The sequence below is a fragment of the Triticum aestivum genome, chromosome 4D (assembly GCF_018294505.1).
Source record: "Triticum aestivum cultivar Chinese Spring chromosome 4D, IWGSC CS RefSeq v2.1, whole genome shotgun sequence".
NCBI lineage: Eukaryota > Viridiplantae > Streptophyta > Magnoliopsida > Poales > Poaceae > Triticum > Triticum aestivum.
Genome location: NC_057805.1, coordinates 55,146,930 through 55,219,018, shown reverse-complemented (window position 1 = coordinate 55,219,018; position 72,089 = coordinate 55,146,930). Strand labels below are relative to the sequence as shown.

At 44.1% G+C, this 72,089-nt stretch overlaps 1 protein-coding gene across 2 annotated transcripts; it reads right to left on the bottom strand.

The window, feature by feature from the left end:
- Positions 1-42,075: 42,075 nt before the first annotated feature.
- LOC123096159 (ATP-dependent (S)-NAD(P)H-hydrate dehydratase) lies at positions 42,076-48,168 on the bottom strand. Of its 2 annotated transcripts, XR_006446483.1 has the most exons (12): positions 47,864-48,168; positions 45,307-45,383; positions 45,130-45,239; positions 44,935-45,049; positions 44,305-44,367; positions 44,062-44,225; positions 43,936-43,997; positions 43,641-43,707; positions 43,448-43,499; positions 42,626-42,691; positions 42,420-42,545; positions 42,076-42,344 (listed from the first exon to the last, which is right to left on the bottom strand). XR_006446483.1 is itself a non-coding variant. In XM_044517787.1 (11 exons), the coding sequence occupies exons 1-11, from the start codon at positions 48,138-48,140 to the stop codon at positions 42,314-42,316; spliced, it is 1,158 nt and encodes a 385-aa protein (XP_044373722.1). In that variant the 5' UTR covers positions 48,141-48,167; the 3' UTR covers positions 42,076-42,313. The 2 variants fall into 2 exon arrangements, 1 of the variants encoding a protein (XP_044373722.1); XM_044517787.1 differs by lacking the exon at positions 43,448-43,499 and having other exon boundaries at positions 47,864-48,167.
- Between the last annotated feature and the right edge of the window lie 23,921 nt (positions 48,169-72,089).

Here is a 72,089-nt window from a genome sequence, read left to right as displayed (position 1 = left end):
AACTAATAGCACTAAGGCCGTCCACTATGTATGCCAAAACTGGTGTAAAGACAATTGTTTCTACATCTCGCACCGGTGCCCTGCACTGGCGAGCCGATGCAGCGAAAAAAAATCAGGGACCCGGACTCCGGAGCACCTAGTTGCTCCGATGCCCAGTTCCTTCGTGCCATAAAGATTTAGTATTTTACTGCTTGGCTGCTCGGATGTGTGGACCATAGTTGGCTGCACAAACTGCTGAAGCGGTGCCAAATAATTTTCTAATGGCACCGCTGATGAGATGGCAACAATTTTAGATACTAGGTACAAACTGTGACACTGTCTTAGGATGCGTTTGGTTGAAGGTGTGGTATGAATGGGTTGGGACCGTGACAGTGTCTGAATCACATCTAACAAATGATTTGTAACAACGAAAGAGGGTCTAACCTTCTCTGCACATGCCAGAAACTTCCTCCCACCGTCCACAGATTCAAACGCAACTAGCTTCATGCATGGAGATTGATGGTGAGAACGAGCAGATAGATCTTCAGCCACCCCGCTCCATTCATTGCCACTGATGGTCCTAGGGAGCTACAAGAGGAAGAAATGACTCAAATCGACCACCGGGTAAAAATCCTTCATTCCAAGTCATAGCCCGAGAGAGAGAAGAGAGGCATACCCGGGTGGTGAAGGAGTCGCCGCCGGAGGAGGAACCGCTGGAGAGATCTTTGAAGAAGACCATGGCGACCACGGCGGTAGGATGCGAGACGGCGAGAGCGAGGAAGCGGCTGTAGCTTAGGAAGGAAGGAAGGAGGAAACAGGGGAAATGTGACTTGTGGTCGGGGAGAAAAGGGGGTGGGGAAGGGGGGAGGGGGCGAGGGTAGATGTTTCGGCGGTAGGACAAAATTTTGGAAATGTGGAGGGAAACTTTGCGCGCGGTGCCGCCGGACCATTCACTTTGAACGATTGTCTGCATCGCAAACGATTCTTCTGCTTTACGCGCATGGGATGAGTTTGATAATTCAAATTTTGGTGGAAATTTCCCCAGGTACGTCATTGCATAATTTAACATCGCTTGCTAATTTGGGCACAGAAAAGAGCATACAGCAGACATACCACACTTACTGAATCGAGCAATTTTAGTAATTAAAAAGAGCCAGTTGACCTAAACATTGCTCTAACAAAAGACCTGCATTAAAAACAAAACCTAAGTACGCATAATTTTAACAAATCCGCCGCCGCGCCGGCCTATGCATCGCCGGTGTGAGATGAGACGTCGATGACTTGTCCTGGCGACATGCCGCCGTTGGTGGACTTCGCGTCCCCCCTACTGAAGTCGACCGCGTCCTCGTCCTCGATGCCACCCTCAAGGTTGCAGTACTCGTAGTAGTGGCTGCGCCAGAGCTCGCGTTGGTACTCCACCGCCGATTCCTCGACAAACAGACTCTTCTCTACCTCGACCTCAGCCACGCATAACTCCTCCTCCGGGCGCTCCTCGATCTCCGCCGCCTCCTGCATCTCCAGCTCCCGCTCGGCGACCTCATGAGGAAGCAGGTGCTCCATGTCCACCGCTGCCTTTTCGGACGTGGGTTGCATGCTGGAGTCCGAGGTGGCCTGGAATATCTTGGGGTGTGCATCCTCGATCTTGGCGTGGATGGCCTCAACCCTGGCCAGGGCGACATCGGCGACACGGACGACAGCTCGAGCGCTCTCGATGTTTGCAGCCACCGTCGCAGCAACAGCTGCCCTGTCGGCTGCCGCAGACGCCCTCTCGGCGGAAGCAGCCACGCTCAATGCGGATGCGGCGGCACTCTCGGCGTAGGCGGCCGCGCTCTTGGCGCAGGTGGCGGCGCTCAAGGGGGGGGACGCGGCCATCGTACGGGCCTTCACGAAGCATTTCCATGGCGTCATCTTTGCAAGAAGGGGGTGCGAGAATGGGGATCGGGATTCGTGGATTCGGGGGTTGCCGGTAATGGAGCAGACGAGCCGGCGAAGCTTAAGGAGGGAGACTTAAATATACCCAGATATTTTCATCGCAAACGGTTCCTAGAAAACAACTGTGTGATGTTGTAGATATTTTTTATTAGCTGTGAAAGACGAATTTGGAGTAAAGTGGCAACAGATGGTGTTTTAAATATACGAGAAATTTTGTAGTACTAATACAACTGTCATGTCAAATTTTGGAAAATTTCAGGGGTCATTTGACCTTTTAAGACATTTAATTGATTTTCTAGCCATTTAATGACCATAATTGAAATTTGAACTACATGTACATGCAACAGCTAACCATAACAGTTTGAAAAGTCATATTTTGTGTACTTTTGTGCGATTTAATTCCATGTGCAGTAAATTCAAAGGAATTTTCAAACATATTGGTCTAACGGCTATGACAAAATTAAGCATGAAGTGCCATGGCATTAAATTCCAAAAAATTAAAAAATATCAGAAACACATGAAACCTTGGTTGATGTAATGTCATGCCACCAAGATGATGTGGTAAAAAATTGGCATATTTGACGAAAGTTTGGACACACACCCCTCACAAACCGGAGCAACTCACTAGAAGGCTCGTGGTTCCGAGAGGGAACAATGCATGTTTGATGACGAACGGGAGATAGCTTCCTCTTATGGCCTTTAATTTTTTTTACGTTTAACATGCACTACTACAACTGTAATGTGAAATTTTGGAAAATTCTAGGGGTCATTTGACCTTTTAAAGACATTTAAGTGATTTTCTAGCCATTTAATGACCGTAATTCAAATTTGAACTACATCTACATGCAACTGCTAACCATAACGGTTTGAAAATCATATTTGTGTATTTGTGTGCGAGTTAATTCTAGGTGCAGTAAATTAGAAGGAATTTTCAAACATATTTGTCTCACGACATGGACACATGCATATGTATGCATGGAGTGCCATGGCATTTAAATTCCAAAAATTTAAAAAATATCAGAAACAAATGAAACCTTGGTTGATGTAATTTCATGCCACCAAGATGATGTGGTAAAAAATTAGCATGTTTGACGAAAGTTTGGACACACACCCCTCACAAACTGGAGCAACTCACTAGAAGGCTCATGGTTCCGAGAGGGAACAATGCATGTTTGATGACGAACGGGAGATAGCTTCCTCTTACGGCCTTCAATTTTTTTATGTTTAACATGCACTAATACAACTGTAATTTGAAATTTTGGAAAATTCTAGGGGTCATTTGACCTTTTAAAGACATTTAAGTGATTTTCTAGCCATTTAATGACCGTAATTCAAATTTGAACTACATCTACATGCAACGGCTAACCATAACGGTTTGAAAAATCATATTAGTGTACTTGTGTGCGAGTTAATTCCATGTGCAGTAAATTAGAAGGAATTTTCAAACATATTTGTCTCACAACATGGACACATGCATATGTATGCATGGAGTGTCGTGGCATTTAAATTCCAAAAAATTAAAAAAATATCAGAAACACATGAAACCTTGGTTGATGTAATGTCATGCCACCAAGATGATGTGGTAAAAAAATTGGCATGTTTGATGAAAGTTTGGACACACACCCCTCACAAACCGGAGCAACTCACTAGAAGGCTCGTGGTTCCGAGAGGGAACAATGCATGTTTGATGACGAACGGGAGATAGCTTCCTCTTACGGCCTTCAAATTTTTTCTACGTTTAACGTGCACTAATACAACTGTCATATGAAAATTTGGAAAATTCTAGGGGTCATTTTATCTTTTAAAGACATTTAAGTGATTTTTTAGCCATTTAATGACCGTAATTCAAATTTGAACTACATCTACATGCAACGGCTAACCATAACGGTTTGAAAAATCATATTTGTGTACTTGTGTGCAAGTTAATTCCATGTGCAGTAAATTAGAAGGAATTTTAAAACATATTGGTCTCACGACATGGACACATGCATATGTATGCATGGAGTGCCATGGCATTTTAATTCCAAAAAATTAAAAAATGATCAGAAAAACATGAAACCTTGCTTGATGCAATGTCATGCCACCAAGATGATGTGGTAAAAAAATTGGAATGTGTGACGAAAGTTTGGACACACACCCCTCACAAACCGGAGCAACCCACTAGAAGGCTCGTGGTTCCGAGAGGGAACAATGCATGTTTGATGACGAACAGGAGATAGCTTCCTCTTACGGCCTTCAATTTTTTTCTACGTTTAACGTGCACTACTACAACTGTACTGTGAAAATTTGGAAAATTCTAGCAGTCATTTGACCTTTTAAAGTCATTTAAGTGATTTTCTAGCCATTTAATGACCGTAATTCAAATTTGGACCACATCTACATGCAACGCCTAACCATAATGGTTTGAAAAATCATATTTGTGTACTTGTGTGCGAGTTAATTCCATGTGTAGTTAATTAGAAGGGATTTTCAAACATATTGGTCTCACGGCATGGGCACATGCATGGAGTGCCATGGTATTTTAATTCCAAAAAATTAAAAAATGATCAGAAAAACATGAAACCTTGCTTGGTGTAATGTCATGCCACCAAGATGATGTGGTAAAAAATTGGCCTGTTTGACGAAAGTTTGGACACACACCCCTCACAAACCGGAGCAACTCACTAGAAGGTTCGTGGTTCCGAGAGGGAACTATGCATGTTTGATGACGGACGGGAGATAGCTTCCTCTTATGGCTTTCAAATTTTTTCTACGTTTAATGTGCACTAATACAACTGTCATGTGAAATTTTGGAAAACTTCAGGGGTCATTTGACTTTTTAAAGACATTTAAGTGATTTTCTAGCCATTTAATGACCGTAATTCAAATTTGAACTACATCTACATGCAACGGCTAAGCATAACGGTTTGAAAAATCATATTTATGTGTACTTGTGTGCGAGTTAAAAAATCATCAGACGATGTAAATATCTGGTGTTCAAAAAAAATGTAAAGATCTGGCAAGACAACCGGCCCCCACACGATTGGCACTCTATCTCGCGGCTCGATGTTTGGTAGGTGGGTGGCGAGGATCATTAATCAGACACGGTTCTGTATTGGAAACCGTGAGCTATTATGTTCACACACGGATTTTGCTGCGGGAATCGTGTGTAATTCAAGCTACAGTATTCGTAAATTCCGGCGACCGACGTGTGTAATGTTCCCGTCGATCTAGATTCCGGCCGCCAATAAATACTACGTTGCTCACGTCGTCCCGCCTGCATTCTCATCTACATCCTCCCCTCGCTCGCCCTCTCTCTCTCTCTCTCTCAAATCTCTGCCATGGCGCCGCCGGTCTGCCCACGCGCCGATGAGGAGTCGCCGCCCCCCGAGGACGCTCACTCGAATAGCAGCGACGAGGACCCCTACGCGCCGCCGGACAAGGTTGCGCCGGACCCCCCAACTTTGGATTGGTTTTGGGGCCAGTACAATCTTTGTCTGTGGAAGTCGCTGCCACCGGCTAAGAAAGCCAGGCAAGTGGCGTTCAAGAAGGAGCAGGCGGAGGATGAAGCCAGGTACCAGGAGGCCTGTGAAGCCCGTGATGCCGCCTGGAAAAAGGAGGCGGTGGAGCTTTGGGGGCGGGCGCGTTGTCGTGCGGAGGAGGTGTACGAAGACGGGTACTTCGTGAGGAAGGTCATAGGCGCTAGGCGCCTCGCCGCTGCGTGGAGGTGGGCCGATAAGCTCCAGTGTGCCACCGACGAGGAGCTCTGGTGGGCGCCCAACGAAATGGCAAGATCGTTCGCGCGCGTCCGCCAGCATTAGGCGGATCCGTACGTCAAGCGCTGCGACGCGAAGGAGGCGAAGTACTGCCTCCGCACTGGGAAGACGCCGCGCACCAGGGAGCTGCTGGCGAGGGGCTGCCGGAATACTGGCCCCATGAGGGATTATTAGTTCTAGTATTGTTCGTTTTCAATTTTATGCATTGTACCTAGTAGTTAAGTATCATCACGTATATGTGATGGTATTATATATATATTCTGTGATGAACTAATGAACAATTAATTTGAATCTAGCTATATATATTATGCGCCGTATTTTCTATCTGTTTTTGTATACTAATTTGAATCTAACAGATAGAAAATACGCATTCCACTTTGTATATTATGTGATGAACTAATGAACAAATTAGTGTATATTATGAATTCCATTTTCTATCTGTTTTTGTATACTAATTTGAATCTAGCTGTTACCATCCACATATACAAAGTGGAAAGCATATATACACACATTGAAATAGAACATATAAGAACGGAAAACAGAGTACACACATTGAAACAGAGGAATAAACAGAGCAATAATATTATTGCTATGAATACATAGATATCCACGTCGAAATGACTCAACAAAATAAAACGCGTCCATGAGACCATGACCAGCAGCCCTTGCCTACGGTAGCTCTTGGCTCTGCCCGAACTCGTGAAGGCGTTCGTCCAAGCGGTCGACACGCTCGCGGTACATCTAGAGCTCGATCTCGAGCTCCAAGTAGGCTATTTCATTGGATATCACCAGCTCAAGGATGCGACGACCATGTTCCTCTACTGCGCCCAGGTGCACACCTGGGCCAAGGAGGCGGTCGAGCCTACGGACTAGCGCGGTGGCATCCAGCGGGCCGCGGACAAGGCGAACAGCGCGGCGAGCGTTCAGTGCAAGTATGGCGCGGCCGGCCTCTGGTGCAAGTACGGCGCTGAGGGCCTATGCCCACTCCTGGCAAGGAATGGGTGTACTGACGGACGTGTACCCAGCTGCGACGTCGTGTCGACAAAAGGCAAGCGCCGATGGATCCGCTCTTGCTGTGCGGCGCGCCGCGCCTCTCGCTCCGCGGCACTCCAATGGTCTCGTCGTGCGGCGAGCTGCAGCCTATCTGTGCGGACGCGCCTAGCTTGCTCTGCGGCGCGCAATCCATCATGTTTGTGCGGTGCTACCTCTTGAGCACTGCGTTGGTTTTCCCTTGAAGAGGAAAGGGTGATGCAGCAAAGTAGCGTAAGTATTTCCCTCAGTTTTTGAGAACCAAGGTATCGATCCAGTAGGAGACCACGCGCGAGTCCCTCGTACCTACACAAACAAATAAGAACCTTGCAACCAACGCGATGAAGGGGTTGTCAATCCCTTCACGGCCACTTGCAAAAGTGAGATCTGATAGAGATGATAAGATAATATTTTTGGTATTTTTATGATAAAGACTAAAAGTAAAGAAAGCAAAATAAACGGCGCCAGAAATAGCTTGTTGACGGGAGATTAATATGATAGAAAATAGACCCGGGGGCCATAGGTTTCACTAGTGGGTTCTCTCAAGATAGCATAAGTATTACGGTGGGTAAACGAATTACTGTCGAGCAATTGATAGAATTGAGCATAGTTATGAGAATATCTAGGTATGATCATGTATATAGGCATCACGTCCGTGACAAGTAGACCGACTCCTGCCTGCATCTACTACTATTACTCCACACATCGACCGCTATCTAGCATGCATCTAGAGTATTAAGTTCATAAGAACAGAGTAACGCTTTAAGCAAGATGACATGATGTAGAGGGATAAACTCATGCAATATGATATAAACCCCATCTTTTTATCCTCGATGGCAACAATACAATACGTGTCGTTTCCCCTACTGTCACTGGGATCGAGCACCGCAAGATTGAACCCAAAGCTAAGCACTTCTCCCATTGCAAGAAAGATCAATCTAGTAGGCCAAACCAAATTGATAATTCGAAGAGACTTGCAAAGATAACCAATCATACATAAAAGAATTTAGAGGAGATTCAAATATTGTTCATAGATAATCTAGATCATAAACCCACAATTCATCGGATCTCGACAAACACACCGCAAAAGAAGAGTTACATCAAATAGATCTCCAAGAGAATCAAGGAGAACTTTGTATTGAGATCCAAAGAGAGAGAAGAAGCCATCTAGCTAATAACTATGGACCCGAAGGTCTGAGGTAAACTACTCACACACCATCGGAGAGGCTATGGTGTTGATGTAGAAGCCCTCCGTGATCAGTGCCCCCTCCGGCAGGACGCCGGAAAAGGCCCCAAGATGGGATCTCACGGGCACAGAAGGTTGCGGCGTTGGAATTAGGTCTTCGTGGTACTCCTCGATGGTTTGGGGTACGTAGGTATATATAGGAGAAAGAAGTAGCTCGGTGGAGCCACGAGGGGCCCACGAGGGTGAAGGGCGCGCCCAGGGGTAGGCGCGCCCCCTACCTCGTGGCTTCCTCGTCTGTTGCTTGACGTCCACTCCAAGTCCTCTGGATCACGTTTGTTCCGAAAATCACGTTCCCAAAGGTTTCATTCCGTTTGGACTCCGTTTGATATTCTTTTTCTGTGAAACACTGAAATAGGCAAAAAACAACAATTTTGGGCTGGGCCTCCGGTTAATAGGTTAGTCCCAAAAATAATATAAAAGTTTATAATAAAGCCCATTAATCATCCAAAATAGAATATAATATAACATGGAACAATAAAAAATTATAGATACATTGGAGACGCATCAAGCATCCCCAAGCTTAATTCCTGCTCGTCCTCGAGTAGGTAAATGATAAAAACAGAATTTTGGATGTGGAATGCTACTTAGCATAATTTTCAATGTAATTCTCTTATTTGTGGTATGAATATTCAGATCCGAAAGATTCAAGATAAAAAGTTTAATATTGACATAGAAGTAATAATAATTCAAGCATACTAAGTAAGCAATTATGTCTTCTCAAAATAACATGGCCAAAGAAAGTTCATCCCTACAAAATCATATAGTTTGGTCATGCTCCATTTTCGTCACACAAGAATGCTCTCATCATGCACAACCCCGATGACAAGCCAAGCAATTGTTTCATACTTTAGTAATCTCAAACTTTTTTCAACTTTCACGCAATATATGAGCGTGAGCCATGGATATAACACTATGGGTGGAATAGAATATGATGATGGGGGTTATGTGGAGAAGACAAAAAGGGAGAAAGTCTCACATTGACGCGGCTAATCAACGAGCTAGGGAGATGCCCATCGATTGATGTCAATGTAAGGAGTAGGAATTGCCATGCAATGGATGCACTAGAGCTATAAATGCATGAAAGCTCAACAAAAGGAACTAAGTGGGTGTGCATCCAACTTGCTTGGTCACGAAGACCTAGGGCATTTGAGGAAGCCGATTGTTGGAATATACAAGCCAAGTTCTATAATGAAAATTCCCACTAGTATATGAAAGTGACAAAACAAGAGACTCTCTATCATAAAGATCATGGTGCTACTTTGAAGCACAAGTGTGGATAAAAAAGGATAGTAACATTGCCCCTTTTTATTTATTATTTTTTTCTCTTTTTTTGGGGACAATGCTCTATGAATGATGATCATCACACTTCTATTTATTTACAACTCAATGATTACAACTCGATACTAGAACAAAGTATGACTCTATATGAATGCCTCCGGCGGTGTACCGGGATGGGCAATGAATCAAGAGTGACATGTATGAATAATATGCATGGTGGCTTTGCCACAAATACGATGTCAACTACATGATCATGCAAGGCAATATGACAATTATGAATCGTGTCATGATAAACGGAACGGTGGAAAGTTGCATGGCAATATATCTCGGAATGGCTATGGAAATGCCATAATAGGTAGGTATGGTGGCTATTTTGAGGAAGATATAAGGAGGTTTATGTGTGATAGAGCGTATCGTATCACAGGGTTTGGATGCACCGGCGAAGTTTGCACCAACTCTCAAGGCGAGAAAGGGCAATGCACGGTACCGAAGAGGCTAGCAATGACGGAAGGGTGAGAGTGCGTATAATCCATGGACTCAACATTAGTCATAAAGAACTCACATACTTATTGCAAAAATCTACAAGTCATCAAAAACCAAGCACTACGCACATGCTCCTAGGGGGATAGATTGGTAGGAAAAGACCGTCGCTCGTCCCCGACCGCCACTCACAAGGTGGACAATCAAAGAACACCTCATGTTTCAAATTTGTTACACAACGTTTACCATACGTGCATGCTACGGGACTTGCAAACTTCAACACAAGTATTTCTCAAATTCACAACTACTCAACTAGCACAACTTTAATATCACTACCTCCATATCTCAAAACAATCATCAAGTATCAAACTTCTCTTAGTATTCAACGCACTTATAAGAAGGTTTTTACTTATCTTGGATGCCTATCATATTAGGACTAATTTCTCAATTTAAGCAAATTACCATGCTGTTTTGTAGGACTCTCAAAATGATATAAGTGAAGCATGAGAGAACAATAGTTTCTATAAAAAAAACCACCACCGTGCTCTAAAAGATATAAGTGAAGCACTAGAGCAAAAACTATATAGCTCAAAAGATATAAGTGAAGCACATAGAGTATTCTAATAAATTCCGAATCATGTGTGTCTCTCTCAAAAGGTGTGTACAAAAAGGATGATTGTGGTAAACTAAAAGCAAAGAGTCAAATCATACAAGACGCTCCAAGCAAAACACTTATCATGTGGTGAATAAAAATATAGCTCCATGTAAAGTTACCGATGGATGAAGACGAAAGAGGGGATGCCTTCCGGGGCATCCCCAAGCTTTGGCTTTTTGGTGTCCTTAGATTTACCTTGGGGTGCCTTGGGCATCCCCAAGCTTAGGCTCTTGCCACTCCTTGTTCCATAATCCATCCAATCCTTACCCAAAACTTGAAAACTTCACAACACAAAACTCAACAGAAAATCTCATGAGCTCCGTTAGCGAAAGAAAACAAAACACCACTTCAAGGTACTGTAATTAACTCATTCTTTATTTATATTGATGTCAAACCTACTGTATTCCAACTTCTCTATGGTTTATAAACTATTTCACTAGTCATAGATTCATCAAAATAAGCAAACAACACGCGAAAAACAGAATCTGTCAAAAACAGAACAGTCTGTAGTAATCTGTAACTAACGCAAACTTCTGGAACTCAAAAAGTTCTACCAAAATAGGACGACCTAGATAATTTTTTTATTGATCTACTGCAATTGGAATCAGTATTTTATCACGTTCTGGTGATTTTTATCAATTGTTTTCGTGAACAGAAAGTTTCTGGAATTTTCAGCAAGATCAAATAACTATCAACCAAGAAGATCCTATAGGTTTAACTTGGCACAAACACTAATTAAAACACAAAAACAAATCTAACCAGAGGCTAGATGGATTATTTATTCCTAAACAGAACCAAAAATCAAGAAATAAAAATAAAATTGGGTTGCCTCCCAACAAGCGCTATCATTTAACGCCCCTAGCTAGGCATAAAGATTTCGATGATGCTCACATGAAAGCGCAAAGAGAGCATCATGAAACATGTGACAAACACATCTAAGTCTAACATACTTCCTATGCATAGGCATTTTATAGGAAAACAAATTAGCAAGACAAGCAAGATCTAGAATATGCAAGGAAGAAGAAAGAAACAATAGCAATCTCAACATAACGAGAGGAAATTTAGTGACATGAAAATTTCTACAACCATATTTTCCTCTCTCATAATAATTATATGTAGGATCATAAGCAAATTCAACAATATAGCTATCACAAAACATATTATTAACACGATCCACATGTATGCAAATTTGACACTCTTCCAAAATAGTGGGATTATCATTAACTAAAGTCATGACCTCTCCAAACCCACTTTTATCAAAAATTTCATAAGATTGAACATTCTCGAAATATGTGGGATCTAAAGTTGACACTCTTCCAAACCCACTTTCAATAATATTGCAAACACTATTATCAATCTCATATTCATCATGGGGCCTAAATAAATTTTCAAGACCATAAGAAGAATCACCCCAATCATGATCATTGCAACAAGTAGTAGACATAGCAAAACTAGCATCCCCAAGCTTCAGGTTTTGCATATCATTAATACAATTGACATTAAGAGAATTTATAATAACATCATTGCAATCATGCTTTTCATTGAAGGAACTATCAAGTCTGGGTGCAATAGCAACGATCTCATGTTTAACATAAGGAACTATAGCAAATTCATCTTCATAAATACTGGCATCATGGCCACAAGAATAGCAAGCATCATGTTCATCAAGGGATATTTCAATCAAATCATCAGAATCATCATTATCTATAGATTCATGCATATCATTATTTTCTTCCAAAGCAACGATCATTCTCTCAATAAATTCCTTGACATAGACATTATGAGCATAGTTTTCATAGCAATATTTAAGTATGTCAAAATTTTCAGATTCGTAGAGAGTAATATCATACTTTTCAATCAAATAAGCAACTTCATAAGCACCCTTTAAAGCAACAAATTCTTCAATTTGTTCGATATCATAGTAACTATAAACACCCTTTGCATAAGAAGATAAGATTTCAATTTCATTAAACTCACATAGGTAGGGAAGGTGTTTTTTAGGGTTCTTAGAGCAACAAGTAAAATCACAAATTTCACAAAGATTCCAAGCATAGCATAGCAAACTATTTATTTTATACCATAAAAGCCTCCCCTTTTCAGACAAACGATGACGCACAAAATGAGCATGCTAATCTAAAGATTTTCCCTCAACTAAACTAGTTGGGGTTTCAGCACGAGCGCATAAGGACCGAAGATGATCCAAGTAGAACACTTTAAGTGGATCCATATCAATAGATTTTTAGCAAGCAAAGATGCAAGCAAATAGAAGGCACATGGTAACACAAGCAAACAATAGATCTGGCAAGAAAAAGGCAAATGAAAAAAAGGGCGAATAAAACGGCAAGGGTGAAGTGGGAGAGAGGAAAACGAGAGGCAAATGGCAAATAATGTAATGCGAGGGATAAGAGTTTGTGATGGGTACTTGGTATGTCTTGACTTGTGCGTAGACTCCCCGGCAATGGTGCCAGAAATGGCTCGTTATCGGGAGCTCAAATCTTGACTCGACTTGGCGTAAGCCTCCCCGGCAACGGCGCCAGAAATCCTTCTTGCTACCTCTTGAGCACTGCGTTGGTTTTCCCTTGAAGAGGAAAGGGTGATGCAGCAAAGTAGCGTAAGTATTTCCCTCAGTTTTTGAGAACCAAGGTATCAATCCAGTAGGAGACCACGCGCGAGTCCCTCGTACCTACACAAACAAATAAGAACCTTGCAACCAACACGATAAAGGGGTTGTCAATCCCTTCACGGCCACTTGCAAAAGTGAGATCTGATAGAGATGATAAGATAATATTTTTGGTATTTTTATGATAAAGACTAAAAGTAAAGAAAGCAAAATAAACGACGCCAGAAATAGCTTGTTGACGGGAGATTAATATGATAGAAAATAGACCCGGGGGCCATATGTTTCACTAGTGGCTTCTCTCAAGATAGCATAAGTATTACGGTGGGTAAACGAATTACTGTCGAGCAATTGATAGAATTGAGCATAGTTATGAGAATATCTAGGTATGATCATGTATATAGGCATCACGTCCGTGACAAGTAGACCGACTCCTGCCTGCATCTACTACTATTACTCCACACATCGACCGCTATCCAGCATGCATCTAGAGTATTAAGTTCATAAGAACAGAGTAACGCTTTAAGCAAGATGACATGATGTAGAGGGATAAACTCATGCAATATGATATAAACCCCATCTTTTTATCCTCGATGGCAACAATACAATACGTGTCGTTTCCCCTACTATCACTGGGATCGAGCACCGCAAGATTGAACCCAAAGCTAAGCACTTCTCCCATTGCAAGAAACATCAATCTAGTAGGCCAAACCAAACTGATAATTCGAAGAAACTTGCAAAGATAACCAATCATACATAAAAGAATTCAGAGGAGATTCAAATATTGTTCATAGATAATCTGGATCATAAACCCACAATTCATCGGATCTCGACAAACACACCGCAAAAGAAGAGTTACATCAAATAGATCTCCAAGAGAATCAAGGAGAACTTTGTATTGAGATCCAAAGAGAGAGAAGAAGCCATCTAGCTAATAACTATGGACCCGAAGGTCTGAGGTAGACTACTCACACATCAGCGGAGAGGTTATTGTGTTGATGTAGAAGCCCTCCGTGATCAATGCCCCCTCCGGCAGGACGCCGGAAAAGGCCCCAAGATGGGATCTCACGGGTACGGAAGGTTGCGGCGGTGGAATTAGGTTTTCGTGGTGCTCCTCGATGGTTTGGGGGTACGTAGGTATATATAGGAGGAAGAAATAGGTCGGTGGAGCCACGAGGGGCCCACGAGGGTGAAGGGCGCGCCCAGGGGGGTAGGCGTGCCCCCTACCTCGTGGCTTCCTCGTCTGTTGCTTGACGTCCACTCCAAGTCCTCTGGATCACGTTTGTTCCGAAAATCACGTTCCCAAAGGTTTCATTCCGTTTGGACTCCGTTTGATATTCTTTTTCTGCGAAACACTGAAATAGGCAAAAAAACAGCAATTTGGGCTGGGCCTCTGGTTAATATGTTAGTCCCAAAAATAATATAAAAGTGTATAATAAAGCCCATTAATCATCCAAACCAGAATATAATATAGCATGGAACAATAAAAAATTATAGATACGTTGGAGACGTATCATGCCTATCTTGATCCGCGGCGCTCAAGCGCCATGCGCCAAAGGTCTGCTCAACCCTGGGGATGACGCGCGTCACGGCGTCGTCCATCGCGTTGCCGGGGAGCGCCTCGGCCTCGACGGGCCGTGGCGCCTGCTCATTTTCCTCGTCGACGAGGTTGATGGCAGAGGCGGCGCTTTGGTGGGTTGGCTTGCTTGGAAAAGGTGGATGTGCTACAGGCTGCGCTTGTCACCTCCGTGCGTCGCGTGCCGCCTAGGTTTATGCGCAATATCACTAGATGGCGGGAAATAGGTGAGGAAATGGCGGGAAACGGTGGCGTGTTCATAAAACACCATCAATTAATGGAAACTTACCATAGAAGGAACATCGAGCTAGCACAAGAAGTAGATGATGATCAGATGAACACGGACCACACTAGGGAACCCGTCGGTGATGAATTCATCAATCGCAAACGGTTGAATACTAGCAAGCGTTTGCCCACAACACACATGGCTTATTCCATCACAAACAGGTCAGATGGATCAACTGTATGCCACGTATCGCACATTGTCAAAAAGTAATGCGGTAGACCTTCTTTAACATGTGTTGAAAAATGAAAAACAAGGACCTCGAGGTTAAATTAACTCATGGGATGGGTCATATCAGTCATTTAATTTGGCAGATATGACCCATCCTACCAGTTAATTTAACATCAACACAACTTCCCATCCAGTCACCCATCTGATGGCTGCTCCAGCCTGAGCACACTTAACTTGAGAGTTCTCTTACATGAGCTACTGGTGGAACAGCTAGTCCTGGCTGATATAGGATGCCTCTTCGCATCCTTATGGCGTATCCGGATGACCGCCCATCCCTTAATGGCCAATAGATGTTGTCTAGACAAAGCATATCACATACGTCTTATTAGAAGCAATCGTCTGTGTTATTATCGGTCTTCGCACACATTTTTTATTACAGACCTGTTTGCCGCGTATCACACACATCTTGATATATTGAACCGTTTCTGTTCTCTTGTCTCAACGCAAACAGTTCATCCGAGTGAACCGCAAGCCGTATATTGCACACACCTTGATATGGCTGACCGTTTCTTTTGTGTTGCCTAATCACAAATAGTTCATCCGAGTGAACCGTATGCCGTATATCGCACACACCTTCATCTGGCTGCCCGTTTCTGTTGTTCCTCCTCATCGCAAACAGTTAATTGAACCGAACTGTATGCCCTGCATCGCACACGCAACTACAATCTGAACCGTGTTTGATGCATCCTCCATCGCAAACGTTTTGCACCTATTTTGACAGTTTTTTACACCATCGTTTGTGATTATTGCATCGCACACAGTTTCGTCGAAGGGTCTCTGATCGTAGTGTCGTGTTAGCAGCATCCTATAGTAGTGACATGGCATGAATACTTCATAAATTATAGATACGTTGGAGACGTATCACAACCTAGTGCAACACTCAAGGACGAAGCACATTCTGATTCATCACCATTTCCTTCATGATCATGTGATGAAGGGAGATATCGTCATCAATCATGTGAAGACTGAAGACTAGCTTTCATATATCTTCACTAAGCCCTTGGATGAGAGAAGGTTTCGCATGTTGCGTGTGAGCTAAACATCCTAGAATCTTCGAATGTCCTTTGAAAAGGACACACATCCTAACGCTTATGCATTCTTAATGACTTTGATGCACAACGCACGAAGAGAGGTATTTCTTCAATCAGTGAAGACTTTCCCTCTAAGTGTGAAGAAATTAATGAAGAATTTGATTCGCAGAACCCTACGACATTGCATGCGGTATCTGTAATCAACATAATTCTTATACAGTGGGTAAAGCCACCATCTCCTTTTGACATTCTTCAATTTGAGTTTCTCGTCTTTTGAAATTTTGTCAAACTTTTCAAATTCGTCATTTGAGGTTATTCTTCATTGCTTAAGCTATTTTGTATGAGTTTTTTGTCCTCAACGGCATCCACATATTGCTAATTCTTCAGGTCAATTTCTTCATCTATGTGAATGTGATCAGACCCACTCCCCTCTATGCTAAACTCAACCCACTCTATTCACAACTTCTTCATGCGTGTTCTACTTACACTGTTCAAAGCCTTCACTGTGTCCTTGACGGCCGAAGAAATTGCAAACACATTTTAAAATTTTCAAATCAAAATTTTGGCGGTTGCCACAGTAACTCAATCCCACGCATCCGACGCGTGGATAAGGACATCCAAAACGCATGTGTGATGTGTGACACTGAGATGCGTAACACCAGGGCGTATCCGTCCAAGTTTTTCGGACCACTTGAGTTTTACCGTGTCTATATAAGGGCTTGACCTCGTCAACCTCATTTCACTTTGCTCCCTCTACCCTGTCGCTCTCACTCCCAGACCCTAGTACCGCCACTGGATTTCATCGCCGCCGGAGAAGAAAAGCTTCACTGCCTTGACTTCTTCATCGACGTACTCACGCCGACCGTGGATTTCTTCATCTCCGCCGCCACTATAGTTGTCTTTCATCCCCGAGTTAGGGCAAGAAAGATCTGAGCTGATGATTTCCTTCGTTTCGTTGTTCGGTTCATCGAGTTCATCCTTGGGGTAATTAAAATTTCATTTTTACCACCCAGTTTGATCTCTTAACTACCTAAAATTCTTCAAGTGTTGTTTTTACTTCAACTTCCATATTCTTCAGCACTTCCTTTTGGTTAGTCTTGGTTATTTTATCTAAGTTATGCTTAACAGTTAGATTCCTCAGTTGTGCAATTGCTACAATATGTACAACTCTGGAGCCTAAGACAAGAACACTTAGTAAATTTCTTCAAGACGATAATGGTCAATTTCCTCAACTAGTTTATTTTGAAAAACATCTGAGAACGCATGTGAGTACGCATGTGACTCTTCCCCATTTTCTCGCAACTATACTCTGTTCACAGGTACACATGCCTGCAGAAAAATCTCTAGGTTCTCATCAAATTAATTTATTTGCAGCATTGCTTGAGGCAAATCTTCAAACCTCTTCAGGGTCCTCAAGAGTTCAAATTCCACAGTTGAAGAAAATGGCTGATGGTAAAAAAGCCTTACAAGGGAGGCAAGAGGAGAGAATAGCACACTGCCTTTGACATCCCTGAGGATATTTACTCGGGCTATTGCACACCATATGAAGAAATTCATGGCAAAGAGACTGATAAACAACGCAAGAATCGCATGCAAAAGATCAAGAGGTACCGGTCATATGGGTGGAGAGACTACAAATATGTCACCTCCAAGTACATGAAGGACTTCGAAGTTAATCCTCTGTGCAAGAGGCCACCACTAGCTCCTGGTCAGACTATTGATCCAACAAGCATCAGAAGGGGTGAATAATTCCCCAAAGATGGGCAAAGCGTCAAGAAAAGTTATAGAAATAGGCTCAGAAGGCTGTTGAAGAATTTAACAAAGCCACAAAGGCTTCGGATGAAGCTGGTGCCAGTGTCAGCGCCAGTGCATCCAAGAAGGCTGCTCATAAGCCAAAACCTGAAGCGCCAAAGCCCTCAGTGGCCAAGCCTTCATCTTCCAAGGCCTCAACTCCCAAGAATGCACAGTCGCCAGCACCTCCGCCAGCCACAAGTTCCGCAGTGGTTGCTACAAAAGCTTCAACGCCAGTGATGCTCGCATCATGCCAGCACACTGAAGGCTTTCCAACAGCCACAAATGCAGCATCAAGTGCCTCAGCTAGTGGGCATATTTCTTCAAACATGCCCAAACTTAAGACAAAGGCCACAACAGGCCGTAGAGTCAGGCCGAGCCCGAAGAGCAAGGCCGTAGTGCCTCAAGCTGATGAACATGGCATGGCTGATGAAGATGAACTCGTTGAGTTCCTCATAAAGAAACAAGAACGTGCTGCTATTGCCAAGAATTTCCTTAGTCCCTCTCCTGCTTGATCCAAAGAAGATTCTGGATTTCGTTGAAATATGGGTCAAGAAGCCAGATACCCCTCTTGATGACCTCGACTTGCCCCCTGGTCCAAGCCATGTACTTTCTTCATTCATCATAAATCAAAAGCACAAGATAGCACAAGCCAAGCTTGTGAGGAAAGAACAACAGCAAAAGGAGAAGGAATTGAGGAAGAACATGCTCACAATATCTCCTCAATAGCTGATTACATTCCAAACAGAAATTTAGCAGCTGTCTGGACAATATGAGCGTCAAGCCAATCACTATTGTGGCATTCGTGACAGATTCATCACAGCCACCAATCAAGTAGTTGATGATCACAACAGGCGGGAGGCTGCCAAGCTTGGCACGGCGCCTCCTTCAAGTTCTTCAGCTCCCCAGCAAACTCCTTAGCCACTAAGACTGTGCCCTCCCCTCCTCCTCCTCAAGAACAAGCCAGGACAACTGAAGAAGTTGCGCATGAAGAAACTGCCAGGACGACTGCATCAGTCGTGCCTGAAGAAAATGCACCAACAAGTTCCACAGCTACAGCGCCACCAAAGTCTTCATCTTTGAAGCTTACCCCCCTTCCTTCTGCATCAGAAGTGAAGAAGACCAAGGCAGCTGAGAAGGAAGCTAAGAAGAGAAAAGCTTCAGCTCCTCCTACCACTAAACCAATGAAGAAAGTGAAGAGGGCTTCAGTATCTTCAGTTGTGCCAATTGATGCTACACCAATTTCATCAACACCCCCTACACGTCATATTGAAGATCATCAGATCATTCCTTATGGGGTGGAATATGTGATTCCTCTAGATGATGAAACTGAAAAACAGGATACCCACTCTGCTGTTACTACAGAGTAGGTGGATGAAGAAATTGAAGTGGAAGCAGCTGCTTCACTTCATCAGGTATCATCACGCAAACCACAACCAGTCCTTGTGACTGAAGAAAATGTCGCTTCATCTGAAAGCGATGAAGAAACTAACGAGGATGTAGACATTGATGGTGCCATAACACATGTTATTCATGATGAATTCTGGGATGACTTTCATCCAAATTCACCCATCACCACACCTCTGACGCAAGTGCCTTAGTTACCTGCCAGAACAGAAGAAATCCACAATGGTTCTGATGAATGTCAACCATCTCTTTAGACCATTGCTGAAGAATTTCCAGCTGCATCAGCTGAAGAAGTTACACAACAAGATTTGATAGTTGATGTTGTAAACTTATCCCCTTGGCGTGAAGAATCAGTTCCTTCAGCAGATATAGACACAGTGCCCAACGCAACTGCTGAAGAACTTGCAAAGTCAAAGGCCATCACTGATCCCAATGATTCAACTAGCTCTCCAAGGCCTGTCTTTGATGTGAGGCCCAAGAAGATAAATCTTCAACTTGTGCCCTCAATGCCCAAGATTGGCAAAAGCATCAGGCGACCTCAGTTTGACAATGCTAAATTCTTCGAGGAGAAGAATTTCTTTATCGGCGAGTCCCCTTATGACTCTGCCAAAATCAGACGTCTACGCTTCTGGACCAAGACTCAGATGAATTACTATGCATCGCTGCTCTTCGACAAGAACAAGATCTTCCCGCATCATCATATTCCTCATGTGGATATGGAGTCAATTCTGTGTTTCAGGCCAATTTTGGTTGTTCTTCACGATGCAGGGTTGCTGAGCTTCTGCTCTGATGTCTGTGACCAGAATGAAGAGCTAACTATTCAATTCTATGCCACCTTGCACTTCTCCGGAAACATTGATGTCATTCAGACTTGGGCTCTGGACTGGATGAGGGAAGAACACTGACTACAAAGCACCTGCTGATAAATTGCTTGATGCTCTTCATCCACCCCAAGAAGAGGCAAGGAAAACTTATGAAGAACCTGAACCGCCAAACCATATGATGCAAGTTCTGATGAAGCCATTGGCCGACGGAGAAGCTCCAAGACCACCTTCTTAGTGAAGGAATTGTTATTTGTGCCACGCACTGTCTATCGCATTATGGCCAAGACCCTAAGTCCCATCAAAGGCCACAATTCAGATACAGAAGAAATTGTTGGCATCATGAAGAATCAGCTGTTCAACATCACTCATGGGATTCCCATCAACATTCATGATTTCTTCATGAGGACTTTGGTCACATTTGCGCAATCGTCATTCGAGTTGAAGCCTTATGCTCCATGGATTATGAGATTCATCAGATCTAGGTCTTCAATCGATTACAAAGCTGATTGTCAGAATCACCTTTGTTTTCTACCAAACATGGAAATTCTTCAAAGTGCAATTTCCTCAGTACCTGTCAAAGGCAAGGCAGTCATTGATGAAGGAATTCATTTCCTTGATGGACAATTCCGTCAGCCAGCCTCACAGTCAACTGGTGATGAAACCGCGAGTCAGGACACTGTTGCCAAGCTTTTAAATCTAGACCGATACGACCGATATATAGGCCGATATATCACTTTTGGGGCTCTACCAATATAAACATAACATATCATTTTGTAAATATCATTTTCAAACATATCATCCGATATGAACCGGAATATCAACCGATATCTAGCCCGATATGTCCACCGATATAGAACGATATGTAGATGACAACAATTATTTGTTAGAATGCAGAGAAATAAGATTATGCATTTACAACTTCATTATACATTATCAAAGTCATGCACAATGTTTCATACAAATGCATATATATCATATTGTTTTTAATCATAGAGTAAGGATTTTGTGAATCTTTCCTAAATAGTTTCTTAGTCAACAAGTTAATAAGCTAGGAATCTAAAAGTGTCATGTTAAAGCAATGACATCATACATTTTATTTTACTAAAAATAAATGTATTGAACAAGAACAATGAAAAAACCTAGACATGTTCTCTCCGATATATCTACATATCGTCCGATATATCACCCGATATCCGACATCCCATATGTCGAAGCCAAACCGATACGAGCCTGATATCCAATATTTTGAAGCTTGACTGATGCAAAGGCATCAGGGCAAATTCCTCAGTCTGAAGCACCTCGGGTCATGACAGACCGAGCACTAGTACTCCTCATCAGCCTGCATCAGAAGATTGATAGAGACCACAACTGGACTAAGCGTCAACTTGCTGCCATCCTTGCCAATATGACCGTGACACGAAATTCTGTCCGGAAGAACCACTACTATCCCCATGAGATATTTGACAGAACCTGGGCCATACTATCACATATGAAGACTGATGAAGAACTTGTAGACATGGAATTACAGCAGGACTTCGATTGGTCGTTTCCGCCCAACAAGAAGTTCAAGAAAGTGCAAGTTCTTCCACTTGTCCCCTACTCAGTGCCTCCTTCACGCTCCACTAATGAAAATGAAGAGGTTGAAGACACGGTTGCAGGCCCTTCTACTTCACGTGACCTCGACACCAACGTTGGCGCTCCTCCGAATTATTCAAGATGATTTTCTTCAGGGGTGTTAGTCCTCAGTTTCGTCTCCTTTTAGTCATTTGATGACAAAGGGGGAGAAATTTGAGTTAATCTTCAAGCGGGTCTTATATATTGGGTTGTTTTTGCTAAGTTGCAACTCTTGATTTTTTTCTCATTTGATGAGTTGTAACTTAATAACTGTTGTTGGTCTGACTCTTTTGCTACAGTCTATCTACATGCTCTGATATGCTCTAATCCTCAATGATGTATGCTCATGCATGTTGTATTTTGTCAGACACCAATTTTCATCATGCATTCAAATTCTTCAATATTCTATGATCATGCATGATTGGATTCCAAGATATAGGGGGAGATCTCCACAATTCCAACCTGCCATGTGCATTTGTAGTCAATAGCAAATTCATCGATATGCACATCTTCATGGGGAGTTCCTCTATATCATGTAACTAATGGGTGATATTTTTGCACTCATTTCACCTTTGTTTAAATCGAGATATTTCAATTAAAAGGAGATATTCGCTCCAATATTGGTACTAATGACTAATGAATGCAAAGGATTCCACAAATCCTCTCTTTGATGTGTTTGCACAGGAAATGGGCTAAAAAGGGAAGAAATCACGTGTGGAAATGGAATGGAAGAAGAATTGAGGAGGAAGGAATCATCAGGAAACGTCTGCGTGGAAACATCACAAAAGATGACGTTCCATACGAGCGGTCACCCATATGGCATGGATTCCGAGGCAGATCGTCCAACCAAACAACTTTCGCTAAAGGGACCCCGTTGAAATGTGAACCGAGAGACGAGCACGGAGCATAGAAGGCAGAACCTCTTCATCATCATCCTCATCCACAAACCCTAGCCGCCGCCATCTCCATAGCCATCTCCACCACCACCACCATAGTGCTCATCCATCCCATTCATACTTGTAATCATGCATCGCACAAGGCATCCATTATAAAAAAAACATATTGCAAACAGTCAATCGCAAGATGTCTTCTTCAATGTTTTCTTCCCGCGTTCTGATCTCCATGTGTGAGTAGTTCGGTAAGGTATGGGTTGAGGCATAAGCCTTGCAAGCCGATGTATTTGTTGGGGGGGGGGTTCAATGGGAGATTTTAATATAACGTCCCGTATGTGTGAAATAAAATTGTTCCATGAAGATGTCTCTTATCTTGTCCGCGATCTTCATCCCTAAAGGTACCCGGGATCATGGGGATTGAGCACCGGTGAGGCTAGGAGCAAGGATACAATGAAGCGTTATAATGAACACTGGTGACAGTAAGGTTTAGTAGGCTAACATGGATCATATCCTTGGGGAGAAATGGGGTGTAGTCATTAAACACCCAAAGCTCTTGTCTGATTTCATTATCTTAAATATCAAGGTACCACCGCGCAATGGATAAGTCCTGCGATAGGACAACTGATTCTTGATGTAGGACTCGTGCCGGTCAAGATGTTATTTAGACACATCCCCCACTTCGATCCGTAGCAAGCACATCTCGACGGGTGACTTCCAGCACAGAAACTAATATCATATTTGATCACATCGCAAATACAAGGTTGTAAGCATAAGACCTCATACCCGTACCTCTTTTTATTATAAGTGTTTGAATCACTATTTGCTTGCTGATTCGGTCAAAAGCTGGATTTGACACTTTGAAGAAAGCTTGCTAGTGACCATCGCTTCAAGGGAATCTTCCTCTTGTGGGTTCGATAACCTAGGGTCACCTCTGGGGAAATAGGTGCGGGATACTCTTTTATGTTCCAGTAACAGATCAATAAAAAGGAGATATTAGTAACCAATTTCTTCATACTCTATTTTTTACATTTCCATTATTTATTCCCGTTGAAAACTTAACCAATTTTTCATAAATCACCAAAAAGGGGGATATTGTAAGTGCATCAAGTGCCCCCTTAGTGGTTTTGGAGTATTGAAGACAAATAGGTTGAGGGACTAATGTGTTTGTGAGTGTACACAGGAGTTATAGTCCCTGAAGATTTGGTTTAACCGACGGAAGACGACCCTAAAAATGTATTTCTTCAAGTGAAGAAATTGGTATGACCTTTGAAGAAGTTGATGTGAAGACTTTGAAGTTTGAAGACTTTTGTTTTCGTAGTTTCTTTCTTCTTATTTGAGCATAGGAAAAACTATACTGTCAAAGGGGGTCTAGGTGAAACATATTTCACATTTCCAAAGTGATGCTCAAACCTATACATACACAAGCCGCTTCGAGTGAAGCCTTTGGAAACCTCTGGAACAGCTGACGACTTTGCTAGCGACAGTAACAAAGTTTATCTGGTCGTTGACGAATTTGGCCACGCTGAGGAGTTAGGATTTCGCCAGTGCAATCTGCCTATCGTGAGGAAATTGAGTGCCCCGACGAAATTGAGAGTTCAATTTTCCGACCGTTGTTGTGCCGCTTGCCAGCTGTAGAGTGGATCCTTATCCTGACAACGGTCATGTCTGGAAGGGGCATTTATGGCAATTCATGTCGGGTTGCCCGCTGGCTATAAATAGCCGCCCCCTACAACCACTTGTTGGTTGGCTGCTCTAGAGAGAACTTGACACGTCATTTGAGAGTAACCCTTCCTCTGACAACTTTGAGAGAAACCTATGTGAAGAAAAACCCAACCAGAGACAAAGTGATTGAGCATCACTGAAGAGATTGATCTATGAGATCTGACGCCTGTTACCTTTGAAGACTGTCATGCTTCCAAACGGTTAGGCGTCATGTTCTGAGCACCCAAGAGTAATTGTGGTGTGCCGGTGAACAAGTTTGTGAAGGTTTTGGAAGTCTACCTTGAAGACTTACCACGAGTGATTGGGCGAGGTCTAAGTGATTTTGGCTCAAGAGAACTACGGTGAGGAATAAGTGTCCTCTGAGTTCATCTCAGCCGCCTGAACCAGACGTACAGTTGATACAATAACTGGAGCTGGTCTACCAAATCGTCGTCATCGAGCCTAATTGGTTTCAAATTCCTCACCCCTTTACCTTTATGTTATTCCGCTGCTGAAGAATTTGTGATCTATCTTCTGAAGAATTTGAACTGAAGACTTTCATCATTCGGTTTTTCTTTTTTTTCAGTTCACTCATGCTTGTATGCTTGTATGATTACATGTTCTTCACCTATATATATCGTGTATGCATACTTTCTACTTATGTGATGACCCAGATCCCTCGCGTTTCTATTTCGTCACTCTGATCTTCGTTGAATTCTTCAGAGTTTGACGAATTTTAAAAAATCTCCCATTCACCCCCCTCCCTCTGGAAGTAAACTTGCGCTTTCACTTCTGTTGCAGTTTGGGGCTATTGATTGTGTGGCTGATAAATTTGGAGGGGGTTGTGCGTGGGGTGGGGGTGTTCACCCTTTTGTTGAGGATTACTTTAGCGGTGGAATGTGCGAGGGTCGCATCTTTTCTTCACACATGTTGTCCCCTCGATTTAAGAAATAGTGGTTTGTGTTTTGGGATCTAAGTGGCAGTGTTCATCCTTTTCTAGCCAATTTTGTCACTGTTGTTAGTGTAGGGGTGTTTGTAGGTGGTTGATTTATTCGTCGGTGTTGCCATGTGTGGTTGGTGCTGCCATTAGGGTGGAATTTATTGTCTGCTTAGCGCTTCTATCGGTCTGATTTTCTCTCATTGTATGGTCGTGCGTGTGCATTTTATTTAGTTTCACATCAAATGGAGGCTACCTGATGGTGGGTGTCATGGTCAGAAGTTGCGCCAGAAGGGTAGGGTGTTTTTGTCCGCGGCGACCCAAATGGACGTGGGTCGTGGGTGGACGAAATGGGTCGCCCGGTTGGAGTTGCTCTAAGGTCGGTCTTACACCATTCATAATTGTATTACGAGGTGGCATGCCTGCATGTTGCGATAAATAAGTTAGTGAGGATGACTCTGTGTGTTGTTGCATAAGGACTTTTGCAACAAGAATAATGTTGCGTAAATTTTTCCACATGAGGGTTGGGATTGGGGACGAAGTGGTGACCAATGGATAATGCTCTTCCTGCTGGGTGTTTCTAGATATCATGTGTAACTATTGAGAACCGTAAGACAATTTTTTATTCAGCGGTTACTCACCCAGCTGACATGTGCGAGAGATCAGCCGGCTGATTTTCCCCTTGTCAATGCTAACAATTTGACGTCATCTCATAGGATCCTTTTTTGAGCAAATGCTATGTGGCACATTCAATCTTTGTGTACGAATCTCAAAGCAAGAGACGTGTTTCCATAAATTTAGCACCACAATTTTCTTTTGTCGACAAATCCAAACATGTTGGGAATTTTCTCTTTTTTTGCGGGTGGAAATATTGTATTACTCAAGCCAACAAAGAGTTACAATCAGCGGTGACTGGCTCAAGCACTCTCGGGGGTCCAGAGCCAATCCAAGTCATGGTTCTTCCCTCGGTACGAGCAAAGTTTGCTAGACTATCGCTAACCTGATTTTGAGAACGGTTTACATGAGTAATACAACTTTCATGGAGAGATAAGAGATATCTAATCTCTTTGACTAATGAAGCATAAATAGACCTATCTTTCTCTTGCCCTTGGATCAACTTTATAGCAACAAGTGAATCCATCTCAAGGGCCACTGGACGATCACTTCGCTGGATCACTAGAGATAACCCTTCCATGCAAGCACACAACTCTACCTCCAAAGCTTCGCGACACGAGTAAAGTGTTCTACATGCTGAAAAGATTAAGCCTCCCAAAGGGTCCCATAGTACCATACCTGCTCCTGCCCTACCATCATCAAAAGATTCGTCCGTGTTTAGCTTTACCCACCCCTCCGGTGGTGCATCCCACTGGGGGACGGGCGGAGAGGGTGCTATATCAGCCTGAAGTAATGTGCGGTCATAAGAGATGATTGATTTCCCCTTGGCCAGATCCATATGTGTGTTCATTTTAATAGCAATTAGTGACTCCAGATAGCTAACAAGGAACCTCCTCGATACCTCAAGAGGTGGCAGAATCTTGTTGTGCACTATCTCATTACGTATGAACCAACACCTCCAGAGTGTCATAAGAAGCATGGACCTCTCTATTTCATGCAGTGGCTGTAGCACATGGAACATCCATTCCTTCCCGACATTCACCACAGTATCCATCGCCGGAAGGTTCCAGACTTCCGACATATGCAGCCATAATTCCCGTGCTCTAGGGCAGCGACAAAACGGATGGAAGTTGTCTTCTGGTTCCACGCCACACACCGGGCATATGTTGGTGATTTCCAGAGTCCTCTTATGCTTATTGACCCAAGTAGGAAGGGACTTTGAGACCACTCTCCAAGCAAAGTTTTTGACTGTTGGGGGGATATCCATTTTCCATATCAAGTTCCAAATGGCCCAGCAGCCCTTCGGATTAGTGCTAGATGCAGGTTGGAATTCTCTGTTGGCTTCATCAAAAGCAAACTCATACTCCGACTTCACTGAGAATTGTCCAAACCTCCCTGGTCCCCATGCAAGTGTATCCTCCTCATGCCTTGGAGACGCTCTAATTTTAATGATTTCATCCACATCACAAGGCCATAAGTAATTCTGCAGCAAGTTCATATTCCATGATCCATTGTCATTAAGTAGTTCGGACACATAGCGGATACGTCAATTACCTCTTGGAGAGACAGGTTTGAAAGAGTGGGGTCTAGGTATCCAATTGTCTCTCCATACACGAATGCTTGCTCCATTGCCAACTCTCCAGACTAGGCCTTTTTTCAGGAGTTCTAGTCCACAACTTATGGCTTGCCAAGACGGGGAAGCATTACAAGAAAAGACCATGTCCTCGAGCTGACCATCCGGGTAATAACGAGATTTTAACAGTCGAGCACAAAGGCTCTCCGGCCTATCAATAAGTGTCCAAGCTTGGCGTGCGAGGAGTGCTTGGTTGAACAGTCTGTAATCGCGGAATCCAAGCCCTCCTTTACACTTTGGCTGCAACAAATAATCCCAAGACTTCCAACGTACTTTTCTGCGTCCATCTTTAGAGCCCCAATAGAAGTTTCTAACCATCCTTGTTAGGTCATCACAAACTTATAATGGAAGTTTAAAAACGCCCATGATATATGTTGGGAGAGATTGTGCAACTAACTTGATTAGAACTTCACGGCCAGGTTGCACCAGCCACCCATCTCCCCACTAGATAAGTCTCTTAGTGAGACTAGCTTGCAAATTTTGGAACCGTCCCTTAGACATCCGACCTTCAGGTGTAGGAAGACCCAAATATTTTTCTTCAAATTCTTCCTTAGTAACTTCAAGGACAGCCTGAACCGCATTCTGGGCAGCCTCTGGACATGCATGTACAAATAATATGGAGCACTTGTTTAGATTAATGCTCTGGCCAGTAGCACTTGCATACAGGTCCAATATCTCTTTGACTTTCAAGGCTTGATCCTGTGTTGCTTCAAAAAACAGTAAAGAGTCATCGGCGAATAAAAGATGTGATATTCCCTGCGCCCTTCTACAGATTTTTATAGGAGTGATATTTCCAATATTAACTTCATGCTTCAGAATGGCAGAGAGCCCACCGGCAACAAAAAGGAATAAGAAGGGTGATAATGGGCCACCTTGCCGTAGCCCCCGTGACGGTGCAAAGGAATATAGAAGGGTTCCATTAAGTTTTACCGAATACCTCACCGAAGTGACACATGTCATAATCCAGTCCACCCAACGATGAGAGAAACCCAATTTCTGCATCATTTGCTTCAAGAAAACCCAATCAACTCTGTCATACGCCTTTGATAAGTCGAGCTTATAGGCACAAGAACTCCTGGTAGGATCTTTGTCTTGCTTTATATGATGGATGCACTCAAAAGCAATGAGTGCATTATCCGTAATCATCCTTCCGGGAGTGAAAGCACTTTGCTCCGGCGATATAATATCATCTAGAATTGGCCGCAGCCAGTTCACGAAGCACTTTGATATGACCTTATAGATTACATTACATAAACTAATAGGCCTAAAATCGGTCAACTTTGAAAGATTAGGAACTTTTGGGATAAGAACGATTGAGGTTGAGTTAACCCCTTCCGGCACCACACATGAGTTGAAAAAATCCTTCACTGACGAGATTACACTGTCTCTCAACGTACTCCAATTGCGCTGAAAAAATGTGCAGGAAAGCCATCCAGGCCCGGGGCCTTCAATGGTCCAATCTGAAATAGGGTATCCGCAATTTCCTCATCACTGAAAGGATCACATAACTTAGCATTATCATCATCAGTTATCAATGCATCAAAAAGACTCAAAACCGGAGTGTAGGTGAGGTTCGGATCAGCCGTGTACATTCCTTGGAAGTATTCATTAGCCATCTTTCTCATTGTCACCTCGTCTGAATGGGCAACCCCACTATCATCAACAAGTTCACGGATTTTATTCTTGCGAGCTCTCCAAACTGCCTTACTCTGAAAGTATTTCGTGTTCCTGTCTCCCTCTTTCAACCAATTTATTCTCGGCCTTTGGAGCCATAGCATCTCTTCCGGATATAGTAACTCGTTCATTCTATCAGTTACTCGCCGTATATCCTGACGAATCAGCGTTCATATTCATCAATTCCTCGAGTTGTGACCTGGACTTTGCAAGCTCACGGGTGATATTACCAAACTTCTTCCTACTCCATATGCCTAAAGTAGACATGGTCTTCTTCAGGGCTAACTGTAGCTGTTCAAGGTTCCCAATTGAACCCGCTGATTCCCGTGCTTGATGCACCAACTCGAGTAACTCACCACTTCACTCCCAGAAGATCTCGTATTGGCGTCGGCGTCATGCACTCGGTCCAGGGTCTGGAGCACCCTTAAGAATCAGAACCACTTGATCAGAACAAGGTGATACCACATGGGACACCGAGGAGAAGGCGAACATGTTACGCCATGCACTAGAGGCCACAGCACGATCCAAACGTACACACACATTTGTTGTCCCGCTTCTCTTGTTATCATATGTGAACGGCACACCTGAGAAACCGATATCCACCAGCTGACATACCTCAAACACATCACGAAAGGCCGTCATTTGTATTTCAGGTCTTGGTGTCGCCGACAAGTGCTCGAAATCCCATAGACACCCATTGAAATCCCCAATTACCAGCCAAGGAAGATCCGAGGTGGTGAATAGGGATTGAAGTTTCTGCCACATAAGATGACGATTCTCAACACGCGGCTCCCCGTAAACAAAGGTTACCCTCCATTGTTCGGCGTCAGCATGTAAACGAACCACCACATTGATGTAGCGCTCATCCTTGTCCAGAATATCAACTAGCAGATTTTCATGCCAAAAAAGAGCAAGGCCCCCGCTGAAGCCATTGCTGTCCACACTAGTAAAGCCTTTGAGGCCCAGACGGCCTATCAATCTTTTCAGTTTCTCTTCTTTCTGTCTTGTCTCACACAAAAACACCATCCTGGGGGAATGCGACTGCACTAGCGTCGCTAGCTCGCGAACTGTCCGGGAATTCCCCCTCCCCGGCAGTTCCAGCTCATGAGATCCATTAATTCCGGTGGCGCTCCTCAGGGGAGCCCGCCAAAGATGAAGCATTCTTCTGCACATTGGTAACAACCACAGACTTATTTGAGTTATCTGACTTCGACCTCTTCAAATCTTGCTTCGGCGGCGGACTTGCTGGAACAGTCCCCGGTCCTGGCTAAGTCAAAACATTCTTGGGAGGAGCTTGCCCCGAGGGACTTGCGTCCACTCCCCTCTTTCTGTTCTGGTCCGCATCCTGAGGCTCATTCATAGTCCGTCTATCTAAATCCATAGCAGCAGCTTGAGAAGTTGCTGTAGGAGATATGCCCTAGAGGCAATAATAAATGATATTATTTATCTCCGAGTTCATATTATGTTTATGTTCCATGCTATAACTGCTGTGGTTCCCGAGCCCGTATATCCATAAAGGCTCTGGGGAGAACCCATATGCACGTGTGGAATAATAAACGATAAATTGTATTCCTAGTCGTGCCTCTAAGACTAGCTCAAGTGTTGCATGATGATTATGTTTTCCCAATCATGGGCATGTCTATGCCAAGCAACTTTGAGGGCACAATGTCAGGAAGGACATTTGTGTTGAATCGACCCGAATTGATGTTATGCTATGAGATACATTCGTCACAAGTTAATGGTTTATAACACAGAGATAGTTAATGTTTGCATAATTCCTTAGACCATGAGAGTATCGAGTTTCTTCATGCTTGCTTCATGAACTTTGGGGTTTGTTAAACGTCATCCGTAACTGGATGGCTATTACGGCGGCTTACGGGTTCATGGGAAAGTGTTAAGTAACTTGATAGCTCGAGATTGGGATTTGCTCCTCCGACGATGGAGAGATATACTCGGGCCCTCTCGGTGTTACGGTATCCATCATCGTCTGGCCAGACACTTTGTGATTTGATCACGGGGATGCCGGAACACGATAACGAGAAAAGAGAACAATACCGGTAACGAGGTAACTAGCATAGTGGACAAGTTGTTGATCCACGGGAATGCCAACATGTCTCACCTCGGGTATTTGTAACATATCGCGAAGCAACAGGAATAGCTCACTGCAACTGGAGGTTCACTCGAATATTCATTCGTGTGGGTATAGGGGTCAATATGGGTGTCCACGGCTCCGATGTTGATCATTGATCGGAAGAGGTTCCGGGTCATGTCTATACTTCACCGAACCTATAGGGTCTCATGCTTAAGGGTCATCTATCTGCTGAATACTAGACAAGGAGTCTGAGAGAAAATCATCAAAAAAGTTTCAGACACCGAAAAGTTTCGGACAGCGGAAAAGTTCCGCAGAGAGAGGTCACCGGATGAGTTTCGGTGAAACCGAAAAAGTTGTTTTGGGGTATGCCATTAAGTCAAAATGTTTTCGGCACATGCCTGATAATTCTTGGAGGGTGCCAGAATCATTCTGGAAACTTTTTGGAATGTTCAGAAATAAAAACCGAAAATGTTTCGGAGCTGCCGGTATCGCTTTGGCTGTTTTTCGCACATGAAATTCACTAATCTGAAATTGTTTCAGAATGAATCCAAAATCATTTTAGTGGGTACTGGAATTATTCTAAGACCCACAGAAATATTTTCGGATTTAGTGGACGCGAAAAATTGTCTTCATGAATAGTGAAAACGCATTCTTGTTTGCATTTCGCAGATGAAAATCACTAAACCGAAATTGTTTCGGAACGCGTTGAAAATTATTTTAGTGGGTACTGGAAATGTTCTGAGCCCACATAAATATTTTCAGTTCGAACGGGCGCTGAAAAATGTCGTCATGAATAGTGAAAGTGCTTTTTGTTTGGCTTCTTGGAGAAGCCACCTTGAGGGCCTTTTTGGTATTTCCCCCCTTGGCTTCTTGGAGAAGCCACCCTTGGGCTTGGCCTATAAATAGGGGTGGAGGGGGCTGCCTAAAGGATCATCCCTTCTCACATACAAGTGCCATGCATGATCTGGCTTCTCCCTCCCTCCCAGCGAAATAGTTTCGTAGAGCCGAAAGGCTGTCTGGGTTCCGGTGGGAACTAGTTCTGGACGGCGAAGCCCTGCCGGATAGATGACACCGTATGTGTGCAACTCTGTAGAGAGATCGTAGTTTCGGTCTTAGTTCGTGAGTGCCTCCCGAAGGGCTGTCCGTGTGACCGTCCGAGTTTCGAAGGTCCTCCCGAAGGGCTGTCCGAGTGACCGTTCGAGTTTCGAAGGTCCTCCCGAAGGGCTGTCCGCGACACCATCCGGGGGACTGTTCGACCGCCTCCCGGAGGGCTGTCTGAGGAGCAGATGAGGGTATACATCCTCACGGTTGGGAGGTTGTAAATCCTAGCTGCGGGATCTGCACCGCCGATCGTCATCGACTCTACTTCCCGCTGCGCTACGAGTCGGTAACGAAAAAGATCAAACCTTGTATGCAGTCTCCATAGTGGTCCTGGGCTGGTGCGTAGGTCAGAATATTTTTGTTTTCTACTGCGTTACCCTTCAGTGGCATCATGAGCCGTGCTATGCGTAGATGCAGGTTGCGATCTAGAATACATAGAGATGTATGGGTATTGCATAATATAATTAGGTAGTAGATGAGATCTATTGCTGAAAATTATTTATGCGGGTGACAAATGAAATCTGTTACCCGATGTTCTTGTTGCTTCCCTAGAATTTGCGTTTGCTCAATCTCGAGACAGCATGGTGGAATTTGACAAAGTTCTGGCAATCCGTGATCCAGATTGATCATGGAAGTGCTATCAGTTCTTTGGGTTCTGCCGTAGTCAAAAGAAAGATGAAATTCGCAGACGACAGGGCAATGTAGATATGATCTGCACGGGGGTCATGCGTATGACGAAGTTTAGTATGGGGTTCGAGATTTTATTGTCTCATGCTTCATACACCCTGCAAAGTTAATCTAGCGACATGAACTATCATACTTGATGATGAACGTTGGTCGCTGCGGTTTAAGTCAAAACCTTAGAAGCCACGTAAAATAAATTTTGCATAAACCGATTAGAGGCGTCTAACTTGGCTTTGCAGGATGTGCATGTGATGTGGTATAGCAGTGCTCATACTAATTCGATTATGTATGAGATGACTATATGATGTAATTTGATTAACATGACCTGCGTGTCATGATTCGGCATGATGGCTGGAGCCATATGATTGCACTTTAATGACCTGCGTGTCAACCTTAAGTAATGTATTAATTTTATACGCTATGGAGATAGCAATATTATCTGGTGCATCGACAAGGTGGTGGCAATCTTCGCGAAGGTGAACACCAACACGAATGCCGAAGACGAAGAAATGAAATACTTCTTCGTCAGAAAGGGCTATACCATATCATGCTATTATGAATTGCCTGAGATGTTTATCCCTTATGATGCACCCTTCTTGATTGCGCGGTACTCACTTTTTATTAGTGTGATCTCTCACAAAAATACCAAGTAGTTAGTGTTCTCCCAAGTGTAGCACCGTCACGGCACCTATCTTTTCGAGGTGCGCCGTGTCACACGGGTACGAACGATTAGAGAAGTGTGAGGCGGGGGAGTTGAGACCTCGCAGCGAGATCACTTGGTTGTCTTGACGTTCAGGCATGACCGTCATGAGCTCGGAACACACGCATCGAAAGATGAACAAGAGTCACATAGAGATGTGATTGGCAAGTTGGCCTACCGATTGAGATTTTTCGTCATCAGTGGTGTTACACCAATGGCGAACAATTGAAATGTGGGTCTTGTATCACTCACAATCAATTTTGAGAGATATTGATTTGAATGGGAGCGCATTGTTGAATTAACATGTTTAATTCTCAATGCAATTAATTTTGAACACTGTCTAAGTGTGGTTTGCATAATAGTTGTAGAATAATGGCTCGCATTTCCACCTTCCCTATTAAAATTGTATAGCTGTTAAATATCTGGTTAAAACTTTACGATTGGTAACGTAATATGAGGATTGTCCTCAAAAGTGCCGAGAAGGACTTTGTCCTATCGCATGCTTTCCGTATCCTCCCGCTAATGCTATGGATCATGTGACTCTCGTCCTTCGATCCAAAAGCTAGAATTCTGTTACGGTCAAGTGGAATATGTTTGCTTCCATGAAACCCAAACTTCGAAAGTTGGGATAGTTATATGATATTCATGGAACTGAAAATTATTTTCAGATACAAACAAAGCAATGTTTGTTTGCAAGTATTAGTAAAAGTGTTTACTATGCATTTGACTGTTGGGAAAGGGATCCAAAAGAACGCCTGTCATATAATGAAAGGTGAATAAAACAACAACTTAAAGAGAAAGGAAGTGTCCAAAGGGTGTTAGTATGACTTACACGCCTAGGAAGTCCGGGGCTAATGCCACTCTTAAGTTGGGTGCTTCTTCTGAGAGTAGGAGAAATACTAAAAGTTAAACTGTTAGAAGTATAAAGGCAAAAGGAAAGAAGACTGGAATATCCAGCTCATGTATGAATGTCATACAAGTTTTTGATGTATAGAAGGCTGGTCAAAGATATAGTTCTTGCGAATTATGGTTAAACATGTTAATCACTAATTCTTGGGTATTGTCAGTTCATCACAAAAATGCCCGCTCGATTGCATTCTGTTGCAACTCGATTTAAGAACTACTAAGGCCTGAAAGACTAGCTAGAAATGAGGTTAAGGTACACACAGGGAACATAGTAAATGTTACTATACCTTCCATCGGTGTATTGCCATATGTATTTATTTTCATAATTCATTTAGAGTTTTACAAACTCTATCCCATTGCATAAGGTATCTTGCAAGAAGGTTGTTCATAAGAGAACTTCTTATGTTCGATGTTATGAATAACACAAGGGCCATACTTTCATTATGAATGAGATGTATGTTATGAATATTGATAATAATACAATACCTCTGGGTTTACTTTCATAATTCATTTTAGAGTTTCATAAACTCTAGCCCATTGCACAATGTTTGTTGCAAAAGAGTTGTTCATAAAAACAACAATTGTTGTTAAGTATTATGAATAACATGAAGGGCCATGCTTCCATCCAAGATGGATGTATGTTATGAATATTGATGGTAATATAATACATCCATAACACTGACGCTAAATGTCGCAAGACTATGAGAATACCACACATGTGTGGCACTGTATTTGGTCACATTGGAGAAACCCGCATGGAAAAATTCCATTATGATGGATTTTGAAGTCGTTTGATTTTGAATCATCTGACACTTGCAACTTTTCTCCGAAAAGTGAAGTGACTGAAATACCGTTCACAGGCCATAAGGAACGAGCAACAAACTTATTGGTGATCATACATTTTGATGTGTGTAGTTCAATAAATGTTGTTGCAAGTAGTGGATTTATATATCTTCAGAAATGACTCAAGTAGATATATGGATATTTGCTTGATGAGACGTAAGTCTGGATCTTTTGAAATCATTCGAAAGGTTTTCAAAAATGAAGTAGAAGTTATTGTAACAAGAAAATTATGTTTCTGCAATTTGATTGCACAAAGGAATATTTGAGTTACATGTTTAGCGAATGTCTAATGAGTTGTGAAAGGGGTTTCATAACTTGCACCTCCCGGAACACCACTGCAAGTGAAAAGTCCGTGGAGATGTAATCTAACCATTTATGACATGGTAAGGTCAAAGATGACATAAATAAATTTGCCATTATCCTTTTTAAAGTGATGCTTTAGAGACTGCGGCTTTTACACTGAAAAGAGCTACATCGGGTCTGTTGAAATGAAGCCATGGTATGGTACGCCCAACCATGTTATATCTTTTCTTAACATTTGGAATATGGGGCTTGTGTAAAAGGTTACAAACCTATTCCAAATCAGACAAGTGCTACTTTGTAGGTTATACCAAAATGTTGGGTATTCCTCCCTCACTATACCGAGGCAAATAGTTTTGCCGCGAAACGGTGTGCTTTTAAAGAGAATGGTTCTTTCAAAAAGGTGAGTGGGAGAATAGTGCAACTCGACGAGATAAACAGTATCTTAGTCATCAGATCAAAGGAAAGAGACCTTGGAAGTAATTCCAGAGTTTCCTACTGCGACTGATACGGAAGTCTCTACAATAAAATGTATGAACTTCGGTCGAACTTGCAGCTGAACCACCTAGGCAAGGCTCGTGCAAACCTCTCAGGTGCGCAAACGAGATATTGTTGTTAGACAACATTATACCTATGATACACAAGGAAGCGTTGATGGGCCCTGACTCCAGAATTGGCTAAATGCCAATACAACCCGAGTTAGTTTCCATATAAGTGATTCAAGATTAAAACCTTGATACACCTTTCGGAAGACTTAGAGTCTAACGAATATTTATGGAACTTAAAACTGATACGGATAAAAATGTTTTATCCATAAAGCTCGACTTGTTGAAATAACAAGTTCAAGAGTTGACTACGATGAGGTTGTTTTCATCGTAGCGATGCTTAAAGTCGGTTCGGGTTGAACTAGCAATTAATACGTATTTCAATCATGAGATATGAAACATGGATGACAATAGGATTTCCATCTGATGGAAATGAAACCAAGGACTTGCATGTGTTACAGTCCAAGGCATTTTGTCTATCCAGAGGATGCTAGTAAGGGTGCAAACTTCAGAGTTCCAGCGATGGACAGAAGAGAGCAAAATGGAGTTGGAATCTTCGTGCTTTGATGAAATGGTCAAAGGGGTTTGACTTCATCAATGGGTAACGAAGATGCTTGTAATTCAAGAAAGTAAGTGGGAGCGTAATAATATTTCTAAAAACCTTATGTGCTTGGCACATTGGTAATTGGAAATAAATTTCTTGACACGAATTAGGACTTCATTTGAAAATAGTTTTTCGATGAAGTGCTTAGGCTAAATAGCCTCAATATTAGGCATGATGATCTATGGAGATAGATTTACCTAATGGGGCTAAGCAATGAATACATATTGACAAGATGCTAAAACCGTTTAGCATTTAAAACGCCAAGGAGTGATTCTTGCCAAAGTCACATGGAAAGAGTTTTTGCAAGACTCGGTGTCCCAAAACATTGATGAGTAAAATACATGATGGAGATTCCACACACTCTTGTGTTTGGATTAATCATGTATTCTATGGTATGTAAAACAACCAGATATGTCCGATACTCCCAAGGTGTTGCGAGTATGGATACCAAAGTGATCAAATTACTGATCATGGGACAACAGTGAAAGATGTCATTGAGTACTAGAGTAAGTACTGATGATATGTTTTCTCGCAAGCGGAGATCATGAAGAGTTCGTTGTAAAATGTTACATCGATACAGTCTTCATCTTTTCTCCATGCGATTTTCTATTTAAGTTAAGGGTTTTGTGTAATACACAATATGGTGGCACATTAGTTGGAAATTGTTCCAAACAAGTTACTGTGGCGAATTCTATAACAGAGGCAAAGTATGTTGCCGCTTTAGAAGCGACAAAGACAAAGATGTTGAATCATATAGTTCATTCATGAACTTAGTATGGTTCCAAGAAGGCTTTGATCAATGGACATTATTGCAGATAGTTGCTCCATAACTCAGTCTGAGGAATCAGGTTTCGACCAATGATTCACATATATACAAAGTCAAGTCCACACAAAATATGAATTTTGTGAAAGCATGAAAATGTGAGGATATGCAGAGATACACATGGAGCTGAAGTTGTCAGATCCGATGGACATCAGGCTATACCACATGCGAAGCATTTTTTACACCAGTATGCCATAGGTGTAAAGTGCATTAGCATTAACTAGATTATTGAGTCTAGTGCAAGTGGGAGTCTGTAGGAGATATGCCCTAGAGGCAATAATAAATGATATTATTTATCTCCGAGTTCATATTATGTTTATGTTCCATGCTATAACTGCTGTGGTTCCCGAGCCCGTATATCCATAAAGGCTCTGGGGAGAACCCATATGCACGTGTGGAATAATAAACGATAAATTGTATTCCTAGTCGTGCCTCTAAGACTAGCTCAAGTGTTGCATGATGATTATGTTTTCCCAATCATGGGCATGTCTATGCCAAGCAACTTTGAGGGCACAATGTCAGGAAGGACATTTGTGTTGAATCGACCCGAATTGATGTTATGCTATGAGATACATTCGTCACAAGTTAATGGTTTATAACACAGAGATAGTTAATGTTTGCATAATTCCTTAGACCATGAGAGTATCGAGTTTCTTCATGCTTGCTTCATGAACTTTGGGGTTTGTTAAACGTCATCCGTAACTGGATGGCTATTACGGCGGCTTACGGGTTCATGGGAAAGTGTTAAGTAACTTGATAGCTCGAGATTGGGATTTGCTCCTCCGACGATGGAGAGATATACTCGGGCCCTCTCGGTGTTACGGTATCCATCATCGTCTGGCCAGACACTTTGTGATTTGATCACGGGGATGCCGGAACACGATAACGAGAAAAGAGAACAATACCGGTAACGAGGTAACTAGCATAGTGGACAAGTTGTTGATCCACGGGAATGCCAACATGTCTCACCTCGGGTATTTGTAACATATCGCGAAGCAACAGGAATAGCTCACTGCAACTGGAGGTTCACTCGAATATTCATTCGTGTGGGTATAGGGGTCAATATGGGTGTCCACGGCTCCGATGTTGATCATTGATCGGAAGAGGTTCCGGGTCATGTCTATACTTCACCGAACCTATAGGGTCTCATGCTTAAGGGTCATCTATCTGCTGAATACTAGACAAGGAGTCTGAGAGAAAATCATCAAAAAAGTTTCGGACACCGAAAAGTTTCGGACAGCGGAAAAGTTCCGCAGAGAGAGGTCGCCGGATGAGTTTCGGTGATACTAAAAAAGTTGTTTCGGGGTATGCCATTAAGTCAAAATGTTTTCGGCACATGCCTGATAATTCTTGGAGGGTGCCAGAATCATTCTGGAAACTTTTTGGAATGTTCAGAAATAAAAACCGAAAATGTTTCGGAGCTGCCGGTATCGCTTTGGCTGTTTTCCGCAGATGAAATTCACTAATCTGAAATTGTTTCAGAACGAATCCAAAATCATTTTAGTGGGTACTGGAATTATTCTAAGACCCACAGAAATATTTTCGGATTTAGTGGACGCGAAAAATTGTCTTCATGAATAGTGAAAACGCATTCTTGTTTGCATTTCGCAGATGAAAATCACTAAACCGAAATTGTTTCGGAACACGTTGAAAATTATTTTAGTGGGTACTGGAAATGTTCTGAGCCCACATAAATATTTTCAGTTCGAACGGACGCTGAAAAATGTCGTCATGAATAGTGAAAGTGCTTTTTGCTTGGCTTCTTGTAGAAGCCACCTTGAGGGCCTTTTTGGTATTTCCCCCCTTGGCTTCTTGGAGAAGCCACCCTTAGGCTTGGCCTATAAATAGGGGTGGAGGGGGCTGCCTAAAGGATCATCCCTTCTCACATAAAAGTGACATGCAAGATCTGGCTTCTCTCTCCCTCCCAGCGAAATAGTTTCGTAGAGCCGAAAGGCTGTCTGGGTTCCGGTGGGAACTAGTTCTGGACGGCGAAGCCCTGCCGGATAGATGACACCGTATGTGTGCAACTCTGTAGAGAGATCGTAGTTTCGGTCTTAGTTCGTGAGTGCCTCCCGAAGGGCTGTCCGTGTGACCGTCCGAGTTTCGAAGGTCCTGCCGAAGGGCTGTCCGAGTGACCGTTCGAGTTTCGAAGGTCCTCCCGAAGGGCTGTCCACGACACCGTCCAGGGGACTGTTCGACCGCCTCCCGGAGGGCTGTCTGAGGAGCAGATGAGGGTATACATCCTTGCGGTTGGGAGGTTGTAAATCCTAGCTGCGGGGATCTGCACCGCCGATCGTCATCGACTCTACTTTCCGCTGCGCTACGAGTCGGTAACGAAAAAGATCAAACCTTGTATGCAGTCTCCATAGTGGTCCTGGGCTGGTGCGTAGGTCAGAATATTTTTGTTTTCTGCTACATTACCCTTCAGTTGCTTTTGCGGGGGTCTCAACAGCCTCCTAGGTTCGACCCCCTCCTCTATTTCCTCCCCTCATACTCCGAGCTGCTCTCAGTTCTTTGAAAACCAATGCTTTTGGGTCATGAACATCGTCCCCATGCTCGGTGTATAAGTGACCAATCATACCACAAATAGCACACCAATCCGGAAGGCGTTCATACTTAACCTTGAACATCTGTCTTTTCTGCTTTTTCACAATGGAGACATGGTTTTTGAGAGGCTTTCTCACATCCAGGGTAACCCTAGCCCTATAGAAATTACCAGCAAAGTCACCAGGGTCATCTTCATCCTCTCACAACGCCCCCACCTTTGCGGCCAAAGGTTTTACCAAAGGTCCATACCCATCGGGCAGATCATGTATTTGGATCCAGATTTTGAAGCAGTTCAAATCAATCAGTGATGGTTTTGTGAATCCATCATAGACCGCAAGCACCACCGGCTGTCCTCTAAAGGCCCACGGACCACCCTCCATCACCTTGTTCCAATCTCCCAAACAAGAAAATTGCATACTATATAGATTGTCACCCAAAGATATGAATTTCACCGTTTGCGCTAAATCCCACGCACTCCTCATGTTCTTGTAGAACCAGAAGTCACCATACTCCTTAGATGTGTGCACCTTGCTTATCACAAGCCAGCGGGGATTGGCAGCAGCATCCGGCATCTCATCCTCGAAAACTAGGTCATCAAATTCCTCCTCAGCGATCCCAAGTTCAGCCATCATCTCCTCAAGTTCCTTCTCCTCCTGCGTGCGTGACGAAGATGGCGCCGCCATCTAAACCCTAGGGCTAACCCGAGGGACGAGACGGCACCGGAGCGATTCCTCCCCAAACCCTAGCCAAGGCCGGGCAGCAACGCGGAGGTTGCCCCGTGATCAGCCCGAGCGTCGGGGCGAGGGAGAGAGATCGGCGGTGATGGTATTCTCAACGGCGGCTGGCGGCTGGCGCCGAGAGGAGAGAACCCTAACAAGAGGGGACTGTTTCTTTTGTGGGAACTTTCTCTTTAGGCTTACAATTCTCCATGTTGCATGCCAATTGCCAAATCATCAAAAAGTGTATGGCAATTACTCTGCTACAGCTTGGTGAATTTCTAACAATATTTATGCTAGTATAACAATTTTTCATTTACAACATGACAAATCTATTTTATAACGTGTCAAGTATATCTGTTGTAACATGGCAATTCTCAAGCGTTCTCTAAAGTGATTTTTGTAAGGGAAAGCTCAGTAAAGTGGGTTTTCTTTTTCTTTTCTTTTCTTGAACACAGTATAGACGCAAGCACTCATATACATGCGCATACACTCACCCCTATGAACGCACACACGCACACCTTACCCTTATGAGCACCTTCGAAATACTGAGCCGGCATATCATCTTGAAATTTACGAAGTCACCGTAGGCACCTCGTCGTCGACGGAAACGTCGCCTCCCGCTGAATGCGCATCGCCGGAAATCCTGAAATAATCCAGAAATAAATACGAGCACCAGGACTTTAACCCTAATGGGCTGGGAATACCACAGTCCCTCTAACCACGGGTTGGTTCGCCTAAAATGGGTTTTCAAGTGAACACTCTCAGATTATGGCGTTCGCGTAAGGGAACGCTCTCAGGTTATAGTGTTCGCTTGGATGGCCTCCGGTAGGGAACGATAGTTCGGGTGAGCTGGCATAAGGGCATTATTAGGGCCCTTCTATATTTTAGGTGTGTTTTTAGCAGTAGTTTACTTTTTCAACATCTCCTATCTTCATCATAACGCTGTCATTGCAAAATTGTTCTCCAACCGTGTGTTCCTGTGTCATGTCTGTTCCTATGTCGGTTCATGCAAAAAAAAAACCAACAAAGAGAACCGAAAAGTGGCACGTCTGCCGCGACCGCTTCTACTAAACTTCAATTCACTGAGGATTTCTAGACAGCGGTGGGTGATACATAACAGATCATAGCATCCAAGCATTGTAGCATCCTCTTCTTACTAGAGAAATATGTACATAAACACGGTGACGATACATCCTGATAACAGGATCACTATTATTGTAGAATGCCGAGGCGCAGTTCCAGTATTATGGTAAGAAACCCACAAGAAACTACCGCCCAGCAGGGCAGATATCTTCCAAGCTGCAACAAAGGAAAGAAATTTTCAAATAAAAGGACTGCCATACAAGATGAAAGTCTAGTGCTGACACAACAAACCTTTGGCCCAAGAACTCAATGATGTCAGTAGTGACGGTTGATCTCTTGTTCTTCTCAAATGCAAGCGCTGCAGCTTTTCTGAGCAATAGAGAGCCAGCTATGCACCCAAGAACCATAGGATTCACACTGCATTGCGCGAAAGCAAAATCAGGTCTTTTTTAAATGAGAGAGTTAGATTATTAGTGATAAACAGGAATAAGTATTACCTGGTCTCTTTAGGTTGCTCATTTGACAAGAGAAAGTGCCGTGCCCATGATGAAAATACTGCCACGCTGTCACCAGTAAACAAGATTAGATAACAAATCAACCAACCTTGGTTTCAAATGGAGTGTGTTTGAGATATAGGAAACATAAAATGTCATGGTTACTTGTATTATTATTTTTCATTGATTGAACGCCTAAAAAAACCATACATAACATGCCAAAAAGACCAATACTTCAGTGATGTCCGAAACATAATGTTGACCTATCACTATCATAATATTGTTTAGATAATACTCCCTCCGTCCCAAACAACTTTGTACTAACTTTAGTACAAAGTTGTACTAAGCTTAAGACACTTATTTTGGGACGGAGGGAGTACTAACTAAGCACCTTACAAGTTTAGAACTAAGCTAGGCAATTATCAGAAGAAAGTTCAATCAATTATGATTAAAGTATAACTGTTAGAAGAAAAATCAAAGCAACACACAAAGGTGAATCTCAGGTAATTAACCACAACAATATAACCCTGCAACGCAATTATGGATCCAATACATATGTTCCAAGCATTAGATGTAGATGTGCTGAGCAAACCTCAACACATATCACATGAGCTCAATAGAAGTATGCTTGTGTGGAATGGGTTTGGTCTATTTGCTGTGTTAAATATAGCCTAGGCACACATCATTCGAAGTTTAGAAGCGTCAAGCGTGTTTGTGATTTGACATCGACTATGATTACAACCATTAAGCCTCTAAAGTTTAGAGAGAAAGAAAGCAGGTTAGAGTAGAAATAACCACTCTCATAATGTTGGTTCATTTGGTTACCTAAAAATATATGCTAAAAAAATGTATCCTTGCCATTAGAACACTGATATTGCTGAAAGAGAAGACAAACATTAACATAAACTGTATTAATGGTGTGCACAAATGTAAAGCTGTACAAATTACAATGAGAGATAGACAGTCAGCATGACACAGGGTACAGTGTGGAATACTCAGCACCGAGAAGCCAACAGACCTTCCAGAGAGAATGTCGCCTTGACCACCACATCGCCTTGGAGAACCAAAGGTACTCACTTGTGTGACTTAAATAAAGAAATATCCAGTAGTTCAAACAAAAAGTAGTTAGTGGCGGTCACAAAAAGAATTGCAGCATTGTACACAAAAACATGAGGCCACGAAGAGTAAGCACATGTATTTCAAGCATGAGCGTAACAGTTGTAACCAAGCAGCTTTGTAGTACTCCACAAGAAACCCACAAGAAACTACCGCCCAACAGGGCAGATATCTTCCAAGCTGCTCAGGGAGTTTACCTTTTTTACCATCACTAATTAGATCTGCTTTTCCTTTCCTCATGATAGTTACACCACCAATTCTGAAAGAAAACAAGGTTACAGATGAACATTAAAAGAAAAATGCAGTAAATATTCTGCTCATACTTTTGGCAAAGTGCAGTCAGTTGCTCAGAAGCATTTTCCTCATTTACTTCACAGTTAAGAACCTTCTGGACAAGACGCTTGTACTCGTATACATTTGGCGTTAAGATGGCAAGAGAGTTATCTTCAACAAGACCAATGTTATTGGTTATAAGGAAAAGGCCATCCTGCAGACATACAAAACAAATTCAAGTTTGACCCCTAATTTGGAGTACAAAAGGTAATTAAATAAGTTAAGAGTCATACCCCATCAACAACAGTTGGGATATTAGCCTGTCGTGCATGCCTCATGATATTACCGACACAATCCTACAAATAGGCAAAGTAAAATAGAGGTAAGACAGAAGATAACCTAAATACTAGTACTATCTTATTCTTACTGTACTTAAACGTAGATGGCAGAATCTAAACAAAAAATCATTGATGTGATTGTGAGACAGTGATACAAAATGGAAACTTTAATACTACCTCTGATCGGAAAAAAGTGTCTCAGCTTTGAACTAAGGTTAGTAATATATAAACATTATTGTATAACTGTATATAAACTCCACCCTACAAATCTAGATACTTTATGATTGCAAACTCCTTTAAAATATTGAAAAGATCATCAAATTAGATTTGACAAATGTTTTGACTTAAACTAGCATAAATACACATATAAATGCCACCTGATTCAAGGTTCAAGCTGGCCTCCAAATAATAAACGTGGAAGGAACAGAAAATTCTGAATACGAAGATGTTTAAGGAGTCAATAATAAGTGCAGTGCAGCAACAGTCACAACTAGCAAGTAGGAACCAAGGGAAAGCAAGAAAAATAACTAAACAGAGCAGAAATATTAATTATATTCATAAGATGTTGAAGTAATGCAAGTAAACCATAAGAAATGAGTCCCTTCCAAGGCCGGGGCCAACAACAATGCAATCAAAGCGCTCCATCCACTTTATAACTTCAGCGAGAATGCTAGAAGAAACAGATTCTCTTTCATCATCCCTACAAAAATAGATTTGAGGTTATCTGAAACATCATATTGATGTTACAGTGAATGTGCTACAAAATTCGCCTGAAATTACCTTACGCTGTAGGACTCCTCTAATATTGGATGCACAATCAACTCCGGGCTATAGCTCTTGATTACTGTTGCAGCATCTTTTGTGCAGAAAACATGTGAGAGGTCTGCGCCCTAAACAACATGTGAAATATCAGCATCGGCGTGCAATTCATGTGGGTAAATTTTAGAAGATACTGACAACTCTCAACGCAGAGATAGCGGCAAAATAAGGAGCACCAGTGTACTCGCGACATCCACCAATTATTGCTATCTTCCCTGGAAAGCAATAATGACATGTTACCGATAAGTTTGAAAGAATATTTTGTTGCAATTTGAGAACACCCAAGAACAAAATGGAATGCACAAGCCAGAACTTTAAATAAGATTTAACACTCATTAGAAATTTCCCATCCTGGAAATTATGACTGTTCCACTTTTCTTACAGCTCAGACGCTTGAAAAATATGAAGATAAGGTCAATTGTGTATACATGATCTCTTCAAAAGGTTGTATATGTATAGTTCAAGGCCAAAATTTTCTGTAATAAATATATGTCTGGCCATCAGAGATGCTCACAAGAGTTGTATGTTTTTCTTTTTTTGCGGGAAACTTACGATCTATTCATCTTTAATCATGGTAGCACAACAAACACCAGAAATAATAAAAATTACATCAAGATCCGTAGACCACCTAGCGACGACTACAAGCACAGAAGCGAGCCGAAGGCTTGCCGCCATCATCGCCCCTCCCTAGCCGGAGCCGGGCAAAACTTGTTGTAGTAGATAGTCGGGAAGTCATCATGCCAAGGCCCCAAGGACCAGCACACCAGAACAGCAACCACCACCGATGAAGAGACGCGTAGATTGGAAGGATCCAACCTGAAGACACATGAATGTAGATGAACGAAGACCGGATCCGAGTAGATCCACCAAAGATAACCACCCGAACGAAGACACATCTCCACACGCCCTCCGACGATGCTAGACGCATCACCGGAACAGGGGCTAGGCGGGGAGAACCTTATCCATGTTCAGGGTTGTATGTCTTCCAATGAAGAACGTAAGAACTTACCATCCACAAAAAGTTACTTTTTTTGTATCCCTGAATGTAGGATCGAAGAGGACTAGAGAAGTACACTACATCTGTCGATAGTGGGTCATGTGTATTTAGCATGGTCCATTTTATTATCTCAAAATATAATTAGTTGGATTCATATTTTTCACCTTTAAAAAAATGTTTTAAAGAACACATGTGTATTCTCTAATCTTCTGCTTTGTACATGCATTGATATCAAAATCCTTCCTGTCAAGTAGGCTCTTATATGATGGTGCTTGTGAGCTGTTAGCCATGGATCATAGTCAGGCATGCAGCTCACCTAGGCTCTAAAAAAGTCCCACAGCTCCAACACCTGCAAGTCCTAACAACAACGCAGAGCACAGCTCCCAAAATAGGCTTCCAAACTGGAGGCGGGCCCCAACTCATCATGCCTGAAACACTAATTCTCTCTCATGATGCATGATGTTTCTTCGGGATGATGCTGCATGGTCTTCCCAGTTCCAACAAGCCAAAAGTTCATGCTCAAATTTGTACTAATTTCATGACATTTAACATCTACACCACAATCTACACTCATAGATGGACATTTAGCCCATGCGATCGGGTACCATGAGTACCCAACCCGACTGGTAGGGCATGGGTCTCTTGTCTCACAAATGGGCGAAACTATGGGGCATCCGATTATGTCGTGGGTTGGGTATAGGCGTGGCTTTCCGCCCATGAGCAACCCAATGGGTGCTGATTAAACACTAAATATTTAAAATTTCTTGTTGGACATAAAGGGCCAATAACCCTTTGGTGAAGATACATACAAGAGTTAGGAAGCCATAAATCCCCAATTCACCACAGTCCACCCCGCAAGGCCACCTCTATCATAGCCACTCCACTTGTCTGCGATCTCTCCCGGCACAACATCTTGCTCTGGTGGCCGGCGTCTCATCTTCAAGCCAGCGAGCACTTTGTATGTCCAACCGAGCGACTACCGTGTGGTCTCCGTTCATGCATCCTCCCCATCCTGACAACCATGGGTATTGTTGTGGCAGGCGGTGGGCACACTGTTTTTCTTTGAATACTCAGCTCATCGGTTGCTAGTTAAGCCCAACAATGAACATACCAGTTGCATCTCAAGCTCAGTTAAATCTTCTATCTCTAAAAAAAATGCTTGGTACAAAAGCCAGATAAATCCATTTATCTGATCCACATAGCTTCTTTTGTGGTGAGGTACTTAGTGCTCTAGGCTTAAAAGGAAAATTCCACATTGTAAAAACATTTGAAAGTAAGAATCTGATGGCTAGAGGATGAAGACGGAGGGGAACCCTGTGATTGCAATCCAACGCTGGCTGAAAATCAACTGCGATTTCACAAATTCTCATGTTAAGGAAACAAGCCTAGGTGGTGAACGCTGCCCTACAGGCGCCCACGATATTTTCTCCAATAGCTTGCCTGGCCTAGGTGGTAAACTTTCCATCCACCTAAATGCCGGCTCGGCCCCTGTTGAAACTGCTCACATGTGAAGGAAACAATCTGCTTCAACCCCAAGACTCTCGCTACTTCTGCGATCTACAATCCAAGATCAGTCGGCACTGGGGCATTCCAACGAACACAAAGTACGCGTGAGCATCGCCAGCCAGTCCAGCACCTAACACGCACGCACGCGGATAGCGCGGGCCAGCAAGGAGCTAAGACGGGCGGCTTACTGACCTGCCTGACCCTTGTGCCTTGCGCGGTCGAGCGGCGGCGTGATTCGCCGGACCACCGCCTCCGCGTCCGCCTCGTACACCGGCCCGGCCGCCGCATACATCAAGTGGGGCCGAAGAGAGCTCGAGGAGGCGCGACCGCCGTCTGCGCAGGTGGGCGCGAGAGAGCGGAGCAGGAAGAGCTGCCTGCGGAAGGCCGGGGAGGCGGCCCACATGCGCCCGCGGTGGTGTAGGTGGTGCTGCTGCCACGCGTGGGGGCACGCGCCCATTGACAGGCTCATCGTCGCCTCACCCTGTTCGGCATTATATATTTTTCAGGTAGTAGCAATCAACTTGATGAGTCATGGTTTTTTTTTCCAAACCATGTTTTTGGAAAGTCCTAGAAGAATGTGGCGCAATCAATCGATAGTGTGCTTCGTTGTTTCTATCTTTTTGTCAATTATTATTTGAAAAAATATACTCTCAGTAAACTAATGTAATATCTTTCAGATCACTAAACTTACAGAGGGAGTATATATTTATGAAATGTTCACCACAAGTTTTTAAAATCGAGCGTTGTTGAGCTGACAAAAACATAATATTTGTAGACACACAAAAGCCATATTCTTTGTGTAGAAATCATATAGAACTAAATAGGCCATCTTGCAAACTATTTCTTTTAATATGCAAACATGTCGTCTCAAACTACTTATATTTATAAATATTTTATACCTATACAATAATTAAATATAAGGAATCCATTCACAGAATCACAGAATAAATAAATAAAGAAATATAAGAAGTCCTATTTATTTCCTGTTTAATTCTCATATTATAAATTAAATATTCATGTTCCAATCTCATTAATTTATATTGTAACAAATTTCCGCAGCAACATGAGGGTACCATCTAATTCTTATGGGGTTGTAACGAGTTTTCTTGATTCTCTTAGTTTAGCTACAGACAATATTTAATTTAATCATAACACCTAGTTCCAAAGAATTATTTTTCTTTTTATTTTTTAATATATTAATTTGTTTCATAATTTTTCAACAGGTCAAATCCTGTTAGCTCAATCATTCATCTCTCGACTTTTCTAGCACAACATCGGCCAAATCTTATATCTCCACTCTTTTCATTTTCTTTCTCTTATCTTCTTTGTGTGGGCTAACAAGCCAAAGGCCTTAAGCTACTTTTCTTTAATCGCGCACTTTGAACTAAGAAGCTCTAGCTAATTAAAAACAAAATACAACATAGACGTACACACACCTACACAATGCAAACTGACAACTATGGTTTGATTGCATATATCAATATTAGGATTTGTGATTGCTGGCCGATTACCAAGTTTTATGATTGATGGAGCCGCCACATGTAGTATATTTTCTTGAGGATGTAGTTTCTTTTTTGCTCTCTAATATTATCTTTTACCTTTTTTGTGTTGTTCTTGTAAAAAAATCTTCTTTTATGTGATACTTCCAAAAAACAAGTTTCTAAATCTCTCATTTTTGTAATTTTATGATTTTCGTAAAACTTTATATTACATTATTTCCCTAGCGTGTGGGTGCATGATAACTAGGGAGCTAGATGTTTGCATTTTGATGGTTTCCTAGGAAATATTTTACTCACCTTGTTCATGTTCCTCGATCATTTTACTTCCACTCATCAAGATTTTATCTTAATTCTCTTACAAACCAAAACCTTGCTTTACACAAGCAACTAGTTTATATAAAATGTTGATAATGTAAATACAATAACAAATAATATGTATATTGCTTTATGCTATATAAGGTGATAATTGGTACAATGTCTAAACTCCAAATGAGTCAAAGTATTGATTGAGAAGCAAGCGAACAAATTTAATATCACATAGATCAATATTTAAGGACGACCAATGTCCGCGTTTTTTAATTACAAATGAAAGCAATAGGAATAGAAAATGATAAAAAAAATGGTGTACAATTGGTATAAATATTGGTTCAAAATGAAGGAATAGGTGTTCTGATTGATAACCTGAAGTACACACACAATTTGAAGAATGGGTGTGTTTTATGCGGAGAGAAATAAAAATGATTAAAAAATGTATTACATAATTCAGTGGATTTTTTAATAATATATGATGACTATTTTTCATTTGAATAATCATGATTTATGGATGCCTGCAAATACCAAAATCCGCACACTTCTTTTATGCAACATAGCATTTGACCAAATCTTCTTCATCCACCGTTGAAGGCCACGATCATTTAAACCTCCAATGTCGGCATCCCACCCATGTGCAGACACAAGTCGTTGCCGATATGTTTGTCCAAAGCGGGCTTTTTGCTCACTTTATTTGAGTTTATTGTACAATGTATTTGTATTTTAGTTTGAACCCTTGTACATGTAGGTTGTATCTTTGATGAAAATACTTTAAGATATGTCGAACTACAAAGTTGAAGATGAAAATTAGAATGAATATGATGGATTTGAGGGAGGGGGATTAAACAAGGAGGACGGCCATAAGTTTCGAGTGGATATCATAGGAGATGCACACCTTTTTTGATTCTTTGTCCAATACAATACTAGCACATTTTAGAGAGAATTTATGATTTATGTTGATATATCATAGTTAATATATATAATGATAGGTTTGAAGTTTATACATCTGAAGGTTCTAACTCTCAATTTTCAACTTAACTTACGATCTTCTATACAAAAAAGTTTGCCACAAAAGTAGGTAACACCGGCTAAAACAAACACTAAAATAAGCAACAACAAAAACGAGTCGAGCAAATGGATTACGTTAGTCCATCGCAATGCCGAACACAACCTAAATAAACATGATCTAGGCCGGCATGAATGTTGCGCTGACCGGCATGAATGCATGGCAACTACTTTGGGCAGGAAAGGGCGCGAGCGAGGGAGAGGGGTTTGGGTGGGACCTAGGTGTCGGGCGCATGTGGCCGTGGTCCGGACGCCCGTAAAGCCCCCCCCCCCCCCCCCACAGTTTGCTTCCAGTTTGCGGGAAAATGAACCGTTCTGTGTACAAATGAGGTCAAAACACATTTGTACCGCTCAGTCTAGATAGATGCATATAGTTTGATGCTCGGCATTGGAGTTGCCCTTAGGCTACCGTCTTGCATATGTATTTCCTTTGAGGGATCCATCGTGTATAAGCTACATCCTTGGGCGTGTTTGGTAGGCTGAATACAACCCAATTCAGGCCCATTGGATGTAGCTTTTTCCTATTTGGTTACATGCACACACAATTGGGCCTGCACGACACGCTTTTTAAAGCACCTCTAGGCATGGCTTTGAAGGAATGGCCGAATCGACCATTTTCAGCGAGCCATGCCCGAGCAATGCTCTTGAGCGCACGTGGGTGGCTCTGACGGTACATAGTTGTAGGTGGTTTGCATGTGTTTACCTCTAATCGTCTCCTTAATCTTTTTCATCTCTTCTACACAACTGTGCTTCAATTTGAGATCAGTTGCACACGAAAAAGATGCACATCGACGTTGTGGTTCTATTCAGGGGATTGGTTCATGATTTCAATTACTGTGAATATTCAATTCTTGTTTATGTTTGAAGTTATTTTGGATGAATTTTGACAAATTCATCATGCGGTCGACCATTTTGAATTTTTCTTTGACCAGTGGCTTCATCTCTCCGTTTCACACGACTTTCGTGTTGTACGTATTCTATTTTGACGGCCGTAGAAAAATACATATACATCTCACTAGTCCATTCTAATCTCCTCAGTGTAATGTACAACGGTGCTTCAAACTTGTGAGAGTGTTGTCACATGTGTATGTTGTTTATGTGAAATGTTCATGTAAACGTGTGTGTGTTGTCACGTGTGAATTCAACTGTAACCTCTTTGTTCATGTGTAATTGTTAACCAATCACTATGCATGTATGCAACCAAACACCCGGGATAACTTTCATGATTCAAGCAACCCATATGCAGGCAACTAAACAACATACAAACACCGCATTTTGCCCTGTTTCTCCTTAACCAGGCTCCACTCAGCTTGGCTCTTACGTTGCCACGAAACCCCCACCACACCCAATTGCATTTAGAAATTTAGATGCAACACAATCAAATCCAAGTGCGCGCTACCCACCTGGCCACCTTCTCCCTCCACAGTGCCCACGTAGCTATGGTGGGCGGAGCAGACCCCGTTTAGAGCATTTTCGGTAGCTTACCTTTCCCTATAAATACTTATTGGGGCTCTTTCAATAAATTTATTGGGCATTACACGTGTACTATCGTAGCAAATCACCAGTACAGCCCCATGTACTAAGTCCGACATATGTGCCTCACAGGTCAGTGGCTAATCTCTCTTTCTTTCTCTCTAGCGTGCACGAAGACACTAGCAGAGTTTTGGATGCAGGCGGCACAGTGGGTTGGGGCGCCAACTCGAACAATCGGCGGTGGGCGGCTGCGCGGGCAACCGGCAGTTGTGGTGACTAAGAGCATCTCCAGCCGTTCGCCCCTCCCCCCCCCCAAGGGCTAGAAAAAGCGCCGCTTGGGGGCGAACCGGCGATATTTTCGCCGTGGGGGCAATCGGGTTCCCAGCCGCCGCCCCCAGGATGCCATCGGACGCCCTTTTTTAAACATTTAAAAAAATTCGGCCAAGATTAGACAAACATGTCATAGATTCGGCAAATACGACATAATTTCGGCAAACATGAAATAGATTAGGTGTTCTACAGTTTTTTTACATATAGAAAACATAAAATAAACTAGAAAACAAAGGACTGATGCCGCGCCTACAGGCCGAAGAACCTGCTAAACGCGGCGCAGTCGCCGTCGTCGCCGCAGTCGTCGTCCTCCTTCTCTTTCTTCACACGGTCGTCCCTGTTGGACCCCTGCCCGGCGTTGCCCTGGCGGACTGGTTTGGCCGCCGGCGGCGCGTTGTCGTCGCTGTCATCAAGCACGATCACGCCTCCCTCCTCGCGGGCACGGCGGCGCGCGGCGATCTCCTCCAGGGCGCGGCGGTGGCGCTCCATCTCCAGCCGGGCCCGATCCTCCCGCGCCCACTTCATGGTGGCTGATACGTCCATTTTGCATCATGCTTTTATATTGATATTTATTGCATTATGAGTTGTTATTACACATTATATCACAATATTTATGCATTTTCTCTCTTATTTTATAAGGTTTACATGAAGAGGGAGAATGCCGGCAGCTGGAATTCTGGACTGGAAAAGGAGCAAATATTAGAGACCTATTCTGCACAACTCCAAAAGTCCTGAAACTTCATGGAGCATGTTTTTGGAATTAATAAAAAATATTGGGCGAAGAAAGAACTAGAGGGGGCCACCAGCCGGCCACAAGGGTGGAGGGCGCGCCCTACCCCCTAGGCGCGCCCCCCGACCTTGTGGGCCCCCCGACCTTGTGGGCCCCCTGGCAGGCCTCTAGTGCCCATCTTCTGCTATATGGTGTCTTTTACCCTGGAAAAATTCATAAGGAAGCTTTCGGGACGAAGCACCGCCGTCTCGAGGCGAAACCTGGGCAGAACCAATCTAGGGCTCCGGCGGAGCTGTTCTGCCGGGGAAACATCCCTCCGGGAGGGGGAAATCATCGTCATCGTCATCACCATCAATCCTCTCATCGAGGGAGGGTCAATATCCATCAACATCTTCACCAGCACCATCTCCTCTCAAACCCTAGTTCATCTCTTGTATTCGATCTTGGTCCCAAAACCTCAAATTGGTACCTACGGGTCGCTAGTAGTGTTGATTACTTCTTGTAGTTGATGCTAGCTGGTTTATCCGGTGGAAGATCATATGTTTAGATGCTTAATGATAATTAATACTCCTCTGATTATGATTATGAATATGCTTTGTGGGTAGTTACGTTTGTTATTGAGGACATGGGTGAAGTCTTGTTATAAGTAATCATGTGAATTTGGTATTCGTTCGATATTTTGATGAGATGTATTTTTCTTTTCCTCTAGTGGTGTTATGTGAACGTCGACTACATGAAACTTCACCATTATTTGGGCCTAGGGCAAGGCATTAGGAAGTAATAAGTAGATGATGGGTTGCTAGAGTAACAGAAGCTTGAACCCTAGTTTATGCGTTGCTTCGTAAGGGGCTGATTTGGATCCATATGTTTCATGCTATGGTTAGGTTTACCTTAATACTTCTTTCGTAGTTGCGGATGCTTGCAAGAGGGGTTAATCGTAAGTGGGAGGCTTGTCCAAGGAAGGGCAGCACCCAAGCACCGGTCCACCCACATATCAAATTATCAAAGTAACGAACGTGAATCATAGGAGCATGATGAAAACTAGCTTGACAGTAATTCCCATGTGTCCTCTGGAGCACTTTGCTTTATAGAAGTTTTTGTCCAGGCTTGTCCTTTGCTACAAAAAGGATTGGGCCACCTTGCTGCACCTTGTTTACTTTCATTACTTGTTACCCGTTATGATTTATCCTATCACAAAACTATATGTTACCGATAATTTCAGTGCTTGCAGAGAATACCTTGCTGAAAACTACTTGTCATTTCCTTCTGCTCCTCGTTGGGTTCGGCGCTCTTACTTACCGAAAGGACTACGATAGATCCCCTATACTTGTGGGTCATCAAGACTCTTTTCTGGCGCCGTTGCCGGGCAGTGAAGCGCCTTTGGTAAGTGGAATTTGGTAAGGAAACATTTATATAGTGTTCTAAAATTTACTGTCACTTGTTACTATGGAAAATAATCCTTTGAGGGGTTTGTTCGGGGTATCTTCACCTCGACCGGAACCACAATTAGTTGCTCCTCAACCTACTGCACCTACTGAAAATATTTATTATGAAATTCCTTCGGGTATGATAGAGAAACTGCTAGCTAATCCTTATGCAGGAGATGGAACATTACATCCCGATATGCACCTAATCTATGTGGATGAAATTTGTGGATTATTTAAGCTTGCAGGTATTCCTGAGGATGTTGTCAAGAAGAAGGTATTCCCTTTATCTTTGAAGGGAAAGGCATTGACATGGTATAGGCTATTGGATCATGGAACTACAACCGATTGAAATTGGAATTTCATCAGAAGTTTTATCCTATGCATCTGGTTCATCATGATTGGAATTACATATATAATTTTTGGCCTCGTGTAGGAGAAAGTATCGCTCAAGCTTGGGGGGGGGGGGGCTTAAGTCAATGTTATATTCATGCCCCAATCATGAGCTCTCAAGAGAAGTTATTATTCAAAACTTTTATTCTTGGCTTTCTCATAATGATCGATCCATGCTCGATACTTCTTGTACCGGTTCCTATATGAAGAAGGGTATTGAATTCAAATGGGATTTATTGGAAAGAATTAAACACAACTCTGAAGATTGGGATCTCGACGAAGGTAAGGAGTCAGGTATAAACCTTAAGTTTGATTGTGTTAAATCTTTTATGGATACCAATGCTTTTCGTGATTTTAGCACTAAATATGGCCTTAACTCTGAGATAGTAGCTTCTTTCTGTGAATCTTTTGCTACTCACGTTGATCACCCTAAGGATAAGTGGTTTAAATATCATCCTCCCATTGAAGTTAAAACAGTAGAACCTATTAAAGTTGAAGAAGAAACTATTATTTATAAGGTTGATCCTATTGTCCCCACTGCTTATATTAAGAAACCACCATTCCCTGTAAGAATAAAGGGTCATGCTAAAACTTCAACTGTGGTTCGTAAAAGTAATACTAAGACACATACACCCTCTGAACAAATTAAAGTTGAACCTAGTGTTGCTATGGTTAAAGATCTCTTGGTTGATAATATTGAAGGGCATGTTATTTATTTCTGTGATGAAGCTGCTAGAATTGCTAAACCCGATACTAAAGATAAACATAGACCTGTTGTTGGCATGCTTGTTGTTTCTGTTAAAATTTGATATCATTGTTATCATGGCTTATGTGATGTGGGTGCTAGTGTGAGTGCAATTCCTTATACCTTATATAAAGAAATTATAAATGATATTGCACCTGCTGAGATAGAAGATATTGATGTTACTATTAAGCTTGCTAATAGAGAAACTATATCACCAATTGGGATTGTTAGAGATGTTGAAGTCTTGTGTGGGAAGATAAAATATCCTACGGATTTTCTTTTTCTTGCTTCCCCACAAGATAATTTTTGTCCCATTATATTTGGTAGACCCTTCTTGAATACTGTTAATGCTAGGATAGACTGCGAGAAAGATATTGTTACTGTTGGTTTGGGAGATATGTCTCATGATTTTAATTTCTCTAAATTTCGTAGACAACCCCATGATAAAGAATTGCCTAGTAAAGATGAAATTATTGGTCTTGCTTCTATTGTCGTGCCTCCTGATGATCCTTTAGAACAATATTTACTAGACCATGAAAATGTAATGTTTATGAATGAAAGAAGGGAAATAGATGAAGTATTCTTTAAACAAGGACCTATTTTGAAACACAATTTGCCTGTTGAAATCCTTGGGGATCCTCCTCCACCTAAGGGTGATCCCATGTTTGAGCTTAAACAATTACTTGATACTATGAAATATGCTTATCTTGATGAAAAGAAGATATATCCTGTTATTATTAGTGCTAACCTTTCAGATCATGAAGAAAAGAAATTATTGAAAACTCTGAAGAAGCACCGTGCCGCTATTGGATATACTCTTGATGATCTTAAGGGCATTAGTCCCAATCTATGTCAGCACAAAATTAAATTGGAGAAAGATGGTAAACCAATTGCTGATCATCAACGACGGTTAAATCCTAAGATGAAAGAAGTGGTAGGAAATGAAATACTAAAGCTTCTGGAGGCAGGTATAATTTATCCTATTGCTGATAGTCGATGGGTAAGCCCTATTCATTGTGTCCCTAAGAAGGGAGGTATTGCTGTTGTTCCTAATGATAAGAATGAATTGATTCCACGAAGAATTGTTATAGGTTATAGAATGGTAATTGATTTTCACAAATTAAATAAAGCTACTAGAAAAGATCATTACCCTCTACCTTTTATTGATCAAATGCTAGAAATATCCAAACATACTCATTTTTGCTTTCTAGATGGTTATTCTGGTTTCTCTCAAATACCTGTGTCAAAAGAAGATCAAGAGAAAACCACTTTTACTTGCCCTTTCGGTACCTTTGCTTATAGACGTATGCCTTTTGGTTTATGCAATGCACCTGCTACCTTTCAATGATGTATGACTGCTATATTCTTTGACTTTTGTGAAAAGATCGCTAAGGTTTTCATGGATGATTTCTCCGTTTACGGAACTTCTCTTGATGATTGCTTAAGCAACCTTGATCGAGTTTTGCAGAGATGTGAAGAAACTAATCTTGTCTTGAATTGGGAGAAGTGCCACTTTATGGTTAATGAAGGTATTTTCTTGGGGCATAAAATTTCTGAATGAGGTATTGAAGTTGATAAAACTAAAGTAGATTCTATTGAAAAGATGTCGTGTCCTAAAGATATCAAAGGTATAAGAAGTTTTGTTGGTCATGCTGGTTTCTATAGGAGGTTTATTAAAGACTTCTCTAAAATTTCTAGGCCTCTCACTAATCTCTTACAAAAAGATGTTCCTTTTGTTTTTGATGATGATTGTGTAGAAGCATTTGAAATACTTCAGAAAGCCTTGATTTCGGCACCTATAGTTCAGCCACCTGATTGGAACCTACCCTTTGAAATTATGTGTGATGCTAGTGATTATGCCGTTGGTGCTGTTTTAGGACAAAGAGTTGATAAGAAATTAAATGTTATTCAATATGCTAGTAAAACTCTAGACAGTGCCCAGAGAAATTATGCTACCCCTGAAAAAGAATTTTTAGCAGTTGTTTTTGCATGTGATAAGTTTAGACCTTATATTGTTGATTCCAAAGTGACTGTTCACACTAATCATGCTGCTATTAAATATCTTATGGAAAAGAAAGATGCCAAACCTAGACTTATTAGATGGGTCATCTTGCTACAAGAATTTGATTTGCATATTATTGATAGAAAGGGAGCTGAGAACCACATTGCAGACAACTTGCCTAGGTTAGAAAATGTTCTTGATGACCCACTGCCTATTGATGATAGTTTCCCTAATGAAAAATTAAATGTCATAAATGCTTCTTGTAATACTCCATGGTATGCTGATTATGCTAATTACATTGTTGCTAAATTTATACCACCTAGTTCCACATACAGCAAAAGAAAAAGTTTTTCTATGATTTAAGACATTACTTTTGGGATGATCCACACATTTATAAGGAAGGAGTAGATGGTTTTATTAGACGTTGTGTACCTGAGCATGAACAGGAACAAATCCTACGCAAGTGCCACTCCGAGCCTTATGGAGGACACCATGCTGGGGATAGAACTGCACATAAGGTATTGCAATCCAGTTTCTATTGGCCCACTCTCTTTAAGGATGCTCGTAAGTTTGTCTTGTCATGTGATGAATGCCAAAGGATTGGTAATATTGGTAGACGTCAGGAAATGCCTATGAATTATTCACTTGTTATTGAACCATTTGATGTTTGGGGCTTTGATTATATGGGACTTTTCCCTTCCTCTAATGGGTATACACATATTTTAGTTGTTGTTGATTACGTTACTAAGTGGGTAGAGGCTATTCCTACTAGTAGTGTTGATCATAACACTTCTATTAAGATGCTTAAAGAAGTTATTTTTCCGAGGTTTGGAGTCCCTAGATATTTAATGACTGATGGTGGTTCACATTTTATTCATGGTGCTTTCCATAAAATGCTTGCTAAGTATGATGTCAACCATAGAATTGCATCTCCATATCATCCTCAGTCCAGTGGTCAAGTAGAATTGAGCAATAGAGAGATTAAATTAATTTTCCAAAAGACTATTAATAGATCTAGAAAGAATTGGTCTAAGAAACTTGATGATGCATTGTGGGCTTATAGAACTGCTTATAAGAATCCTATGGGTATGTCTCCATATAAAATGGTTTATGGAAAAGCATGTCACTTACCTCTTGAACTAGAACATAAGGCATATTGGGCTATTAAAGAGATCAATTATGATTTCAAACTTGCCAGTGAGAAGAGGTTATTTGACATTAGCTCACTTGATGAATGGAGAACCCAAGCCTATGAGAATGCCAAGTTGTTCAAAGAAAAAGTTATAGGATGGCATGATAAAAGGATACAAAAGCGTGAGTTTAATGTAGGTGATCATGTTTTGCTATACAACACTCGTTTAAGATTTTTTGCAGGAAAGCTTCTCTCTAAATGGGAAGGTCCTTACATTATCGAGGAGGTCCATCATTCTGGTGCCATAAAAATCAACAATGCCGAAGGCAAAAATTCGAAGGTGGTAAACGGTCAAAGACTCAAACATTATATCTCAGGCACTCCCATAAATGTTGAGACCAATATAATTGATACTGTGACACCGGAGGAGTACATAAGGGACACTTTCCAGAACGTTTCAGACTCCGAAAAGGAATAGGTATGTGGCACGGTAAGTAAACCGACTCCAAAACGTTTCCAATGATAAATATTCTCCGTTTTGGAATATTTAAAAAATTAGGAAAATTAAAAGTAGTCCGAAAGACACACGAGGCCACCACAACGGTGGAGGGCGCGCCCTAACCCCCCCCCCCCCCCCCCCCGGGCGTGCCCCCGACCTTGTGGCCACTGTCGGTGTCAAAACCGGCGGATCTCGGGTAGGGGGTCCCGAACTGTGCGTCTAAGGTTGATGGTAACAGGAGACGGGGAACACGATGTTTACCCAGGTTCGGGCCCTCTCTATGGAGGTAATACCCTACTTCCTGCTTGATTGATCTTGATGAATATGAGTATTACAAGAGTTGATCTACCTCGAGATCGTAATGGCTAAAACCCTAAAATTCTAGCATGTATGACTATGATTATGATTATCGCCTCTACGGACTAAGCCCTCCGGTTTATATAGACACCGGAGGGGACTAGGGTTCTACAAAGTCGGTTACAGAGAAAGGAATCTTCATATCAGGGCGCCAAGCTTGCCTTCTACGCCAAGGAGAGTCCCATCCGGACACGGGAGAGAGTCTTCGGTCTTGTATCTTCACAGCCCATCAGTTCGACCCACGTACCATAGTCCAGACACCCGAGGACCCCTTAATCCCGGACTCCCTCGGTAGCCCCTGAACCAGGCTTCAATGACGAGGTGTCCGGCGCGCAGATTGTCTTCGGCATTGCAAGGAGGGTTCCTTCTCCGAATACTCCAACACAGTCTTCGAACACAACGAACGTGTCCGGCTCTGCAAAACAAGTACTCCCTCCGTCCGGGTTTATTAGGCCCTTTAGCAACTGAGCCATAGTATGTTTTTCTAAGGCCCCACTAGATATACGTGTTTGCTTTTCTCGATCTCCTCCGCTAGACTTGCGCACGATTGGGCTGCCGTTTCGATTTAATTGTTGCATGCAGAAAAGCAGCATGCAACCAGCTGTAGGCAATAACTACCTAGCGCTGTACGTGTGCTGGTTGGTTGCATGCAGAAGTGGAGCGGGTAACCGGCTGTTGTGATGCTTTGGAATGACCGCGAATTAATCTAATTAGTTGTTGCTATGTTCGGATTTCACGGGTGGTTACCAATAGTATTCTTCCTTGGTCTTTCTGTTTTGGTCGGTAGGCCTAATAAACCCGGACGGAGGGAGTACCACACACCACCGTAGAGAGTATAATATTTCACGAGTCCAATCTGCTGACAACTTCTTGTAGCGTGATATCACGCCCCTACCTGGTTATTATTTCGAACCGTTTTTCGGCCTGCCGCTTCACATTTCAAGATGCGGTTTCTATTGGCATGTCTTGTCGCAGCAGAGATCGTGTCCCCTCATTACGGGATTCTCATCAATACGGGCATGGGTAATCCAACCGTGCCGTCTGCGCAGCCCTTGGGAACATGCGAGTTTTGAGGCGAGTGGGGAGGCGCTTGATATTCACTTCCTTTATAAGGAGATAAGGATTCCTTTCTTTCACCCATGCCTTCTCTCTCTCTGCCCTCCCATTCTCGAGCTCCAGCGCCCAAGTCCTCATCCTTTCCGCCTCAAGAAAGCACTCGACCATGTCCGGATCTAGAGCGCAAGGCAAGTGGATGGCCTCCTCCGTCAAGGAGAAGGACATCACCAAGCTTCGGGAGGCCGGGTACCTGGCCAAGGAAATCGCCCACCGGCTTCTGGCCAAGGGGCAAATCGTCCCTACCCCAAAGCCCAATGAGAGGGTGGTGTTCATCCCCCACTTCGTTCGCGGGCTAGGATTTCCTCTCCACCATTTCGTCCACGGACTCATGTTCTATTATGGGCTAGAGTTCCATGATCTAGCCCCAAACTCTTTCCTCAACATCTTGGCATTTATTGTTGTGTGCGAGGCCTTCCTCCGCATTCCACCCCACTTCGGACTATGGCTTAAGATCTTCAACGTGAAGCCGAAGGTGGTGGATGGCCAACACGCAGAGTGCGAAGGTGCCATGGTGAGCAAGATGCCCAACGTCACATGGCCCAAAGGTACCTTTGTGGAGACCGTCAAATGGTGGCAGCAACTATGGTTCTATGTCACAGAGCCCCGCGATGCCACCTAGGCCGCGGCTCCCGAATTCAAGTCCGGAGCCCCAATGCGGCTCACCTCATGGCTAGAGAAGGGCCTGAATTGGTCTTCGTCGGACGAGCTGATAGCGCTACAAACGCGCATCCAGAGCATGGTGGACAAAAACATCAAGCTCGTCAATGTGATCTAGGTGATGTTAGTTCGCCGGATCCTTCCATGCCAGAGCCGGACTTGCCATTTATGGGAATTCAATTCGGCCGAGCACCAGACCTTTCAACGGTTCTTCGTAACTACGCACGAAGACATCTGGAAGGTGCTCTTTAAGGGCAACGAGACGCGTCCGGAGACGACCGAGGACCGTGGGCACGCCCTGGCCCATCCCGCCAGTGCGGTAAGTCTTTCGCGTTTCAAGGTGTATCCTTTACTTGCTTATTTAGGGAAGATACCTAAACCTCACTATTTATTTTTTCAGGGCTGGACAAAGAAGGCGGAGCGGATTCGGTGTCCGGCTCCGCTGCCCGAGGAACTAGCCATCCCGCTCCTGACGAAGATGCTGGTCCCGGCGCCTTACCAGGCATCGGAGAAGAAGGCCAAGAAGAAGGCCAAGGGGGCCAGAAGTGGCCTCCGCCGCAAGGGCGCTTCGGACGTGATGTCTGAAGACACCGAGACTCACTCCTCCGCCGCCGAAGACGACGACGACGAGGAGGAAGAAAGCAACTCCCCCCTGAGGGGGGAAGGAAGAAGAGGGCGGCCTCCACAAATTTGGAGGCAGAGGCGTCCAAGAAAGGGAAGCTCTCCCGCACGGACAACTCCGCGTGGGACATCGATAGCAGCCCAGAGCTGGGCTCCCGAGATAAGCCCCGGGCTGAATCATGAGTGCTCAAAGACCCTGACACATTCATGTATTCATCCTCTTTAGTTCATAGTTTTAACGTGTTGAATCATGCACTTGCAGTCCAGCCCGTTCCGACCTCGAGCGATCCTCATCTTCGGGGTATTCCCTGGACCCGAAGGTGATGGACAGCGGGTCCCTTCCGGCGGCCTCCTCTCCCAGGGCCATGGATGACACCGAGGTGTTGTCCCGAAGGATCCCAGGCCAGGGGGAGACGCAGGAGGCCTCCAGGGCGATGCCAGAGGGTGAAGCCTCGGCCGCCGAACACATGGGGAGCAAATCCCGTGGAGACTGGCGATGGGGGCCATATTCAATTCGGATCCCAGCCGAATACGGTCCGGGAGGCCTATGCGACTCCGGAACCCGGCAAGTAGCCTCCTTCGAAAGGGGGAGGTGCGCCTGTTCTGCCGGTGACCTTTGTCCAGCCAAAGGCGCCGGACACTCTAATGGAAGCGCTGCGAAGTGCTTCCATTGTTGAGGAACACCGTACCCTTATGGGTACGATGGTTGAGAGGATTCAGTCCACGAAGAGCGGACTGACCGAAGCCTGCACAAGCCTTATAAGAGGCTTTGAGGTAAGCAACACAATTATGTGAAAAGAATCTCACAGTATAGACAGTAGCCCCTGAGACTCTGTCCGGCGTTCGGAAAGAAAAGCCAGACAGAGGATCAAGCAATTTTCGCAGGAGACTAACCAAATATGGCTTATGTGAATAAGCAGGCGTCGCTGCTGGCGGCGACCTCTCATGCTGCCGAAGTCTCCGGGCTGAAGCAGAGTCTGGAGCGGGCCGAGGAAGAACTCGGCCGAGTGAAGAAGCAACTGGAGGACAAGCAAGGTATGTGATGACCTTGTGTATATCCGGAAAGGATGAATGACTTGTGCTGACCATAGTGCCATGATATTTGTAGGGGCGGCGACCGAGGTCGAGGCCCTTAAAAAGGCGCTGGCCGAAGCCGAGGAGAGAGCTGCCAAGGAACAAGCCGCCCGCGAAAAGCACGAGGCCAGGGTCGGTGAGGTCCAGCAAGAGCTCCAGGATGTCGTGAAGAAATTCGAGTCCTTAGAGCGCGATATTGCGGTTCAAGAGACCGAACTCGCCAAGGCTCGCCAAAGCGCACAAGATGCCCGGGTTGAAGCCCAGGGCGTTCTCCAGGAGATTCAAGAGGCCAAGAAGATTGTGGCGGGTAAGGCCTTCATTATGCAGAGCAAATATGTGACAAAGAAGTACCTCTTACTAACCCGGATTTGGAGTTCTCCAGGAGCGTTTGTGGATTTGTCGCGCAGTGTTTCTGACGCTGCGGAATTCTTTCGAGCCGAAGAGGGGAGCTCAACGGAGAAGTTGTTCTGGTCGCAATACCTTGCGGCAGAACATCCGGTGCCCTTTAGCGACCAGCTAAAACAGCTGGTCGATTTGCATAGGGTGGCCGAACTAACCATGAAGGATTTAATAATCCGGCTGTGGCCTGCAGAAGCTATACCCAGCAGCTACTTCGGGCTCGTGAAGCGGCTGGTCAATGCATGCCCCCGTCTTGATGTTATCAAGCGATCGGTGTCGGTGTCAAAACCGGCGGATCTCGGGTAGGGGATCTCGAACTGTGCGTCTAGGATCGATGGTAACAGGAGACAGGGGACACGATGTTTACCCAGGTTCGGGCCCTCTCTATGGAGGTAATCCCCTACTTCCTGCTTGATTGATCTTGATGAATATGAGTATTAAGAGTTGATCTACCACGAGATCGTAATGGCTAAACCCTAAAAGCCTAGCCTATGAATATGGTAATGAATGTGTCCTATCCGAACTATGTTCTCCGGTTTATATAGACACCGGAGAGATCTAGGGTTACATGGGGTCGGTTACATGAGAAGGAATCTTCGCAGCTGGCCACCTAGCTTGCCTTCCACGCCAAGGAGAGTCCAATCCGGACACGAGTATGGTCTTTGGTCTTCATGTCTTTACAGCCCATCAGTCCGGCCCATGGATAACAGACCGGACGCCCGAGGACCCCTTAGTCCAGGACTCCCTTAGTAGCCCCTAAACCTGGCTTCAATGACGAGGAGTCCGGCGCGCAGATTGTCTTCGGCATTGCAAGGCGGGTCCCTTTTTTCCAAACTCCAAGATAGTCTTCGGACGTGATGGTTGTATCCGGACCTGTCATACACCACACACAACCGCAGAGAATATAATATTTGCACGGATCTAATCTGTTGACAGTTTCTTTACAACACGGCATTGCGTCTGTCCGGTTATAATTTCGAACCGTTTTTCTTCTGCCATCCCACGTCTCGAGACGTGGTTGCTATTGGCATGTCTTGTCGAAGCAGAGATCGTGTCCCCTTATTGCGGGATTCTCATTAATGCGGGCATGGGCAACCCAACCGTGCCATTTGCACAGTCCTTGGGAATAGGCGAATCTTAAGGCGAGCAAGGAGGCGTTTAATGTTTGCTGCCTTTATAAGAGGATAAGGATCCCCTCTTCCTCTTCTCACGCTTTCTCTCTGTCTCCGCCTTCCCGATCTCGAGCTCCAGCGCCCAAGTTCTCATCTCCTTTCCACTCAAGCAACCATGTCCGGATCCGGTGGTCAGGGCAAGTGGATGGTCTCCTCCATCAAGGAGTAGGACATTACTAAGCTCTGAGCGGCCGGATATCTGGCGAAGGGAATAGCCCACCGCTTGCCGGCCGAGGGACAAATGGTCCCAACGCCAGAGCTCGACGAGAGGGTAGTATTCCTTCCTCATTTCTTCCGCGGGCTGGGGTTCCCACTCCACCCTTTCGTCCGCGGGCTGATGTATTATTACGGGATAGATTTCCATGATCTTTCCCCGAATTCCTTCCTCAACATCTCGGCATTTATCGTCGTGTGCGAGGCCTTCCTCCGCATCCATCCCCACTTTGGGCTGTGGCTCAAAGTCTTCAACGTGAAGCCGAAGGTGGTGGACGGCCAGCACGCGGAGTGCGGGGGAGCCATGGTGAGCAAGCTATCCAACGTCTCCTGGCCCAAAGGTACTTTTGTGGAGACAGTAAAGGAATGGCAGAAGCAGTGGTTCTACATCACAGAACCTCGCGGCACCACCTGGGCCGCGGCTGCCGAATTCCGCTCCGGCGCTCCCATGCGACTCACCTCCTGGGTCGAGAAGAGTCCGGACTGGTGTTCACCTGACGAGATGATAGCGCTGCAGACGCGCGTTCAAAGTATGGTGACCAAGAACGTCAAGCTCGTTGACATCATCCAGGTGATGCTGGTCCGCCGGATCCTTCGATGCCAGCACCGCAGCCGCCCTTTGTGGGAGTTCAATTCGAAGAAGCACCAGATCTTGGTGAGGCTCTTCGAGACTACTCATGAAGGTGCCTGGAAGTTGCTTTTCAAGGGCAGCGAGAACCACCGGCCACGGATTCAGACCGTGGCCACGATTGTACACACCCCGCCAGCAAGGTATGTTATTTCTGACGTTTCCCCAACCTCATTGTTTCGAGGGTGGCGTCTGAGTTTTTATTATGGTCCCTATAGGACTGGGTGGAGAGGGCGAAGCGGATCCAATGTCCGGCTCCGCTACCCGAAGAACCGGTCATCCCGTGCCTAGCGGAGATGCTGGTGCCGGCGCCATACAAGGCGCCGGAGAAGAAGGCCAAGAAGAAGGCCAAGGGGGCCAAGAGTGGCCCCCGTCGCAAGGGCACTTCGGACGCGACGTCCGAAGACGAGGCCCATTCCTCCGTTCCTGAGGACAACGACGAGGAGGAGGAGGAGGAGGAGGAGGAAAACAACCCTCCTCCCGAGGAGAAGAAGAAGAAGAGGGCGGCCTCGGCACATCCGGAGGCGAAAGCGCCCAAAAAGGGGAAGGGCACCCCAGCGGTCAACACCGCGTGAGACGTTGACAGTAGTCCGGAACGGCGCCCCCGCACTAAGCCCCAGGCCACATCGTAAGTGACAGGGCTCGCTCATGCGCACATCCAACCCTTTCTCTCCATTATCTTGATATGGTTAATTGTACTATTGCAGTCCGGCCCGCAACCTAATCCAGCGATCCTCGTCTGGAGGTTCGTTGGCTCCGTCGGAGATGGCGAGCCAGTCGCCATCGCCTGCTTACTCTCCTGGGGCCGGGGACGACACCGAAGTGTTGTCCTGGAGGGCCGATCCGAACCGGGGAGGAGCCCAGGAGGCTGTCGGGGAGGCGCCACGAGGCGAAGCCTCCACTGCCAGACACATGGAGGAGACGATCCCCATGAAAACTGGCGAAGAGGGCCGCATCCAGTTTGGCCCTCAGCCGAATACGATTCCGGAGACCCATATGGCTTCGGAATCGGGAGCGCAGCCCCCTTTGAAGGAGGGGGGTGCGCCGCTTCTGCCGGTGGTCCCTGTCCATCCAGGGGCGCCGGACAACCTGATGGAGGCGCCGCGAGGCGCCTCCGTTATGGAAGAGCACCGCGTCCTTATGGGCGCGGTGATTGAGAAGGTTCAGTCCGCCAAGAGTGGACTGAACGAGGCCTGCAGCAACCTGTTAACAGGTTTCGAGGTAAGTGACATAGAAAGAGGAAAAAAACCAGTAGTCAGTAGCCCCTGAGACACTGTCCGGCGAGAAGAACCAGATAGAGGATCTATTGTAGGAGACTAACATAGTATGTATGCATAAGCAGGCGTCGCTGTTGGCCGCAACCTCGCATGTTGCCGAAGTCTCTGAATTGAGGCAGAGGCTGGAGCGAACCGAGAACGAGCTCGGCGAGGTTAGGGTTTGGCTCCAGGAGAAGCAAGGTGAATAACGACTCGCTGTATGTTCGGAAAGCGTAAGCGATGTGTATTGAATGTAGTGTCGTAATATGTGCAGGAGCCGCGACCGAGGTCGAGGCCCTGAGGAAGGCCCTGGGCGAGGTTGAGGAGAAAGCTGTCCAGCAGCAAGCCGCCCGTAAGAAGCTCGAGGCCCGGGTGAAGGAAATTCAGCAGGAGCTCCAGGATGCGGTGAAAAAATGTGAGACCTTGGAGAATGATGCGTCGGCTCAAGAGGCCGAGCTCACCAAGGCTCGTCAGAGCGCGGAGACCGCACGGAATGAGGCCCAGGCCGCCCACCAGGAGATCCAAGAGGCCAAGAAGATCACAACGGGTAAGGCATTTAAGATGCAAAGCAAGTATGCGGAGAAGCAATATCTTTTACTAACCCGGGTTCGGAGTTCCCCAGGGGCTTTTGCAGATCTACCACGCAGCGTATTAGACGCTGCAGAGTTCTACCGAGCCGAAGGAGGAGGTTCTACGGAGAAGCTATTCTAGTCACAGTACGCGACGCCAGAACATCCCGTGTCCTTCACCGATCAGCTGAAGCAGCTGGTGGAGCTGCACAGGGTGGCCGAACTAGCCATGAAGGATTTGACAATCCGGCTATGGCCAACCGAAGCTATGCCCAGCAGCTACTTCAGACTCGTGAGGCATCTGGTGGAGGCCAGTCCGCGGCTGGACGTCATCAAGCGCTCCGCCTGTATTGAAGGTGCTTGTATGGCTTTCACTCGCTGCAAGATGTGGTGGGCGAAGATGAACGCTATTGAGGTTGCCAGCGGGCCGCCGGAGGGCAAGGGGCACCGCACACCCGAGCGATATTTCGCGGACGTCGTAGAGGGATCTTGACTTGTGGCGGCGCAATGTTCGCAAGACATTGTATTTGAATAAATGTATTCTTGTTGCCTTTGCCTTGTATTATGGAAACAAAGTCAGTGTTTGTAAAATAATTTTATTATGCTTTAAATTGTTTCCTCCTGTGCGGCCGTGTTATTTGTAATCTGAGGGTTGGACAGTCATCGGCTTCTGCCCTCACGTAGGTAGTACGGAGGTGTTCGGGATGGATTCTGAACAATCTTGATCCAATTATATAGTCCTTTGGAGGAGTTGTTTAGCGCAACAAACAAGGCAATCAGACTGTACGGCTTGAACGCCCTCACTTAGCCATAGGAGTTTTATAATTAAGCAAGTGTGCAGCCCCTGGTCCAAGCCAGGGTGCTATCAGCATCTGATCGGGAAGTGCCGATCCTTTGCATGACGCGGAAAAAATCTCCAACGATTTTGTAACCCTCGAACAGCTGACTGGCTCTCGCCGTATCATGACAGTCAGTTTTCGGCTTTCTCTACTGAGGTGCTCATCCGGTCACGGCCAGGGCACAATCGCAGTAGTTCTCCCTTTACTACCCTAGCCGATAGAGCGGTACGTAGGGTAGCAAGCACAGGAGTCGGGCAACCCAACTATTGACCAAAGACATGATTCGGAGCCAATGCATATAATGCTAAATTCGGGGTGCCGAACTTATATATAAGAAGTGTTCGGACTTTGCTGCCGTATTGTGGGGCGACAAGTAGCCCCTGGCGAATATGAAACGTACAGAAGAGTATCGATGCAGCAGGTAAGCAGATCCAAATAAAACGAAGTAAGAAGCGGAAACCACAGAAACTGGGCCACGAACCATTCTTATTATAACTGGATGGATACGTCAAGGCGTATCTTGTACATATGGTGCGAGAAGTATCCGGGCTATTTAACATGCCGGGATCAGTAGGGCGTAGCATGCAGGTCCTGAGAAATAAGTTTGAATATCGTTAAGAAGAACGTATAAAGGTTACCCTACACAGCTGTGCTGCTTGTCTCCGTTGTATGCCAATCCTTCTAAAGGACTTGCGATTAGGCCCGCGGAAAAAGGAACCTGAAACAAGAAAAAGGTAAAAGTATGTGTGTCCGGGATCTGTCTGGCCGGACTGTAGACCCCGGGCTATCTTGTGCCTCCGTCGATGTCCATGGAATTTTGAGTGCGTAATTGTGTACGCGTGGTATGAATGCCACTACCTCATTGGGACTGGGACGGAGGCCGGATTGCTAGTCGAGCTCTTGACGAGCCACGTCGTCCTGTTGTAGTGTAGTCCGGGACCTCTTAATGATGTCCGAGGGCTCGGCAGCCGTACTATGGTGCTGCTTGAGAAGGCCGCTTTGTACTTCTGCTTCTAGGGCGGCGGTGTGCTCCTCTGTTTGGAGGGAGCATTCCGTATTGCCATTGACTGTTATGACGCCGCGTGGGCCGGGCATCTTGAGCTTGAGATAAGCGTAGTGTGGCACTGCGTTGAATCTAGCAAACGCGGTTCGTCCGAGCAGTGCGTGATAGCCGCTGCGGAAGGGGACGATATCGAAGATTAACTCTTCGCTTCGGAAGTTGTTTGGAGAGCCAAAGACCACTTCCAGCGTGATTGAGCCCGTACAGCGGGCCTCTACACCTGGTATGACTCCTTTAAAGGTAGTCTTTGTTGGTTTGATTCGCGAGGGGTTAATGCCCATCTTCCGCACTGTGTCCTGATAAAGCAGGTTGAGGCTGCTACCACCGTCCATCAGGACTCGTGTTAGGTGAAACCCGTCAATAATTGGGACGAGGACTAGTGCGGCTGAACCGCCATGGTGGATACTTGTTGGGTGATCCCGGCGATCGAAGGTGATCGGGAATGATGACCACAGATTGAATTTTGGGGCGACTGGCTCTACCGCGTAGACGTCCCTAAGTGCTCGCTTACGCTCCCTTTTGGGGATGTGCGTGGCGTATATCATGTTCACCGTTTTGACTTGAGGGGGAAATTTCTTCTGCCCCCAGTGTTCGGCTGCCGGGGCTCTTGATACGTCTCCAACGTATCTATAATTTATGAAGTATTCATGCTATTATATTATCCATCTTGGATGTTTAATGGGCTTTATTATACACTTTTATATTATTTTTGGGACTAACTTATTAACCCAGAACCCAGTGCCAGTTTCTATTTTTCTCCTTGTTTCAGTGTTTCGCAGAAAAGGAATATCAAACGGAGTCCAAACGGAATGAAACATTCGGGAGAGTTATTTTTGGAACGGAAGCAATCCAGGGGACTTAGAGTGCACGTAAGGGAAGCAACGAGGAAGGCACGAGGCAGGGGGGCGCGCCCACCCCCCTGGGCGCGCCATCCACCCTCGTGGGCCCCTCGTTGCTCCCCTGGCCGACTTCTTTCGCCTATATATATCCATATACCCTAAAAACTTCGGGGAACATAATAGATCGGGAGTTCCGCCGCCGCAAGCCTCTGTAGCCACCAAAAACCAATCGGGACCCTGTTTCGGCACCCTGCCGGAGGGGGGATCCCTCACCGGTGGCCATCTTCATCATCCCGGCGCTCTCCATTACGAGGAGGGAGTAGTCCACCCTCGGGGCTGAGGGTATGTACCAGTAGCTATGTGTTTGATCTCTCTCTCTCGTGTTCTTGATTCGGCACAATCTTGATGTATCGCGAGCTTTGCTATTATAGTTGGATCTTATGATGTTTCTCCCCCTCTACTCTCTTGTAATGGATTGAGTTTTCCCTTTGAAGTTATCTTATCGGATTGAGTCTTTAAGGATTTGAGAACACTTGATGTATGTCTGGCATGTGCTTATCTGTGGTGACAATGGGATATTCACGTGATCTACTTGATGTATGTTTTGGTGATCAACTTGCAGGTTCCATGACCTCGTGAACTTATGCATAGGGGTTGGCACACGTTTTCATCTTGACTCACCTGTAGAGACTTTGGGGCACTCTTTGAAGTTCTTTGTGTTGGTTGAATAGATGAATCTGAGATTGTGTGATGCATATCGTATAATCATACCCACGAATACTTGAGGTGACTTTGGAGTATCTAGGTGACATTAGGGTTTTGGTTGATTTGTGTCTTAAGGTGTTATTCTAGTACGAACTCTATGATAGATCGAACAGAAAGAATAGCTTCGTGTTATTTTACTACGGACTCTTGAATAGATCGATCAGAAAGAATAACTTTGAGGTGGTTTCGTACCCTACCATAATCTCTTCATTTGTTCTCCGCTATTAGTGACTTTGGAGTGACTCTTTGTTGCATGTTGAGGGATAGTTATATGATCCAGTTATGTTATTATTGTTAAGAGAACTTGCACTAGTGAAAGTATGAACCCTAGGCCTTGTTTCCTAGCATTGCAATACCGTTTGTGCTCACTTTTATCATTAGTTACCTTGCTGTTTTTATATTTTCAGATTACAAAATCCTATATCTACCATCCATATTGCACTTGTATCACCATCTCTTCGCCGAACTAGTGCACCTATACAATTTACCATTGTATTGGGTGTGTTGGGGACACAAGAGACTCTTTGTTATTTGGTTGCAGGGTTGCTTGAGAGAGACCATCTTCATCCTACGCCTCCCACGGATTGATAAACCTTAGGTCATCCACTTGAGGGAAATTTGCTACTGTCCTACAAACCTCTGCACTTGGAGGCCCAACAACGTCTACAAGAAGAAGGTTGTGTAGTAGACATCAGCTCTTCGTCCTCGTCCTCACTTTGTGATCCCTTTTCCTTGTTTTCGGCATTTAACTTGCCAGCCTGCTTGAAAACCCAACAATCTCTGTCGGTATGATTAGCTTGCTTATCCGGGGTGCCGTGTATCTGGGACGGACGGTCTAGTATGCGGTCCGGGCTGGAAGGTCCTTCATTGTTCCTTTTGTAGGGCTTCTTCCGTTGGCCGGACTTGGAGCCAGTGAATCCGGCGTTGACCGTAGTGTCATCGGTGTTGTTGCCATTGCTTCGGTGTTTGTGTCTATTGCGCCGGAGCTTGCTAGTGCTATTCTTGGCCTCGGCGGGGCCTGTCTCGCTAGCTGTGTTGTTACTACGGGTCAGCCAACTGTCCTCTCCCATGCAAAAGCGGGTCATGAGTGTCGTGAGGGCTGCCATGGACTTCGGCTTTTCTTGGCCGAGGTGGCGTGCTAGCCATTCGTCACGGATGCTGTGTTTGAAGGCTGCCAAGGCCTCGGCATCCGGACAGTCAATGATCTGGTTCTTTTTGGTTAGGAACCTAGTCCAGAATTTTCTGGCTGATT

What these genes read in the sequence shown, in the direction of transcription:
- LOC123096159 (XM_044517787.1), bottom strand. Translation starts at nt 48,140, where the DNA reads ATGAGCCTGTCAATGGGCGCGTGCCCCCACGCGTGGCAGCAGCACCAC. An exon ending in CTGACTGCACTTTGCCAAAA is followed by an intron (nt 43,998 to 44,061) that starts GTATGAGCAGAA and finishes GTTTTCTTTCAG; the next exon opens with AATTGGTGGTGTAACTATCA. An exon ending in GAGCAACCTAAAGAGACCAG is followed by an intron (nt 42,546 to 42,625) that starts GTAATACTTATT and finishes CGCGCAATGCAG; the next exon opens with TGTGAATCCTATGGTTCTTG.